The following is a 71,829-nucleotide window of genomic DNA, read 5'->3' on the forward strand; positions in this document are numbered from 1 at the left end:
AATTTGTGTCATAATTTATTTCAATTGCCGATAAAGTCCTTAAGCGAAAGATAAACCAAAGTTGATGTCGCAAGCCAGATTTGGAGGACGCAAATTAAATTTATTAATATTGCATATTGCACTCTAACATGCTTAAGTGTTCCTATTGGTGAGGAAAGGGCTGCTCTATTTTGGATTGATAGTTATCTGGTAGTTTGTTTACCAAAACTAGAATGTTTATCAAGAGATAAAGTTAATAATTATTAAGTAGCAATCATGGAGGAATTATGTTCGCAATTATTCAACGATTAATCACAAAGAACTGCTGATGGTTGAATTGGTTCATTTTGCTGTGGATAGTAAATAGCTTTATCGGGAGAGAAATTTCTGTTGATAAACAGGTGCGTTGCCAGTGACCCATCAAATGTTATGACATGAGCTGTACATATATTGCTTTCCTGTTAACGATTTTAATAAAGTGATTTTCCTTAATCACTTAAAATCGTAACAATTGTTTATTGTTTGCTCTTGGTAACTAGAAGCTCAGTCACTCGTAGAACATTAGTACATTTATTGAAATCTGTTTACAATTTCGGTATATTTACGTAATGATTACGTATGAATTACGTTAATTTTTTGTTATAATTTTTTATTTTGACATATTAAATTGATTTAGTAATTAAAAACATTAGTAATTTAAGGTAGTTAGTTTAGAAATGGCAAAGGATATATTTGAAAAGTAACAGGCTCTATTATCATTTCAATTTTTACCACATGTGTTCTTAACTTCAAGTATTAAATAATAATAATATCGTGAGTTTTCTTTTACTTATCCAATAACTATTAAGGCAGTTCGGAAGTTTTGCAATGACAAAAGATTTGTTCAATGACAAAAAACTAGGTAAGCGTAAAATTAAGCTTAGTATCAGAATCACACTCTACAAATCTCTTATCATGCCTGTCCTATTGTATGGTGCAGAAACTTGGACAATTATCAACAGTGATGAGAAGGCATTGGTAGCATTCGAGAGAAAAATTCTTCGGAAGATCTATGGTCCCCTACGCGTTGGCGACGATTATCGAATGAAATGGAATGGTGAGCTGTATGAGCTGTATCGCGACATTCATATAGTTAAGCGCAAAAAAATTCAGCGGCTTCGCTGGATTGGTCATGTCGTGCGAATGGAAGAAAGTGCTCCGGCTAGAAAGGTGTTTGATTCGATACCCGCAGGTGGAAAACGCGGTAGAGGACATCTGTATTTTCGGATTCTCGTTACTACCAACTGGTGAAAGCAAGCAACTAAACGGGCTGGCTGGCGGAGGCTACTTGACCAACTAAGTAAGTAAGTAAGGAAGTATCAGAATCCACTACTACTGTTTAATTCACACTTTTTGCATAAGCGTTGAAACGACATGAGCTACATGAATAATAATAGCAAATAGTTCTTTAATGTCCTGTATCAAATGTTAGCATTTAGCAATAGGTGATACAGAAAACTCTATAACACAGTGTTTATTACACATATTTCGGCAATATTTTTAATAATTAGCTTGACATTCGCATAGTCAAACAGAATCTAGAATCTTTGATCTAGAACACTTGACTAACCAACCAGAAGAGGGAGACAGTATGTACTTTCACTTTGCGTGCATACAATTTGTTGTTAGTAGATGTAAGTCTTTGAATTCCATATCATCAGAGAGGTGGTTACTTAACTACGAAAAAAAAAAAAAAAATAGTGCAATAGAAGAAAATTTCTGTTTGAGTGAACTTAAATATTCCTACCTTTTGATTCAGGGCCTATTTTATTAAAGTGTCTTTTATTGAAACACTGAAATTTTGAAAAATGAAATAATTATACTAAAGTGAATTGTATTAAATGTTTTTTTATTATTATTATGTATTAATTAATTAATTGATACATGTTAGTATATAACTATATATAACACAACTCTTGAAATAGAAGCGCTAAGAAGCATGGACGGATAGATTGCAAAATCCAAACTAAAACAAGCCGGATGATGAGCTTAATAAATGTTTATAAGCTGAGGTGAGATAATCAAATAATTGATCTAAAGAAATCTGCTTAAAAGCAAGAATAAGCCAATGCTTAAGATCGACATATAGGAAATGCTGTTGGCGGCATTAGGAGCAGCACAGATTTTTGGTTGTGGTTGAGGCACATATTTACAGCCAGTTTGGAGAAATGCGGACTGTGCACGTTCGCTTACTTTAGCATCATATTGCTACAATAGAAAAAATAAATAATATGTCATACAATGTGATCTTAAAATGCAATTACCTGTTTGAAGACAACGGTGGGAACGCTCACTAAAGGATTTTGGAAATTATTTGTAGCATCTCCTTGTTTCTTTAATAGCGCGCTACCATCGGTACTGTTGGCACATTGTTGTATATTTTCCCAAGTGCTTATATGATTTTCTCGTGCACAACGTGCGCCAGGATAAACATTATCAGGGAAATTTTTGCCTACCTTCATCATGCAATTTACGAAGTCCAAAGTCAGCGATTCACGTGTGAATTCAGTTTGATAAGAATTTGCCTGAATGAGTTCAATGGCGCAGGCATGCACCTTGTTGCCGTAACATTCGTTTGGACCATGATGGCATGTGAATAGTACATCAGGTCCCTGTGTGGAATACTGTAAAGAGAAATTCGGAAGAAAAAACAGAAATTCACAAATTTATGCAAAATAAACACACGAAAGCTACGTAAACTAAACTGAAATAGAGTTTAGCTAAATTGAGCGCGCACCTGTGATTTTCCGAAGGGCACCAATGTGATATCCAAGTGGTCTTTTAGTTCAGTTTTCATAGCTGGATAAACTTGCTCATTGATAAATTTAGCACTATCTGGACACAGAGATTCATAATAGATGGTAACTGGTACCTGTGGGAGTAAATACAGTTTTAATTTGCATGTGCTTATTTAAAATGAAATAAAAAAGTAAACATTCATTTCAAATGAAAATTTTTTCAATATTTTAACAAAATATTACTTATATTGGAAAAATTATTTTGTAATATTACGACTAAAATATTATTTTTTTAAATGTAAAATATTCAAAAAATATTTTTTTTAACAAAATATAAATAATATATTATTATGTTGAGGCTAGTTAAGTCAATGCACTTCAACACATTTACTCTCTACTAATTGTAAAGTTTTTTCATAACCCCTCTCTACGCCTTGACTGGACTATTGTTTATCACTTCATCAGACTAAGCAATAACTAACCTCAGATCTGCATACCTTCCCGAGGAGCTTGTAACAGACTCTATCCTTTATATATTTTTTGATCGGATTAATTTTGAGGTCCCTGAGTATGTCATTCGTCCTAATGTACCATGGCACCTTGAAAAGTCTTCTTAGTTCTGGCTTTCTGCTCTACCTTAGGGAGTGATCGAAGTAACATTTAATAATGAAAAGGGACCCAATAGGACAATAAAATCTAAATGAAACTCAAAATCATTTTAACAGACTCCCAAAATACAATCGCTTTCTGTCTTTGCCTAACTTTCCCTGAAAATTTTATAGTTCGCAAGTCCTATACCGATTTCAGTTTGCTTTGTCTTCAACTTTATATTGGCCAACAAAATCTTATGTTTTATATTTCTGTAATTTTAAGTAGAAATTCTAACCAATTAGCTGAAGTGAATGGAGAAATAAATCCTTCTCAAACCGTTTCTACCGTTTTGGTTCCGAAATTCCTCGTTATAGTGGGTAGAAGAATGGTCATGATAGAACCAGCCGGAAACAATGATAAATGTATGCCTGTCTAAAGTTAATATTGTAAATATCGCCGAGTATATTTTGGGGATCCCCAAAAGTTTAAGCGTGGTTCTAGAAAAGCTTAGACACAGACAGAACGAGTGTTCTGATGTGATTTCCTTGATCGCCATTAAACATGCACTACATGGAGATGGAGATACTAAAAAAAAACTAAAAGGCAAATATTAATCTGGATACTTCTGATTTGCTTTTGTGTGCCAAGTCAGCTTGACTACAGAGAAAGTTTGAGTCCACTTCCTCTTTGCCTGTTGACAAAAAATGGTACAAAGTGAGAGGTTTTAAATTTGGAGTATATTGGCCATAAACCGCTTGACCTGGCTTTAGAGACATTTTGAGCCCACTTCCTCTTTGCATGTCGCCAAAAATTTCCACAGAGAAAGCGCCCAGTGTATCTAGCTCACTTGCGCCCGGAAACCAAAACTAGAGTTACCTTGGACCTGCTGTTAAGTACGTCAATACATTGCCTGCATTGTCCACATCATTTTTTTGTTTTTGTAAATTAACCGCTATGCTTGCACACTTACAATTTTAGTGACATGTTTATTTTTCTTTAAACTCTAAGGGTGTTTAAGCTTTAGTCCCTGACTGTATATTGGGTGATACAAAAGTTATCGCGGGTTTTGTTACTATATGGTTTTGGTAAACCTACTATATTTGGTAACACTAATCCGATACATATATTTATTGTATATATATTCGTAAATGTATTATTAGATTGTAATGAGAGTTCCATATACTATTGGTATGAATCAAAAAATTAGATACAAGCAAAGGGCTGTAGAAGTATATTTGTTTCTGTGTAATTCCGCTTCTCCGCTTCTCCTCTTATTTAACAATAACCGCTATTAGTTAATAAATGTGTTGAAATATGTACCCAAGTATCAAAATATTTGCCATAACTTTTTTATTTTATTTCTATTATTTATACGAGTATAAATATTTTTTGTACACAACCATAAGAATAAATTTGTAAACAAACAGTATATCTATGTATGTATTGAAGTATATGTATATGCATTTGTGTGTACGTAGTATTTGTATTGAAAACTGGTTAATTCTTGCGTTGTAAGATGAGTGAAAATTATAAAATAAAAATGCAAGTTAAGCAATTTGAGATACATCAGTATCTCATATACACATCTGATTGCAGCAAACTGAGCTAGAAATTCAGTATTTATCATTTCACATATCATTAAAAACACACCAGCAAAATATTCAAAATTTGATATTTAATTAATTTGCTTTCAGGTTTTCCGTGAAACGCTTTAATCTTGTGTACGGAGGAACTAACTTAGGCACTACGTGAGACAACTTTTCGCTTCAGTGGCTAACGCCCAAATTTGTATTTCTCTGTGGTTTTTGTATTTTAAGATTCGAAATGCGTTGAAAACAATAAATACCGTTCCATAAAAGAGTTCATTGCACTCGAAATACATTGGCCAAGTGTTGAATGCGACTACGATTGTGGAGTAGTAGGTTGAAATGCATGCACGTTGAGGTCAAACGTAATTTAAATTTTTTACTTGACTTACATATTCTAGATTGATACCTTCGTAGCTAGTTTAAATCGATGCCACATACATGTATCTGGACCCCAAAGGGCACAAATGCATTTTGTTGCTTTCTCGAATAAATTTTTGTAGGAAATTTTTTGAATTTATGGAAAATCAATTTAAAATAGCTTGCGATCTAAAGCACACCATACATCGTACTTAATGTGGTTTTTAAACCAATTTTCTTTCGGATATTTATGGCAGTTTCAGCTTTAATTTTGTTCCATTTAAAAATACCCAATGAACCCAATGTGCCCGCATGAAATTACACGATTAAGTATTTACGTATCCGCTACTCTTACCTTGACAGCACTGGCTGCAGCTGCTATGCATACTAAGACCAAACAGAAATACTTATGACTCATGACGACTGTCGAATTTTTAATTAACTTTTTTCAAGAGAATTATGTGTTTGTGAACAGAATTGAATACTGAATTCAATAAAACAATAAAATTTTCTTATTTTATTTGATTTTACTTATTTTTTTAACTTAAGACCGATTTCAGCGCTTGACAATTGTGGAGATACCCGTACGTTCCTCGGTGACGATCGAATACAAACTGAAAGCGAAGCTACTCTCAGAAGTTTTTAAAGCTGCGCTTATTATTCCGAAAAAAGCTTCAAACCTGTGTTGCGCTACGCCGCATTAACAAGTATATTTAGTTGTCATAAGCATTGAGAAAAAATATTATTTGCTGAGTTGATATTAATATATTTAAAAAAATTGATTTTTACATCGAATTAGTAGGTATAACACCAATTGATTTTATAATATACGTAGATGTAGTCTGCTTGTAAAATTGAAACGGTTTATACAGAAAAACTTATATAATTTTTTCGCACAAAAATGTGTTGAATATGTAATAACAATACGGACTAATTGTACTAAAAACAAGGTGTATATATTAGAAAAAGTTTACATAAACCTTTATATAAACAATGTTAATAAGTTTAGAATACCGTTTATATCTGCACTTAATTTTTGTAATGAAGCACAAAATGCGACTTCATCACCTCCAACCGCTATTCAGAAAAGAAAACTTCAATGCTAAGAATAGGAAGCTTATATATAATCAAATAATTCGACCGTCACTTCTATATGGATGTAGAAATTGCACAAAGCCAGGCTCTGACAAGACTGTTCAAGGTACCATGGTACATTACGACGAATGACATCCTTAGGGACCTCAAGATTAATCCGATCAAAATACACATAAAGGATAGTGCCCTTAAATTATTTACGAAAACTGACAGGCTTACCAATACCGCGTTATCGAATCTCAGAATTAATATAGACTCCTCGGGGAGGTATGCAGATCTGAGGTCAGTTATTGCTTAGTCTGATGAAGTGATAAACAATAATCCAGTCAAGGCGTAAAGAGGAGTTATGAAGAAATTTCACAGTTAATAGAGAGTAAAAGTGCTCAAGTGCACTGAATCAACTAGTCTCAATATAATAATAGAAGGCGACTTATGCGAGTTTATTCGCACTTGGTTAAAAAGTATTTTTAATTGTACTTCTCGACTACGATATATGAAATAAACATCAGATAGTTCTTAGGATATACTATATGTCGCTACTTATAATGACATATTAATAATAATTACGAAATCAATACCTAAAGGTTCAAAGGTTAATATGTTGAAAATTTTATGTATATGGTGAAAAGATTTCAGTTTATGGGTTGAGAAAACTAATTTTCAATACTCATACCCGACGTATTTTTTGTTGGATAATATCTTAAATAGAGACAAAAAAAGTGTTTACGAAGCATATTCTCAATATCTCATATACAAAATACACCAAATCGCTACAAAATTATTGTACTTTCCATGCAATGTGAATGCAGTCCAGTATTTGTGCAGTTGTATTTCTGCATGAGAGTATTGGTGCAGTTTAATTAGAGTATCTATGTGAAAGATCTGAACTTGTGATCTTAAAAACGTAAAATGGATAGATTTGCCATGTAAGACGGATGCCTTATTAATCTTGTGTATTTTATTTGTTAAGTCAAAATAAAAATATACTCACAAATTTGATTAGGTATGTAAAAATGAAATCAAGTGCATATCACTGTCAATATTAAAGGCGTGTATTCATTGTTGAAACGGTGCTTAAATTTGTAGAGATATTAGTTTTATTATAATTGAAATTAATAAAAAAATGTTTTCACATAAAGGAACAAATACTGATTTTATTGGTTCATTGATTTGTATTTTTACCCTAATATCCGTAGTATTTTCAAATAGTAATTAAGCTTAAAGGTCATTTGCAGAATCTTTGTAATGTCTGGTTGATTATATAGATCTCCACGAAAAGTAAATTAAAATAAATAATTTTTCACTATAAAATTATTAGTTAAAAATTTATTAAAAATTATTATTAAATATTTTTAGTGTTTGAAGTACTGAACATGCCTTTATGAAGCTAACTTAACTCAAACTAGTTAATAGCGGTTGGAAGATATATACTGTACCTATTAATTATGCTTTTTGCAGTCATTCGAGTACAGTCAAATAAAAATTTTAAGTATCTCTGTATTTATGAACAGTTCTGGCCGAGAGTTCAAAAATAATAATATTCGTCATTTGTTTTTTGTTTTGTTTATGCCGTAAAGTTGTTTTAGTTTTTTTCTTCTGTTTACTTTTAAAAAAACACACATTTTTTATGTAATCTTTAAGTTTTAATTAAGAATACACAAAAGATAGAACCATATTAATTTAAAATGTACATACAGAGAAATACCGAATAAAATAACAAATATTCTCAACTCATCTATTCAAAAAAAATGTTATTCTATAAAATGAAATAAAAAACACATTACATATATATTTATGAATAATTACTATTATAAATAATTATTTGAAATACACGTGATGAATCCACAAGTATAACTTCCTATAACTAATAAAACGATATCGATGATGTAATCACACAGTTCCAATCCAATCGATGCTGTTCTAAGAGATAGGGATTATGTATTTAAATAAGTTTGCAATAATAATTTCAGCAATAAAAACATTATGTAAATTGTGTATTATATTTCATATCATTAAAAAGCTTTAATTGTATTAATTAATAATTTTTCATTGCTGACATTGTAAACAGAGCTCTGCTTACTCTTCACCCGGAACTGGATCCACGAGGATCTACAATAACAACATAGAAAAAACTGACAACCAAACTTACATTTGAACATTTTAAAATTAGGTGTGTTTGTACAATTTCAGTTACATATTTTTAGATTTTATTATTAGTTTTAATATTTTAAGATACTTTTAAGCTTTACTATTATAAATTTGTACTTTAATTTTATATATAAAATTTTGCTTAATTACATTTCTAGACTATATTTTTTTATTTGTATTGCGGATTGATTTTTCATAAACTTATAAATAGCCATATATATATATAAATATACATAGGCCTCTCTTCATTATACAAATACGCATGCAATGTCTCTTAAGGATTTCGCTTTAAGCTTTACAAATTCAAATGTAATTGCTAAAAATATCGTATGGTGTGCATCTTTACTCTTAACAAATCTTCAACTTACATCTTCGAGGAAGGAAGTGATTTTAACGTTAAGAATCATCTTGCCTCAGTCAATCATTTGAAACATTTAAAAGAAATTTTCATTTATTAAGCTCTGGGGACGACTTAACAATATGTAGGCATCTTTATGCCTGTTAGACCAGGTTTGTTAGGAAGAAATCTAGAAAACTCATTGAGATGCTTTCTAATGATATCTGTCTTGTGGTAGGTTTACTGACGGGTCACAGCCGTAGTCTGGTCTACCGGTTTCCTTTTGCAATTTATGAGAAGGTTTGAATAGTTTTAAATAATTATGAAATAAATTATTTTTATTAATAATAAAAATATATAATATATATTAAATACTTCAAAGTGTGCAGAGAGGTTTGCTCAGCAAGATGGGTCTGAATTGATGCAATTAGTATTTAAGTGAACTATATTGTCAATTATATACTTATATATAAAAATATATACATATATATAAATATACTTATAACTTGTATTCCTCTACATGACTTGTTATAGTTCCTGGAAACAACTCCTACTAAAGAATACATGCCGTTAAAAAGATGGTCACAAATGTAATGGGAAAAATATAAAATGTTTTTAATAATTGAAAATTTATTTGACATTGACCAAATTTTTTAACCTATAAGCAGTGATAGATGAAATTACCTATAAGCTCGTATTAAATTTTTTTAAAATAAGTTGAACTTCGCACATTATGAAATGGAAGTACTTAAATAAGGTATTTAACCATTAAATGATAGCTTTCAAATTCTAAATTAAATACATGCAATATTAGAATTTCATTTAGTTCAATGAATTTCAAAACAAAAAATATTGTTACTATAATTGGCATTTGAATATACAATAAATTACACTATATATTAAATCATTCGGAATATACGTGACTTTCCATTTAATAAAAAAAGCGTACTGAGTTTTTTAAACTATTTTGAAATAGTATTATACAAAACTGTCCAAGCAGAATTTTAAAAGTTGTTATATAATTCAGTAAATCTACTTCATATAAATAGTTGTTGTAAATCGTATTATATAAAATATCTAAAAAGTATACTAATTGATGAAGAATTCGTTGCAAGAAACTTTAATTAAGAGTGCTTTTATTCGGTATTTAAGTCAATCCGAATATAGAAACTTAAATAAGCAGAGTCCCATTGTGATACTCTTATGGGTTTTATCTGATCATCTCAACTAGCTTCAGTAAATCATTCGTTTTCAATGACAAATCCTAAATATTGTATTAAATCGACTGTACTAAATTCCTCAAAGTTGACATCTCCTGAAGGGTTAACTGTTTGTGTAAAGAGTGGTGGACAATGATGCAATAAAAAATTGAATGTCTCTTCCATGTTCTCATTCCGTCAGTTTCTACAGAGTTCTTATTCTGTTTTGGAAGTACATAATCTAGTCGCGTGCATACTACTCAAGCAGCACGCGTACGAATAATTGCTCAATGAATAGTTGTCAATATATATGATTCATAATTTGAGTTGTATGTGAGCAAAATAATCCAAATATAATATAAATAATTATAATAAAAAAATTTTTTTTGTATTGGTGCGTTTCATTAGTACCGGTAATTTGCACATCATCACTTTTAAATAAATTAATGTAGCTATCGTAATTAACTATTATTTGCTATCAGTTCCATCAATCCTATTAATTGCAAAAGTTTAGTTGAAGGGAGGAAATGCATTTGTTTGTTTAATAAACTAAGTTCAAGATAAACCCAATTTGTTCATAAAACCATAGCAAATTAGTGATCAATTTTTTTCCGTATGTCATTGAAGATGATAATTAATGTAATTTTAATATTTATCTATTCTTTTTCTAATTTTATCGAAGCAGAGGTGCTTGTACTTGTTGAATTTCTATGTCGAAATAATGTTCAGAGAATTATCCTTTAGTATAGGTAGACCACAAAAGAATCAGTTTCTTTATAATGTGGTGCTTGTGGAAATTGTCAAGAACGCAGTTTTATTTTTGTAAACAATATGTTAATGTCCTAGCTGATTGGTCCAACTTTTCAATTTAGTAAAACTACTAATTATTGTATTGTATGTGTAAAAAAATAGTCTTTTACACTTAGCTATTGTATTCATTCATGCTCTGTAATAACAAAGAGCTGAAAAAAACAGCTTCAGGCGACTTTTTATTTCTAAACATTTAAAAGAAAATATACAAAGCACAATGCGATTATAGTAATTTAATGTGTATTTTTTTCATTTTCATATGTGTAAATACGTCAATAACTAATTTCGGAATTTGAAACCTTTCTTTATTAAATCTTCTCGAGCTTCTTTTATGTGATTTTGAAGTTCCTTTGCAGCTTCTGGACAGTCGTTAAAAGTAAGCGTCCTGTAAAGCACAGTGCTAGCCGAATATAACTAAAGGTGCGAATTAAAAAATACGATTAAATTTGCATAAAATTAAATTTATGATAGACTTACTCCAAATAAAAATAATAAAACTAATGGAAGTATTTGAATATGAAACATAAAATTTTCAAACACTTGTGATTTAATGGTTCCAGTGAGAATTGCAACATAAGGAACTGCAAAAAATCCCAAGTACATCAACCAGCGCATTAAATTAGTCATATTTGTACTTAACAAATTAATTGATTATTAAATTACTTAAAAATTATTACAGAAATGCAGAATATAATTGCGGCGGAATGTTTCAATGTTTTTATTCTAACGTCAACACAATGATACGGTTTCCGTCAACAGCTGACTTTTATAGAACTGCCATACGCAAATATTTTGATTTAATATTAAATATGAGTTTTTTCATTTATTAGCATATACACAAACCATTTGCATGTGCAGGGTTTATTGTATTTTTAATTTTTACTTGATATCATAATTAAATTATTATAAAAAATTAAAAACTGTGACTAAATATTGTACTATTGTCCTAAATATTACATTAATAATATAAAATTTCAATACAAGTTATTTTAACATTTAACCATATTAAATGTTAAGAGCATTATTCCTTGCATTGCTTGTAGAGCAATAATTCATCAACCCCACATTTTTGAATGCGGTAATTGATGTCATTAAAGTCGATGCTGCCACTAAAAGCTTTTTGCAGTCTATTCGAGACCATCCATACATCTTCTTTGCCATTAGGGTTTTTTACTATTTTTAGGCCACTGACAAACTGCAACGTGGTGGGATTTTCCGCAAATAGTAAGCGGTTCTGTGTTATATACGGTGTGCGTATGTTCCATCCAATTATACCAATAGGATTCAATAGACCGCAAAGGAGATAGCCCTGATTTGTCATACCAGAAGCTGCACATTGAACTCCTCGTCTACCGAGTTTTATAAATTGATCCAATGCACTGCTAATGCCACTATTCCAATTTGTTTCATTATTTACAACATCCAACGGAATTGCAACTTGCAAATCATGTGATAATGAGTGAAAGTATAAGAAGCGGCGGAGACGCAAGCCACGCGGCGTAACTGCGAAACTGAAAGCACCATCCAATAATTCGAAACTTTCACCAGCAATTGTGTGTGTACCAAAATCTGGATCTGGATAAGTATATTTATTTTCAATGCGCCAAGAGCGACCAGTACGTACGTTGTAAACCACAATACCAGCACCTGTTGGATCTGCCATATAAACAAAGGCGTCCTTACAATAACCATGTGGTGGTGGATCATATATATCAACGTATGGAGTAACAAAACGACTAACTCTTGATTTATAAACTTTTTCTGGTAAGCGATAACGGTGAACAAGGCGATTTTTGGCTATATCATACACAACAATTTGTGGTGGACAGTGCTGTTGAAACTCAATCTCACCGCTGTCCAAGATCCACATTTGGCCACATTCGTCAATCTACAGTAAATGTGGTAGATATTTATATGTAATACTCGTACATAAGTTCTTAACTTACCTGCACTCGATACACCGAAGTCAGATCATTACAGTCCGCACCATGAGAGTCATGCCAGTCGTAACTAGGATAGGGTTGTATTTCAGTACCGTTTGGTTTTATTACGTCTGTGAGATATGCTAACGAATAGGGTACACCTTTTCCAAAGCGTGGTATTGTAACAAATACGTAAGGATTTCTGTTATTGCCTGTAGGTATAATTAAAAATTTTAGTACTCCTATAAGACGATAAATTTCTCAAATATACCTGGATAGAAGACATCAACATCGATTGGTATCGGACTGTCAGGATCGTAATTGCCATTATTCAGTGATTTAATTCTTTCGTTTAATGTGGGAAATCCAAATTCCAAATTTTTTGCTTCATAAATCTTTATTAGTTCTTTATATTTACTTACAGGCTTACTCGGAGGATAATATGAATATGACGGATTGTGCGCTGATACGTTATTAAAGAGTATCACCAGAATCAGCATAATTATAAACAATATATTGTAACTGAGGGGTTAATAACAAAAATAAGTTCAATATAGATATAGATATTTAGATATAGATATAAGATATATTGTAAGCTATGGCGTTGTACCTTATTCGTTAAGAATTTTCTTAAGAAATAAGAATATATAAAATCTCCAAAAAAAATATTTCTAGAAAAAGTTGAAACAGAGCGTATTACGTTTGTAAAGACTACTATAAAAAACTGTTAATGAATTCAAAAAAAGAAAAAAAATGAATCATCATTGGTCCTTAAAAAAATATTCAGACATTTTTCTGTTTGTAGAAAGTCAGATGTATAGATACTTTTCTATTGTTTTATTTTGTAAAGTATTTATGCTTGCAGAAGGGGATATCTGAGATATCCAATATTATATTCACTCTAGCAGTATTTAAATTCTGAGGACAACCTGTCATGTTACCTTACTTGTAGGAAAAAATGGGTTAAAGGAGGGAAGCCCCTTTCCGTGCTTCACTTTCTGTAATTATCTGGAGAAGTATTAATTGAAGTAGTCTTTCTGTGGAAATTCTATTACAAATTATCAACACATATAAAAATGGCATCCTAAGTCACTATCCACCACAGCTAAGTATTTCCGACACATTTTCGTGAGAAAGCTCAGATAGAATGAACACCACAAAAGATAACAAACAGTAGGGCATCAAAATGCACGAATAAACTAATCTATTAGTCATAGGCAACTTTATGTCTAATAATCATTGCTAATCATAATCATTAATAATCTTAATCAAATTATATTATGATTTTTAATTTAAAAAATACACAATATCTAGTACATGGGTCAACATTGTAATCCATAAATAAGATGATATGTAGTCGTAGTAAAAGGAGACAGTAGAATATTTTTGGAGTTATTGGGAAACTACAATAAAAACTTTACCAACGACTTTAGGACTTAGAAACTTAAAACGAACTTTATTCAGTATTTACTCTAACAATATCGAATCTCATTAGCATTTTTGTATTGATTTTGTATGGATAATGACAATTGTTGCTACACATTTGTGAAAATAATTACGATAGTGCAAAGATACTGCCAGTGTTCCAATTGCTTCCATTTCTAATCTTAAAAAAGGAATTTTATATGGATTACATGCCAAGAATTCATGGTTTTAACAAAGCTAATCATCAAGACAAAACGTAAAAGGAATAACGATCACCGTTTAAAGTTAAGTTCACAGAATATAAAAGCACTATGATATATCAGAAAACTGAGGTGCGGTTTGAGGTGCGGTACACATTGATGTATGACTTCGGAAAACATATTAATTATAGAATGATTGAAAAAAGTAAATATATTTTTTTTCTTTATTAGCATTTCTTTATTTATAATGAAATGTATTTTTAATGCATATTTATTCCATCACAACAATAGTGAACAGAATCACAAAACAATTAGTTTTTAATAATAATTAGATTTATTCATCAATAGCTGAACCAGCTTCCTATTTTTACATTAGGAAGTCGAAATTAGAATTTCAGACAAAGAGATCATTTTCTTTAATTTTGTGCACTGAGAAAAATCTTTATAAATCATTTTTAGATATTCACTCACATTTGTTTCCACATCTGTCGAGGGTTTAGTTGGGTTTATGTGGAACTTTTTCGAGTCAAGTTTGTATAATAAGGTTAGTTAACTTTTAATTAAAATAGTCGTAAATACCCAATACAAAAAATTTAAACGGTTTTTTTGTATCCACAATAGTTTCAAGTAAAATTCCTGAGGTATTGTGTGCCATAAATAGATGTGGGCAAGGTAGCCTGTCTTAAGGAAGAGGATTTTACTGATCCTAAGAGATGCGCTCGTTATGATATTGTATGCATTATAAATCTGAATATATTTATTTTTCATTTTATATTTAAACATTGAAAGTTGTTTTGTTTTACTTGATGATTTATTAGACTTAGTCGTAATTATTTTTTATATAAATTTTATTTGTTGCACTAATTTGAAGCAGTTTAGGTTTAATGACACCCGAAGAGTTCATCCTACTCTGTTAAACAAATTATTCATTTCAAGTCCCATATTTTTTGCGAAATTCGATGCGTTGTATTTTTAATTTAAACACGTAGGTAAACATATTTTTCTTTAAAAATTAATAATAAATTGCAATTAATTCATTATTCTATTATTATTATTATTTTCACTCACATTTTAAAAAGCATAGTGCGCACTTCCAATATTTGTGATAATTTAAAAGGTTTAATCAGTTAACTCAATTTGCTTGGGAATCAGCGGTGATAATGCTTAGCTATATTCGCGATATCAATTCAGAGCTCGAACTGAACGAAATATTTGAAAAGTTTTCATACTTATTCCAGCGAATATTTGGGTTTGCCTATATTTTTGGTATTTTTAAAAGTTTGTTGCTGTTCCTCTCAATTCAATTAGAAAAGTGAACTGGTTTCGGCAAATGTTGCTTTTATACTTGTACTAAAAATTCTTAAATGAGATATACGAATTTTAAACTCGTCTCCAGATTGGGTTATTTATTCAAACTTTCGAATGAATAAAAATGATAAAATAATATACATAATTAAAAGAACAAATATAGCAAATATAGCAAATATGTAAACAAACCCGAACCGGTGCAATAAGCGTACGCAGCACCCTATGCCGTAATTCATTATCGATCTACACTCTTCTCCTTTGGTTTTGGAATTGAAGATACTATATGCGGATAGTTGTGCAAAGAGCATAGATTGAACCAGTTAGTGTTCCGCTGACATTTAAAGTAGTTTACGAGTAACTATGCCAAATTTTGACATTTCGGATCAAGTGGGCGAGTTCTCTAAACTGCTAAGTCATTCATACTTTCTCTTTTTAATTTGGTTTGTTTTTCTCTAACATCGTGTTATTGCCTTTATTTGGGTGTAAAGTGATAATTCATTTTTCTGGTAGGTCATTAACCAAATTTTTACTGTAAACAAAGTCAACATTTAGTTGACAAAATTTTTTTGCTTTAGGTTAGTGCATAATTCCTATAACTCGTTGCGGTCATGAGTACCTACCTATAAGACTGAGTAACATTTGTATATATATATGCTTGTTATCCGGTATTCTCTCTTAATTTAATTATTTTTCTTAATAATTTTAATATTTTATTGTTAAAAAATATGTAAAGTATTATTTATTATAATTGGTATTAGCAACATTTGGAATTTCTGTGCTTAAATTATAGCTGACAATTAATGTATAAAACTTAGATTAGATAAAATAAAATATACACTTAAAATAAAAGAATATAAACAGACTTCTAATTAAAAACCAATTTGTTATGCAAGTCTCCGTTGGGTGCATTAAAACCGAAACCATTCTGTAGATTTCCAAGTGGGAGTTTCAATATGCGGAAGTTAATCTCATTTGGATTCTGGGTGCCAGTTGCAATTTTCTGAAATAAAAATCATATTAAATATATTTTTTAATAAAATTAAATACTTTTTACCTGAAATCTATTCGAAATCATCCACAGTTCCTCTCTGCCTTCATTATTTTTCACAACTTTCATTCCACTTACAAACTCAAGAAGTTCTGGTCTTACAGGAATTTCTCGGAAATATTTTGCTTGATAAGGTGTGTTAACATTCCAACTTAACAATTTGATTGGATTAAGTGTGACGCAGTAGATATTTCCTATACTATCAATTGCCTCTGCAGCACATTCGCTATTTCTTTTGCCCAATGATCTGAACTCATTTGGTGAAGATTCTAAATTATTTTCCCAATTAGCACGGTTATCTAATACACTTAACGGCACTGAATACTCCGATCTGCTTGCTAAAGGATGGAAATACAAATTTTTCTTATCGCTGGCCATACCAAATATGCCATCCATGAGATTGAAACTTTCGCCAGCAATGGTATGTGTGCCATAATCAGGGTCAGGGTACATAAATTTATTTTCTGCACGCCAAGCCATATTTTGTGCATAATTGTATATCACAAGTCCATGGTAGGAAACATCAGCCACATAAACCATGGAATTTTTACAAGTTCCACGTGGCGGTGGATCGCTTACAACCGAAACGGGCGTTATAAATAACGAAGCACTGGGTATGTAAGTATTATTAGCAAAACGAAATCGATGTAATAGTGTATCTGTGTTTAAGTCAAACAGCAGCAGCTGTGGTGGACACATTTGTTCACTGCCAATTATGCCCGAATCGATTACCCACATTTGATTGCATTCATTCAACTGCAAATAAAAAGGTGTAAGTGTTTAATCCTCTAATGTGTACTATTCTTTGATATTAATAAGGGTTAAACATTTACTAACCGCAACTCTGAAAGCCGATGTGATGCCATCACAATTTGTTCCATGACTATTGTGCAAATCATAGCTCGGGTAAGGTTGTAAAATCGGGCCTCCACGATTACGAGCAATTACCGTGGCTAGTGAATAGGGTATTCCACCTTGGAACCGTGGTATTGTAACAAATAGTCTGGAGTTCGATTTTGCTATAATGAAAATGAATACATTATAATTTTTTTACAATTTTTTTTCTCATATATTAACGTACAATATACAGGCATAACATCGATTGGCACTCCATTAATTGCTACTAAATTTCCATTTGCTATGGCAGTTTGACGATCAGTTTCGGTTGGAAACCCGTACTCAAGTACTTTCCATTGGTAAACAACTTCAATGTCGTTCCTTAATGGATTGGATGGATTTAGTCCATAGCAATTCGCTACTAACACCAAGCAGAACATATAAACCAACATTACTGCCACTCTGATATTAAACATACTGAAATGTTATTTCCTAAACAGCAAAGGAAAAGAATTTGTCAAAATATTAAGTAATTAAAAAATGAAAAAATTTTTTAAGATTCTAAAAATCTTATATATTAATCACATTAACTAAAAATGAGTGCTTCATTTCAATGTAATAAGCTTAGTACTCTACAACATACGTGGGGTGATTCTTTTTTCGATGTGGATTTGCGAAGAAAATGTACAAATAAGTTATATTTCTTTTTAGGGAAATATCCGACTAAATAATACTTAATCGCTTATATTACTTTGTACATAACGAAATTACTGACAATTATTTATTTGCTGGTTGACTCCGGTTACTAATACTGGGGTGTACTGGTACTAACATATGGTAAGCGTTTAAACCTTTTTGTTGCAAATGAGAGTTAGGGAATTTAAATTAATACGACCATATCATTCTGTTACAAAAATATTTACAATCTATTGATATTGTATTGCTCCTCAAAATATATGGAGATATCAGATAGAATATTTTATATAACGATGAAATAACACGTATGGTAATTATATTTCAGAATGTTTACAACTACTAGAAGTTCCTTAAAGATTTCAATGATTTATTCTATAGTATTTATATATTCTATAATCGTAACTCAATTCTAAGAACATTCCAAAAATTCACATAGAAAAATATTTAAGTAAAAAAACAAAAACGATTAATAACAAAAACATTTATAATATAAAAATAATATAAAAATTTTTTTAAGGGCTTTCCAAGTCGTTGATGAGTAAATATTATTAAAGTCTTGTATTTCTTTGAATTGAATTTGTGAATTTTATTATTTTTACTGTCTAAACAACAAATTTTAAAAAGGTCAAGCACAGAGTTTACTTAATAAGAAACGTCATATTCCGATAAGAATCGTGCAGGGTCGTAACAAACATAATTTATTGAGGGAAAAACACAACGAATAAATTTCATTTAAAATTACCTATTAACTCCATTTTCCTAAATTTGTTTATACTAGTGCTATATCTTCAAAACTGATAGTTGTGGACTCGTCACTTAATATAGTACTATTTATACTGTATAGATTACTATTATCATGTATTGGTTTAAGTTAATGTGTTTTTATGTAAAATATGCAATATGTTATAGTTTAAAAAATCATTATATCGACACTTTTTCGGTACGGTACTAACCCTTGATCAATTTTTTATATATTTTTGCGGGTGAACATATCCCAAAACTGCCAAATTATGGCTAGTGGTGACATATATCTCTCTAAGGGCCAGAACTCTGAAGCTATATGCGAAAACCGACGGCTGCCCTACTTAGCATTATTTAATCTCAGAGTAATCACTAACCGCACGGGGCGGTACGCAGATCTTAGATCAATCATTGAATAATAACGAAGATTATGAAGAATACTCAAATTAGTCAGTGAGATATGTGGGACTTTGTAGAAATCCCTCAGTCATCATATAGTAAAAGTGCACAGATGCACTAACTCGGAAAAGGCTCAACATAAGACTAACCCTTGGGACAATATAATAATAAGTGCTCAATCATTTCGATTAAATCAAGCGCTTTAAGCTGTTTAGCTTACCGAGGTGTTCAAATACTATTCATAAATTAATTTCTAATATTAATTTAATAAAATAAATTGATTAACTCTATTAAATAACTCCAGTGTAAACTCACCTATTAGATAATAGGTGCATAATTTTGGTTATTAACGGCTTCCCACAAAATGATAGAGGCTTTGCTATCAACATAGTGTCAACCTGCTAATCTCTGTTATCACAAGTAGAGACTTGATAATGAAAGCTAATGGCGAAATCGCAGAGGAAACTGTAGAGCATTTATTATACGAGTGTCTCAGGCTCTTTTTTAGATTGAGAGTTAGATACAACAACAAAATGTTGACGTTATATAATTTATAATGTAACGATTTGTAGAAATACTTAAAACAATAAGTCTTTAGTGCCACATCTCTTTACTGATGTTGGCAATCATTCTCATTACATGATAAGCCCAATGTATCAGAAAGTTTCTCGATCTTTATATATGAATGTATGAATGAGTGGAGATATAGAATAAATCCAATAGAAATGAACTTTAATATAGAATAGAATCAGCAAATACCGCTGAAATTTGAGCTAAAAATAGTCATTGATAGTTTATATATATATATAAATCGAAAGAATCTAGACTTTTGTGTAGAAAAAATAAAAAATTTTTAATATTTTAGTTTAAAAGTGAATCACATTAAATTTATAAATAACAGAAAGAAAAAATATTATAAAAATTTATGCTTAAAATTTTTTAATAATAATTCATTAATTCATAATAATTAATCATAAAAAACACACTCGGGTATTTTTGAAATGAAATACCGCAAAGCTTATCTACCATTCCTTGAGTTAAGTGTGGATTCTACGCGGTGTATGAGTTCTTGCGGATGAGGTGTGATAGAAAGCGAAGTGCTTTCCTAAGGTTCATTATGCAGCAGCGGACCTAAATGCCGTATCCGTATCTGACTTTTATTGTGGCATTGTGTTTATATGTCATTGTTTAATTAATTTCGGAATATTTAGTGACACTTTTACATATATATTTATGTCGAGGAAGCGCTGCTTATCAATTCAATTTGATTGAATTTAAATATGGTGCACTTCCGTTATACTTAGGAAAGCTGTTTATATGTAAAGGGGATTTGTGTCAAATTAATTTTTGCAAAACTAATGCACTTCTATACTAATGCACTTCTAAATGCAGATAACAACTGCGCACTCCTGCTCGGGAACAAGTTTTGATGATACGAGAAAATGTGATTAGAGAACTTGAAGTGGGGAGGGGCGTAGAGAGAAACAAGTTTATTATTAATTTACATAAATAAATTCAGTTTTTGAGATGTATTAAAATTTTAATTTATTAGCACGTGCTACAGTATAAATATCAGTAAAGCAGATACAATTAATTTATTCAAAGCAATTAGCAAGCAAGCCAATTGGCGAAAAATCATTTACGGAAAATTATAATAGAAAGGTGGCGGAAAGTATTTAAGGTGGTGTTTAAAAAAATATTAAAAATGTAATTAAACAAAAAATTATAATAAAAATGTGTTTAATCTGTTTAAAAATATCTGTTAAGATTCTGTAAACATTTTAAAGATAGATTAAGGATACATAATAAGTGATGAGAAATTTTTTTGGCAACAAAAATTTTATTACAAAAATGGAAAAACGCTGGCGATAGAATACTAGACACCTTGAAAATTCGTCTGAGTGAAGTAATGAAGACACAATCAGTTCTGGTAAGAGATATTCAAAAGAATTCTATGCTTTAAAACAAAGTTTAGAGTACGATTAAGAGATAAGAGTTTAAATAATTTTTCTCATGTTTATGCTTTTGTTAATGAAAAGCTGTTAATGCCAGTATATGACTTGAAGCCGGGTATAATTTGCTTTAGCCGAGAGTAATTAGTACTTGTAAATATTAAACGCTTTTGTTTTGAATACAATAAAAATAAATAAATTATAATATATACAATAAGTAGCAGAGACATCAGATAAGACAAATATAATTAAAAAATTACACTAGGTATAAAAGATGATGGACGGATTAATGTGTATCGACGAGATATGTGATGATGTGATATGCAAATAATATAATATAACTTTACAAAAAAAAAAAATGGAAATATAAATGAGAAAAAAGTTGAGTACATTGTTATTATTGAAGAGATATATAGTTAATTTTACAGTTTTCTAATTTAATCTATGCTCACTCCATAGAAGGAAGATTTGCAGTAAAAAATATTAAAACAAAAAAGTGTTTTTTATTATTTAGTTAATATTTTTTATAGAGCAGTTCCGAATATCTAATTTATTTCACTTTCGTAGATATTAATGTCCATTTGTGGTTTTTATTTAAACCAGAAATATACTAATTTACTGCTTAAAATTCACTCTTAATGTATGTTCAAACAAGAATTATTTTTAAGATATCTGGATATATACACACATCTGTATGTATACGAGTACATACTTAGATGAGCTTAAATATTTACTTAAGTTTTGTTTAAATAATCTGTGGATATGATTTTATCAATTCAAAAAACACTGTATGTTTGCAGTAGTTGTTTTTTTAGCACAAGGTTTTGACCGAAATTGTTCGCAAATAAACTGGACGCGTTTACACAGAAGGTTCCATACTTATTTAAGGCTTTTTGCTTTTATCTCACCTGAAGGTGACTTCATTTAATTTATTTAAATTGGGAAAATATTTGCGGATTTCAATTAAATCTTGTCACGTTTCGTTAAATACTTGCATGTAATTATGAACACTTGAATTTGAAAATGTGTCTCTAAACAAAGCACCTTTCGCGGAAATCCCGTAGTTGAGCTCGAAAGTACTTTTACTAAGAATTATCAAAATCCTTTTGTTTTGGTTTTTAAAAAGCTTGAAATATTTAAAGCAATTTTTTTCCGGATTTTTTGTTGCCACTGTACACTGTACACAGAGTAAAACGAATTAAAGTTTTATAAATTTATTATTATTCTGCTGCTATTATTATTAAAATAATCGAAGATGATGTCGCTCTTTCTTCATATTCTATTGGTGAACCTGTTATTTGTTCGGTAAAGCGGTGATTTTAGATATTAATTTTAATGCTAATTATTATTGTTAATACAAAGATTAAATCGGCTTACGTCTTACGGTTTAATACGTAATCAGCAATCAGCAATAGAGTATATAAATTCATATATGAAATGTATATAAGTGATTTCGACTAACGTAAGTCCAGCTCAGATATTTTCAAATTTGTGCGCTAATTTATATAAATTGAAATAAATTTTTTGTCACTCTCTATAATAACAATGTTGGTTGTTAGTTATTACATAAATATTTATTTTATTCTCATTAAGTTTTTTTTTCATTTTACCAACTATTTACCTACTATATAGATTTGAGATTCAAGATTTAAGTCACCACTGTAAGCGCCGCTTTAGTATGAAATTCGGTGTTGACGCGAGTACAAACTATGCCGGAATGATTTCGTAAAAAATCGCCGTGAAGAGGAATGAGTATGGGATTTCCACTATTGTATCTGATGCGAACAGATGCGAAGATGTTTGCTGCCTGACTGCCTGACTGCCTGCAAATATCGTTACTGTCGTTCTTAGTTCTGTTGCTATTTATTTAGTTTGTTGGCTTAAAGCCGCTGATAAATGAAATTAACTTACATATTCCACCGATTTGCATAAAGCTTAAACCCCAAACGATGATAAGTCATAAATTAAATAAAAATTGTTGTTTGTTTTGTTTATTCTATTGAGTTTGGCATATTAATGGATATTAAAATTCAGCAACAGATTAGTTCAGTCATTGATAAAAAGTCGAAAGTTGACTAAGTGTGGAAAGGCGTGAAAATATTTTAAAATTATATAAATATTCAGAAGCACAAATATTAATAGAAATCTTTTTTTATTGTTTCATTTTTAACACTTAAGCAATTACTATTCAGTGATAAAAAGACTATCATTTAGATTTACACAATTCTTTTAAATGCTAATAAATTTCGAAGTTATTGTTTGAAAATTCCTTATTTATACAACACTCATTATACCAAGCAGTGATAATTTTAATTGATTTTTAACAATCTTGAACTACTAATTACAAATTATACTACAACTAATGACTCACTTATTATTAGTGCAATAAATTATAATATTTCAAATGTCTTCTACATTCAAAGGATATCAATCAATTTGTCTCTGACAGGTTGGATACTGAATCTGTATTTACATAAAGTGGTAACGAAACAATTAATATTGATTAATTGTGATAAACGTAAATCTATTAAAAGTCAAGGGGTTGTATGTGCCATGCCACCCATCCGATCAATTGGGGTTCACGTTAGTTCTCTTAAATCACTAAACATAAATTTAAGATTTATTGTATATAAGTCTGTACCTAAAATATAATATTTACACAAACAATATTTTCATATCTTAAACATTTAAATTTTTCACTTGCAAGTTATATCCGGCAAGTAATGTAATTGTTTTTCTAATCCTTAAAATAAGTTTTAGTAAATTTTTTAATAAAGTTGATATTTATTAAAAAAAACTCAGTTTTACGTTCCTAGATCAGGTTCTATACATAAGAAAGAATATATGAAGAATCTATGGTCTATGATTTCGTTCTAATATAAACACAGCAAGTGAATTTGTTCTTTTATTCTTTCATAGCAAAATAACAAAACTCCGGAATAATGTGTGAACATAAAAGTCAAGTACGGCTTTGGGTCAATTGGTTAAGGAGCGCTGACTCTGAGCTTCAAATTTGGCAGGACACGAGTTCTATTCCTGGTATTTGCATTCTCAGAAAATTATTTACAAATAATTAAATACAAGAAATATTTCCAAGACCACTGATGGTGGGTATTTGGCAATATGCGAAACAGCTGTATGATCAACCAAAAATTCAATTAATTAAAATAATAAAAAATTAAATTTTTCTTCTTGTAATTCACTGCTGTTCTAAAAACTACTTTAAAAAATCAATTTTATCTACTTTTTACAATTTTATTTACTTAGTTCTCGATAGAGAAAGAGAGAATACTGCATAACTTCGATATGTACCTAGACTTATACTTCCTATGTAACTTCGTTTTATTAGAGTTTAATTAATATTATTTCTCAACGAGATTAGTGTAATGAATGGAGTTATTCAGTAATCAGTATAACTGATTTATCTAGAAAGACTTCAATAATTGTTTACATGATGCTGCGATTTTTAAGATGTTTCGGATATGTTTCTCATGTACACCGCCTTTTAACCTCATCTTCCTGCGACCATTAGCAGAGAAGCGCGAAATTTTTAACTGAGTTGACATTTAATTAAGACATTTAGAGTCAAAAGGCGTTTTAGATGTAGATTGAACTGAAAGCAAGAAGCTCAAAGCAGTTTTTGTGTTTGATAGTGTATATATTAGCCGAAGGATTAGCCGAAGTAGAGCACGAAACGACTCTGGTCCTTTTTCGTCCTTCGATTCTCGGATGTCGTTATTGAGTTAAGGCTAGAGCGTCTTCCGTTCGCATAACTACATCGCTTGTTAATGCAAGCAGCTAATTTAGCTGATACTGTGTTTAACATATATTCTCGTTTTAAACCAATAGCAATAAATTCAGCATAAATCACCAGTGGTGAATCAATAACCCTTTAATAATATATTTGTAATATAAGTTAATTATTAAATTTTATATTTAATATGAATTAGTTAATAATTTTAATTTTATTAAACCTTTAATAATGTAAACGTGGAGTATGTTCCCCGTGTTTTTATTAAATTTAGACAATAAATTTCGAACGTGTGGTTCGGTTAATAGCCCAAGTAGATGTAAACGAGCACAGTTTTGTGAAGTTGAGAGCTATCGAAGCCAAATGGGACTTTTCCAGACAAACAAGATGATGTCCCGTTCGGTAGCAATCATGCATTCGAATAATATCGCATGATTACTGCGGTAATGAAATTAAGCACAGGACCCGATTCGGAAGACGCAGGTGTTAACTTATACTCGTACATGTAGTTAAAAAATCTTTATTAAATAAAGAAATATTATTGCATTTGGAGCTATTTTAATAATATAGAATTCTTGATTTATTTTCATTTATTTTCACAAAGTTGTTCATCTCATGTTGAAGAATTTTTTCCTTTAGATAATTTTCCTCAGGGCCTGTTTTTGTATTTAAGGTTGAAATTGCACTCAAGTCTTGATATTAAAATGCAAAACAATTTAAAATTATGATTATTAAAATAAAAACAAAAACATATCTTTATTTTATTTGAAAACTATAACTTTTCATTTATGTTAGCTGAGTTGTAATAAGTACAACTAAATAACTTATTAGTGCTTGTTAGTGGGCACTAAAAATTCTCCTAACTAAGAGACTGAACTAAGAGCGCATGAAATACAAAAGTCACGCTAGTCTCGAACTAACATTGATATGTGATATTGATGTGATATTGCATTAAAAGACAGGCCCTAAGGTTCCCAAATCCTAAAATGTGTAATTAAGAATAATAGTGGTTTTGAGAAAAGTAAAGTGTTAACCTTAAGTTATTTAAAAATTTTTTTAAGGTGAGAAAACTTTGTTTGCATTGTTAGAATCGGATACGACTATATAAAACAACCTCCATTCATAATTTATTGCTCTTTTGCAATTCGTTATTGCAATTTATTGTTTAAATCTGAACTCATCGAAGCTGAAAAAACATCTAAAAAAATGATATGTTTAGGTTTAATTAATATATATTTAAATCAATATTTATACAATACGATATTATTTAACAATTTAGATTCTAAGTAGAAAAAATTTAATAAAAACTAAACGTTTCTAAATAATTTAAATTTGAAAAAATTCAATTCTGACGCAAACGATGCGAAACGCTGCAAAATTGTACAAAATTTCGAAGTGATTGGTTGAATAATTCATAGAATATTTGTATATTACGATTCATAGGTACGCAAACTATTTCGTAATAGGACCCACCAAAGCGATAGAAAATATGAAGTATATGAAGCCTGGTACAACGAATTTCTATTATTGATGGAAAAAATGTGTTTATCATGTAATCAATTTTTTGTTACCACGTCTCAACTGAATATACATGAACGCATAGAAAACGATTGAACTGCGTATAATTAATTTTTTTAATTCTAATTTAATTAAAATAAAATGGAATAATTAATTAATTACAATTATGAGTATTGGTTTATGCGTTGTATATATTTTATTTAGTGTTTTTCATTTCATTAATTTACGAGCGTACAGGTCTTTTACGTATCCGCTCTTCGCTCAGCGCATGCCCGGGATGATACGTTTGTGAAGTAATTGTAGTACCCACCATTGGCAAACTATTTAAATTATCCAAAAATGAGATTTCTGAATTGCTTCTAGCCGCTCTGGTGGGTGGGAACGCTTCACCTTGATTAAGAGCAGTAAAAGGATTTCTAGAGGAATATTGTAGTAAGCCCACTGGTTCGAAGTCAAATGGTGAACTCGATGCTACTTTGAAAGGACTATCTAAATAGTCTGATTTAAACTTATCAACAGAATTAATATGATAAAATCTACTTAGTGCAGAAACTGAAGACAGACGTGGTTTATATGCATAAGAGGTGCTATGCGTATTTGGAGTGAGGTCGATACGCAAAATTCTGCAATTCGCTTCGTTTGGGTTTATGTTCTTTAAGAAATAACGTTGGAACTTAGAAGATACAGCATATATAACATTTGATTCGGACGACGTTGTACTAATATCAGCAACAAACTGTAAACGATCCTGATCGAAAGCTAGTATTGAGTGTGTGTTAGTTGTGGGATTCCAGGTAGCAATAGCAGTTTCCGTTATTGGACTGAAAATGAGGCTGTCGTCTATTGGTGATATTGCCATACCAATGCCTTGTGAAGACTTCTTACCCACCAATTTGACTTGTAATACTTGGTTACGCGGTATAGGACCAGCGCGTAAGACCTCTTTGGATATGGAAAATACACTGAAATTTAGTTTTAGAAGAATTATAATTTCATTGCTATGTTTTAAATATATTGTATTTATGTTTTACCGATCTGTTGCCAATGGTTGGAAATAAACAAGGCCTGTTTTTTTGTCAAACGTTAAACCCACTACACCATCCATTAAAATAAAACGATCGTTTAAAATTTCAGATTGAGCAAAATCTGGATCAGGAAACATGGCTGGATGCGTAAGCCGCCAAGTCACATCTCTGTCGCTATCGTATACAATAAGCGCTACAAAAAGATAAATCAAGACATATAATTATATTGCTTACACAATTTTGTATATGGTATAATAATTTATTTTATTTTATTTCATTATATTTTAATTTTTTAAATTAAATTAATTTTTCCATAGTTGCGATTGGAAAAACTTAATGTTAACTTCCACTGCAAACAGAATAGTTTGAGCATTTTTGAGTATACATTTTTTATGCTATTTAAGGTTATACAATGAGTATAAACTAAATCAACTTAACAACACATTTTGACATAATTTATTCTACTCACCTGGCTCAACTGTATCTGAAATGTATACAAAAACATCATCACAATTGGCTCCTCTCGATGTAGTTTCATCAATCACCAGATTCGTAAACAATGATTCACCTCGCAATATTTCGTTGGGAAAGTCCACACGTCGTAGTACTTGATTAGTATTCAAATCAAAAATTAGAATTTTAGGCGGACACGTAACTTCAAAATCTTCCAAAGAACGTGAAACACCAGCGTCAAGTACCCATAAACGATTGCAAGAATCGATACGCATGCGATAAACGGAAATCAAAATTAAATCGCTGCAATTAAAGTCTGTGCGGCCAGAGATCGAATAAGACCAGTCCGGATATGGCTAAAAACAAAACAAAAAAATAAAATTAAAAGTAAAAAATTATAAAAACAATCTGCAATACAAACCTGCAGTAGTGGAGATTCCTCAAAGTCTGTCTTCATCATAAAACTAACAGTAGCCGGTACTCCGCTGAATAATTTTGGAGTTGCTAAAAATATGCGATCGTGCGAAATTGCAATGCCCGTAGCCACAACGTTGCTTGGGTTATAAAAATTTACATCGTTCACGGGGGCATGCGGTAGGAAGTTCCAGTTTATTAAATTCCATTGCTTAGCAGTCTGAAGGTCATGTTCAGGCACACCGTTACAGAAATTACAGAAACTTATAACGACCAAGAGCAACAGTGGAACGATCTGCGCCGACAACATCGTTGAAAGCCTCGTCAAATAATTATTTCTGAACTGAAATTGAATACGAATTGAAACTAGATTGAAGCTTTCATTGTATAATTTTATAGTTTAAAATTATGATTTATGAGTAATTGTGCAGTGAACAAAACAAAATATCTGAAAATTGTAAAAATAAATAATTTTCTGAACAAATTATGCAAAAACAAAAAAAAAATGGATTGTAGTCTTAATGAAAAGTAAAAGTCTTTAAAAATATATTGAATAGAATTTTGTGCTGTTTTTGCCAATAAAAAGAATGAGACTTAATTCTTATAGCTTGAGTCATTGATTTTTTAAATAAGAAATAAGATTTTACTTTGAGATTAACTCTGCTATTACATTTTATTGAAATTTCTGATTGCAACCTTATCTATATATTCATATATAAAAGTGGATTCTTCTATGTTTGTTTCTTCCATAGAGACTTTTTCCTGCATTTTATGTCCTCAAAAAATCATTACAATCATGGAAGTTGTAACTAATGTGGTCATTGCAGAAATTTATGTTCATCACATCTTCTTCTTCATTCCATTCCGTTCATAGGGAAACATTGGGCCATAACTAACCTTTTCCAACTGTCACGATTTCTTGCCAGGGTTTTAATTTCTCCAAAGGTCGTTTGCTTGGGTTTCTTTCTTTAGTGTGCGCTTTCATGTATGCTTGAGCCTACCAAGTCTTCTGCTTCTTTGAGGATTCCACATTAACGCTTCATTTGGTAACTTCTTCAATGTGTGCCCGATCCATTGTCATTTACGGTTTTTGATTTCATTCGCGATAGGAAGTTGGCGGCACATTGATCAGAGTTCGGAATTTTTAAAAGTACGGAACCACCAAATTTTTAAAATCCTCCTGAGGTATTTGCTTATTAAGGTTTTAAGTTTAAGTTTGGCAGTGAGCCAGGTAAACAAACATACAGGTTTTCTATTTCAAATAATTCAACTTCTTGCAGGTCTATACCCACAAAGACTTACGGTTAAATTGGTCTAAAAACAGCTCAAATCTTAACCCATCTGAATATGTATGACCAATAATAGGAAGAAAAAAAGACAGAGAAAAACAACTAAACAAAAAAATGTACTATTCCAAATCTGGGGTACCTGCAGTTTCTGCAGCACTCGCTGACAGGTAAATGATATCATTATGGCAATATCAGTTCACATTAATGAGTAATCGGTTGCTTATATGTCCATTTTTTGCATAATTCCCTAAAATTGGTGTGTATATGTATTGTAGTAGACTTGCTGTCCAACATTCATATTAGACAGATTTTGTCTTGTAAAATTCACAATGTGAAATAAGAAATTTACTGCTGTTTTCAAACCAACCATTGAGGAATTCATTATATACCCTAATTTAACATTTCGACTCTTTTAAGTAAAGTTAAATTGATCTACTTCATGAGCAGATCTAGACAAAAATTTCCAAAGAAAACTGCAATTGCTAATAGTATTGGTGCTAGTATTGTTACTAATATTGTTGCTAGTATCGTTACTAGTATCGTTACTAGTAGTGTACTAGTATCGTTACTAGTATTGTTACTAGTATTGTTACTAGTATTGTTACTAGTATTGTTACTATTATTGTTACTAGTATTGTTACTAGTATTGTTACTAGTATTTTTCACTAGTATCGTTACCAGTATTGTTATTAGTATTTTTACTAGTGTTGTTACTAGTATTTTTTACTAGTATTGTTATTAGTATATGTTACTAGTATTGTTACTAGTATTGTTACTTGTATTCTTACTAGTATTTTTTACTAGTATTGTTATTAGTATTGTATAATACTATATTGTTTCAGAATAATTGGTGAAATGACTAGCATTTCTATATTGGAAATCAAACGAAAAATTACTTAAATGAAAAATAGGAATATGTGATACCTTTTATGATATCGACTAATGATATAAATAAGACTAAAGAGACCAATATGGCATATAGTACTTTTGATATTTGGCGATTAATTAATTTTTATTTCAATTTGACGAGATGTGCTTAAATAAATTGAATTGATTTCGAGTTCAAATCCAAGTTTGTTAAGTTGTCTGTTTGTCAACGTTTTCATTGATAAACTTGATTGACAAAACTGCACAAATATGTATTGCGAGTAGAGCAACGAAATGACTTACTTATTATTAAGATTGATCGATTTAGTTAAGTTGCTTAACTTTGAAATGCATTTGTAAATATTTTTAGATGAGAAGTTATTAGTTATAAAAACTAATGACAATTCTTAATGAACTTTACTTATAACTAATTAAATCACATTTTAACGGTGTATTTTTACCAATTGATTTTTCTCACATTTTGATTATTAATGAAATTCACTATCTTTTCTTATACTAAAAAATGTCTATGTTTTTGACTAACACCTATTATGGACATCACATAATAGGCTGAACACTTCTTTATTTTATGTTTTTGATCTTTCTAGTTAGACAATCGTGCAATCGTCCAATCGTGCAATCTTCATCTTTACATATAAGAAACATTAAAATAATTCATTGACTTGGATAAATCAATCTTTTTTATTTGAATTATTCAAATCTCCTACGTATACTTTATAATTTGATGAAAATTTATGGTACATATTCGCATATCAAGGAAGTATTTTCTTTTTAAATATTACGACAAGCAAAGCATAAAATTGAAAGCGATTAAATTTATTTAAATTAAAATTTATATTATGTTTGTTATAAAATCAAATTTTTCTTCACTATTTCTTCACAGATCTTGTTTGGCTAGTAATGATTCATAATAATTGGTAGCAAACAGTCAAAAAAATAAATCTTAATTATTTCCATAAACATTTCGACGACTAAAATATGTTATAAAATTTTATTTAATTGACAAATACAAATCGACGACGGCATTAAGGAACCCATGACGTATACGTAACATTTTGAGCTGGTACAAGTTAAAGTTTAATTTGTAGTAGCATATTATTCAGACTTTATAAGTCTATTTTATTTGCAAAACTTATTTAAAAAATTGTTTTTATATCAATATAATAAAAATTATTTGTTAATAAAACTTTCACAGCAAAGTAACAAAACTCCAGAAAAATGTGTCAGTTGATTAAGGTGCGTTGACTCTGAGTTTCAAATTTGGCAGAACACGAGTTCGACTCCTGGTACTTGCAGTCTCAAAAAAATTTTTAATAATAATTAAATACAAGAATTATTTCCAAGATCAGCCAAAAATTCAATTAATTAAAATAATATAAAATGAAATTTGTGTTGTTGTAGTTTACTACTGTTCTAAAAACCTCTTTATTATATTAATATTGTAATTACATTAATGAATTTTTATATATGAAGTGACAAGTATATCGATCACATTTGTGTGCTCTGAATTACACAGTAAACGCTCGTTAATTCAAATCGTTTTCTAAATTACTTGTAATTACTTAATAAAAGTGTAATTGTTCTAATAATAGTTAATAAACGAAACGTTAATTTAATTTCAATTTAATCGATCATAAATTGATAAACTAGGCAAAGCAGCGAAACGGAATTATAATTCAACAAGACTACAACTACGCCCAATGTGATTTATTTATCAAAATGCTACATAACATATACTCGTATTAGTTATTTTAGTTTATAAAAGTAATTTATGTGCTTCAATTTAGTTTAAGATTAGCCATAAATTATTCTCATAAAATGTTAAAAATTTCAATGCAACAAAGTTTGTTTAATCGAAACGTTTGCAGAAGTGACTGAGAAATGAGTGACTACTACTTGCTAAATTACTTTGTATTATATTATATTATATTATCTGCATACTGTTAAAAGTAGAATATTTAAAAACACCCATGGAAATAACTACTTTTTATTTATTTGTAATTTGCATTAACTTCTATTTGAAACAGGCAATATGATTTATGCCCTCTTCAAACACATTTTTATGCATACGCGCTGACAGTGCAGTTTCTTAGTATCTAAATATTATGAATATTATGAATATTATGTGTATATGAAATATGTGAAAACATAAAACTTATTTACATATATGAATTATATATTATCACACACACGCATAGATACATATAATTAGTCTTAATGTGCTTTTCATTTCTTCCAGTTATCACAATTCACTTGGACTGCTTTGATTCGACTGTGGACGGCCGTGGTAATTGTTATTTTTAAATTTATTGCCAACAACATTGCCTTTAGCATTTTGTTGTTGTTGTTGATGTTGTTGTTGTTGGTTTCGTATCTTATTTGCGTTAGTTAGATACATTTTGATATTGAAAACAAATGAGAAAAAAATTAATTGTATCGGTCGCATAAGGTGTACACTGTACACACGGTGTTGCATGTCATTAATTGTGGCTAATGGAAATGGTATTTTGCAAAATGCAAGCAATTTTTTTTCTATCTTTTTTTTTGTTTTTTGCTGTACGTCACATTGTTGCATAATTTAGTCAATGGTAACAACAACATACGTAGCAAAAAAAAAATATAATATATGGCATAAATGTAATGACTACACAATTGGAGGTTGCTCGAATGTGAAATTGTTAAGTTGTTAATAAAAGCGCCATCAGATGAATTTATTTTGATTTTTAAAATTTTGCTTTAATAACCATTTAAATTCAGTAGGTCAATGCTGGTCCTAAGAAAACAAATTCAGTTTTTCCGTAAACCAAAATTGATGGCTTTTGATTGCGCTTTAATTGTTGTAACAAAAAAAATGATTTGAAATAGTTTTTAAAAGTGTGTATACTATGTATCATTATACATAAATGCTTGCAAAATGTATTTATTTCATAAATATTTTATAGATCTATTATTGTATCAAAGAAGATTTATTATATCTTGTAGCTTGAAATATCTACAATAAATGTTCATGAATTGCTATTATGTTGAAGCTAGTTGACTTAGTGCACTTCTACTCTCTATTAACTGCGAGGTTCTTCCAACCCCTCTCTATACCTCGACTGGATTATTGATTATCACTTCATCAGACTAAGCAATAACTGACCTCAGACCTACATACCTTCCCGAGAAACCTGTAACCATTCTGAGATTCGATTCGAAAACGGACAAGTAAGCCTGTCAATTTTCGTAAATAGTTTCCGGGCTTTATCCTTTATGTATTTTCTGATTGGATCAATCTTGACGTCCCTAAGGATGTCATTCGTCCTAATAATATGAATTGTGAGACTTTCGTTTATTTTTATAATAAATTCTAAATAAGTACAGTCAAACCTCTCTATAGCGAATTCCTCTCTATAACGAAGTTTTGTTGAAGACGCAGCGATTTTTATATATTTGAACTTCACTATAACGAAGTTCTTTGTAGGCACCAACGACTTCGTTATAGAGAGGTTTGACCGTATTTTTAAAAAAAATCGTAAACGTTTGGTAGTTTTTTTCATCTTTTAGAATTATAATTTGGTTGATACATCTTTTATAATGTACTGTCGGACGAGTCTGTGATTCGTAGTTACTATTCAATAACTGATAATATCAGATGTTATCGTATTAGTGTTGAATTTCAGATCATTGGTGCTTTGGTGCTGTGATCTTCATGATAGTCACATTTCTTTTTAATGGAACATGAGTGTAAAGTTTGATTTTCTGTGGCTTTCTTGTTGAGTTCGACCTAGGTTTATATTCAAATACATACCCACTATTTGTTACATATTCGGCTTCTCATATTCGTCATATAGAACCAATCATTCTGTATATATAAAAATTATATTCTTTTATTCAACAAATTTAGTTTTAATAGTAACGAATTTTACTACTTCCACATAAGATTTTAATTCACTTTTATACTCCTGAATCCTAACATACCACAATTACACAGATATGTTTCCTCTAAATAAATTTATATATTTTTGTTTTCTAGGTTTGAAATCTATTATCTACTATTTGTTTCACTAGGGGAAAACCATGTAAATCGGCGGGTCGATTGAACCGTAATTATAGTTTGATATTTTTATTGTCATTGTATATGCTGGTAACTGGGTATACAGTTAGTAAATTCTAAAATACTATAATAACGTATTATAGTTTGTTGTTTTCATTGTAATTGCATATAGTATACTAGTAAATGAGTTTACATAAGAGTAAGTAAATTTCGAAATGCTAACATAACGTAGAGTTTGGCTTATTCTTCTACTAGAGATAACTGATTATATTGTTTTATTTTAGTGCATAATTTCTTGACAAACTCATTGTAATGCTGGATTCAGAGAATAAGAATTCAGGCAAAAAAAAAACGAATTAAAAAAGTACACATAATGGAAACATTCCCATAAGTGAATAATTTAGATTAGCCCAGTGTTTCTCAACCATTTTTTGGTACGCCTTTAGTAGGATTCACACTTTACTAACTGGTAATGTTTGATCTTAAAACAATTTACACCCTTAGTCTTAATGTCATGAAGCCATTCTGAAATAAACAAGCGCAAGTGATTTTATATATCTCCAAGTTTCATTTACAACACTACAATTAATTCTAGTACTGTTTTGAATAATTTCTATCATTAGCCATAAAGAGGTAATTAAGTAATAGAAATACTTTTTGAGTAATAGTTATTATTTTCAGCTTTCTCTTTCAATTACTTAAAAATTGCATAAAATATATATAATTCTTTCTCCCTTACTTTCTTATTGCTTGCTATGCTATTGACTTTAAGAACCTTCATTTTTCTATTCAGCAAAACGCTATGACTGTTACTGATATATGGATGCACGTTATCGGTAATGTTTTGGTTTTGGTAGCGGCAATGTGAAATCCGTTAGCATAAAAGATCTATTACTGATCGCAGTGATTTTCTCTACTGGCAACATATATATTCATTAACAAGTAATAACCAAAAAAATACTGGGAATATACATTCATATAATTAAGGCTACTTCTTTAAGCTACATTTTTGGGTATAAAGAGCTCTGATAAAACCTAAGTAAAATGAGAAAACTAATTACCCTACTTGAAGAGAATATTATCTTGGAGAATGATATACTAAATTTTATTGAATGTTTGAATGCAAAACAAGACGAACATTTAAGCATCAAGAGCATCAAAGAGGACCAAACGGATTATGTGGCTCGGGAAAATATGACTTTAAACTATACACCATATCTACTTTATCAACCATGCAGGTTTACTGTAAATATTTTATCTCAAGTGTTATCTCCGGATGGTAACTAAAATACACTTTTGTGTGGTTTGGGAGGAGGCGTGACAGCTACTCAAACGTGGATGTCCATAATTAAATACTCAATCTTTCAATATATCCAGAATGTTAGAATTAAGAGAAAATAATATATTAAATATGTATTAAATGGATTATTTTTATATTCACTGTTTCGTTTCTTTCACTCCTTGCTAATTGTGCTATATATTAAAGTGACAATTTCCAAAAAGTTGTTTTAATAAAATTATTTGTACTCTCCTAAGTTGAACTTGTACTAGTTCTAAACTCGGTAAGACATGTCAGCATAAGGCAGGTGGACAGTTGTTGAAACTTAAAACCAGATTTCAGCATTTCTAATTGAATTCGCCAGCCTAGCCCATAAATGACAAGACAAAATAACAGATTTATTTTATTGTAACTGCCTTCATTGTAACACGCAGATCAAGTAGAACGAAGCCGAAGCGGGCTTTGGCAATGAAAGTTAGGCTTTCACTATCGGCCGTAAAATTTATTAGCATTGCCACACATTTATGACCACAGATTAGAAGAAAAAATGTAAACATTTGCTAATTTTTGTCTTAGAAGATATTTATGTAAATGAAATAGTTTTAATTTGAAGTGTAGATAAGCCTCTTGCCGCTAAATACTGAAATACTGAAATACTGAAGGCAGTGCCAAGTAACTTGTTTTGTGCGACTGAGCGGAATAAACATAATAGCTTAAGAGATTTCAATTTTAAATGAATTCATTTAAAGAACTTGTAGTTTACTTAATCATAATACCTGCAGTAATTAAAGTAATTCGCTCAACATAAGGAAGCAATATGGTTGCATGCTTAGGCTCGACCACTTCAGCTCGCGGTCAATTTCAAATAATTCGCTGCCAAGGTTAGTACGCATATAGTAATTACTGGCGATGACAGCATCGGAGCTGCTGTGGCCATTAAGTATGCATGTGCGTTTGTGTAAGACACGATTTTTTATTTTTGAAATATTTTTCATAAATTTTTCATAAACAAAAACATTTCGAAACTGAAATGCATTATACGCAATATTTGAAAAATAATAATAAATAATAAAAATTAGATGAAGCAAGGCAGCGCAACAAAACAATACAAAGTGTAACAATTTTTTCTTTATTCCATTGTTGTCAAAAGTTCCAGCCACACGGCGACTTGAAAAGACGCTCATCGTCAACAGGTTAATGTGTCGTTTGGCGGTGGTAGATTAGCCATCGCTGAGAAGATTTGCTCTGATAGTTGAACTGAGTGCTAGAGCTGTGCTCGTGCTGTTCATAAGTATTTTAAAATGCTTCACAGCACTTTAGAGCATGTCTGTCCTTCAGTCTATCCGTGTTTCTGCGTTTCTGCGTTTCGGCGTTTCTGTCTCGTTGACTTTCCACTTAAAGTATTTAATGAGCATGCATCGCACTTATTAATTTCGCAGAGGTGTGAACACTTTTTGCCAATTTTTTTTAAATAAAGAAAATTTAATTTTTATTATGCAATTTAAACAATTTCTTCAAGGAACACCTTAAGCCTCGTCGTAAACATGTAAATCCTGTTTCGCAATTTTTTCAATATTTTTACCAATTGCTTCATATCTGGGTTAGTTAGCTGTTGGCCATTAACATTGTTTACTTTATTTGAATTTGGTATATATCGTTTGATATCTCGCCTTTTGCGATTATACAACCGACAATTTGAATGGAGTAGAGTAGAGTGGAGTGGAGTGGAGCGAAGGGAAGTGGAGTGGAGTGGACTGGAGTTTGAGTAGAGGAAAAACTTAAAGTTTTATGCTATTAAACTGATGGTGAAGGGTATGCAACTATTGTGTTATTGGTTGCAGTAACCTTGCAACGCCAATGCAGTGTAGTGGGTGTGGTACTTACATATACAATTAAATAACAATCGTTGGAGCTCGAATACAAAAAACTCCTCCAGTTTTGATCGAATTTTTATTGTTGCAAAAGTTGCACAAGAATTTTCACACCAAACAAACAATTGAACAATTTTAATTTTTATATATTTTTTCAGAATATAAATGCCAAACTAGATCTCATACTGTGCTGCATTCCTAATTGATTTAACAATTATTATTATTTTTTTTTTTTTTTTTGTTTTGTTTTGAAACTGTTAGTTTAATTATTGACTTCTTTGAATTAAAATCTTTTAGCTTCAGTTCTGCGATTTAATTCATTTGATTTTATATTTCCTTCGACTTAGTTTTGTTACTTCAAAAGCCACAGTGATTTTAGTGACGCGAGCTGAACTGTTTCAACCGTAAAACCGACCGGCATGCGCAATTACCATAGAGCCACTGTCGCTCATACGAGGCTTGAAGCCAACTTTAAAAGACAGACAGACTTGCACTGAAGCCGAAGTAATGCATGCTTTGTCATGAAATGGTTTTGAGCTCAAACTTTGCTGCTGAAAGTGAAAAGTTCGCAGCACAAAATCATAACAATGCTGGCGAGAGAGAATTGCAAGCTCATACAATTCGCTTCACATATGAACAAGTATGCATATGAATATAAAGTCTGTCTGCGCAAGGTATTGTATTAAGTTTTAGTACAAATAATTAACATATCTTAAATGTGATATTAAATATGCGATATTAAAGCTATGTAACTTTTTTTGTACTAAGTATATTTAGATATCATTACCAGCCTCAACCTTCTTCCCTAAGGTCTGATTTCAGTGGGTGTTAGATCTTATGCAGAGACTTTAGAAGCAGTTCACTCAATACATAAAACAACACAACGTCACCATTTGATATATGTAAAATACTTTTATATAGCTAATTACAGTAGCATAATTAGATATTTTAGATATCATCGGGTTTTAATAAAACAAAAAGAGATTTTCAAAAATAACTGAAAGTACAGTAAAAACTAGTAAAGCAATGAAAGATAAAATTTGGCAATATAGTCTTCACTTACTTTCTTGTTGTTTTACTTTTTAAAGAAATCCAATTAAAAAATAATTTTAGATTAAACGGATTCGAATAGCAAAGAAAAGATAACGACAAAAATTTATTGAATTTATTTGAATTAAATAATTTTTATTGAAATTAAATAATTGTCTTTTCTTCGCTATTCGAATCCGTTTAACTTTTAAATAGTTTCTTTTCGTCATAAGGACGCGCTTCTATCGGCAAGACAAAAGTAACATTATAATTATAGGTTATTGATGTGATATTGGTGTGATATATATAATAGTTTCACCTTAAACTTGAAACAATGAAAATAGTCAGGTCCCAATAAACATACATAACAAAAATAACAACATATCATATTTGCGTAAAGGCAATAGGTCGTTAATGCTCTAAACTATTCCGTTATAAATAAAACGAAAATAACATGGAATATAGACCTAATCAACTAATCAGTAAAAGGAGCAGAACATGGGCTTTGAAACTAATCCAATAACTTTTGGTACTCCCAAAAAATCTTTTTATATATTTAAAAATCTCCAACTAACAAAGAAATAAAATCCATACTGTATATAACAGTTCCATGCTGTTTCGACATGGAATAAAGAAGAAAATAACAATAAATGATTAATCAATTGGAATAAAGCTTTAACTTAGTATATATTAGTATAAACGACGAATCTGTAAATCTATAAATATGTTAATATAAAATAAGATGCTTCTTTACAGTCTTCAAGGTTGCGTCAACGAAGAAAGCTTGAATTAGCCTTTTAAAAAATACATTCAGTACGTCAGTAACTCTATTTTCATTGCGATCTGCAGATAATTTCAGTTACTAAGAAAATAAGTAACTAGTAAAGGTCCACTAGTGTAGGGCGATAAAATTGAAAGAGCGCTAAAATAAAAGTTTTCCTTTCAGTCTGTTAACCCCAATCACAGTAAAACTATGAAGCTTATTCATCCTTTTGTTTACTATATATAAACAGTAAGATGTTTAATTTTATAGAGTCTTTGAACTGAAATTAAAAATTATAAATAATTAAAACAAAAGTTTTCCTCTGGACTTTAAACTGAAATTAACAGTTATAAGGAGCTAGAACCGAAGTTTGGTAGTCTGGGTTTGTCATCCGCTCCTTATCCGTTAAATTGAAACTAATAATTATGAGGAGTATTCTTTACTTCTTAAACTGAAATTATTAATTATGAAAATTTAGAACCAAATTTTATTAGTTTGTACTTCACACTTTTCGTAACACTATGTATATGTAATACTTACAATATTTTTTAGTTAGCTATTAAATAAGTTTTCTTTTTATGTCTGGACTGTTTTAAGAAAGTAAAAGTACAAATTCTTACCACAGAAATCGAAGTATAAACTATATTCTTAAAATTTGTAATGTAATATTCCACAAACATATGCCAGCAGCTTCAAATTTTATACAAAAATGTGTGAAATTGCACCACAATGCTTCACTCGAACCTAATAGAGTTTAACTCAAGTTGTAAAATTTCTTTCCAACAATTTGAAGAGAAGAAGAGGTCTGAAAAGAGATGTTAACAATTTTGTTAGCGAATCTGTAATAAAAAAGCGTAAAATATATCACTTATGCCAATTAAATTTAACCAATTTGGAAAAAAATATGAGAAAACATATTTTGGTTAGCATTGCCTGGAGGATTCATATATGGCACCCACTGTGCTGTTACCAGAGTTACTGCCCAAATCATATATTTTCAAATGCACATTTCAGTTACTGTGTTTTACAATCAAAGAAAATGTTTTAATGCACATTGCCACTTTAATTAAATAATTAAATTAATGTTTTAATTATAAAGTACAATTCAAATTACTCCGCAATTGTTTTCAATATTCGAATTGAAAAATAAACCTTTTTTTATTGCATATTTTTATTACTTTTACATTCTGAAATGAAATAATAGTTGGTTTCCAAAGCGTACTGGCATAAAAATAAAATAAATAATAATTAAGTTCGAATACGTAAACTTTGTCGAAATTGTAGATAATAAGGAATTTACAATTATGTAAAATTATCGGATAATTGTACTTGATTTTAAACCCTGAGTTTCCCCTATATACTGTAACACAATAGACCAATGGGCCTAAGTGGATTTTAGGAATTGCCGGTATAACCTAACCTAACCTAACCCATGCTTAAAAGAAACATTATAAATAATTGAATTTAGCTTCAATTACAATTATGGTATATATAAATTAATAATAAAAATTTACATTCCATGCAGATTTATGTATTCCCGGTAGTAAAAATGACTAAGTACGAACACTTATAATTTGAAGACATTGAGATTTTGTTTCGTTTATCGGAAAATTGCTCAAGATACTTAATATTGAGAATATCCACAATTTACTCTAATATTATTTAACTAAAACACTATGCATGTTTAAAATAAATATATACTCAATATGTATTCATTATCTACACATATCTATCTACTTATCTATCTATTTTACTTATACTGTCAAGAAATAAACAACAACTCCAAAACCCCTAGACTACGTAAAATCCTATCTAAGAATCCATCCGTCCCTGAGTTATTAAAAAAACCTGATGGGACATAGTCTAACAACAGTAGCGAATCATTGGAACTACTACTAGATACTCACTTTCCGGGATCCTCTGCTTCAACAATTGCATCCACGGAGTGCCTAAGTTTCTCACCGATTAACTCTATTAAAGTGAACCTTACTTATAGATAATTAAATGAGCCATTTTTAGTTTCAAACCCTATAAATCACCAGGACCGGATGATATGAGTTCCTCAATTCCTGAGAGCTACTATACCACAAGCTTGTGGTCATCTTTAGATATTTTGTCATTTTTAACTATGTTCCAACCAAATGGAGGGAGGTTAGAGTAGTTTTTATCCAATGAACTCCGCCCAAAAAGCCTTTCGTTTTTCATATTGAAGGCTCTTAAAAGAATTATAGATTTAGAACTAAGGTGTGTTGTAAATCCCAACCAGTGGTCTCCCTCAAAGCACGCCTACATCAATCAGTTGCTAAGTGGCAGACTTATTGAAGCGAAGAGTGAACAGAGGTACCCCCAAGGGGAAGTACTCTCCCCTCTCCTCTAGAACATAGTCGTGAATGAACTGCTCATAAAACTGAGGACAGAGATATGGGAAACTATTGCTTATGAGGATAATTTTACGATAGCAGTCACCGACAAATATACTTCTACTCTTAGGGATATACTGCAAAACGGTCATAATATCCTTAACAAATGGACACAAAAATGTGGCCTTGGGGTTAATCCCAACAAAATCGAAATCGTAGTTTTCACCAAAAAGAATACGATCCCTGATCTTCCTCCACCCTCTCTGCGAGGTTCTGTATTACATTACAAGGAGGAAGGCAAATGTCTAGATTATGTTTTCGACAGTAAACTAACATGGAAGCAAAACACCAAAAGCCTATTCGTAAGAAATGGGGACTACAACCACGCATCACTCAATGGTTCTATATAGTTGTCATTAGGCTCAAACTCTTGTATGGTATTATAAATTAACTCATTGTTAATTGGATACGGAAGCAACACTTTTTGCTCGCACATCACAAAGGAGCTGGAAAACGTAGGACACGTTTTGTTTTACTGCAATCGATTTGAAGTGGACCGTACAGAGATAACTTTTATTTTCAGGACATCACGTAAAACAGAATGAAATTCAATATTCACGACGGTTCCTCATAAAATACTTAACATATCGTGCATACTAGGAGGATACAACTGTTCGGACGGAGGAGATGTTAGCTGGTTAAAGTTTCGCCATACCCTAGACTTTATATAAAGCCTACTCTTATTAGTATTTTTAGAATATTCAAGTAGCTATGTTGATCTAATTACCACGTAAAGCAATGATATAATAGATGATCCACAAATTTTGGAGCATGAATCAGTTCACATCACTGACAAGTTATTTGCATCTCCTCCATTAATGGGTTTGCCTTCAGTTGTTTAATTAGACGCAATCTATGTAATATTTATTGATTTGGTAAGCGTTCAATTAACGATTGTCCATTTGAGTTATTTATGAGGCGTTAGTGAAGTAGTTTTGGAACGAACTCGTACTACAAGGCCTGCAGTAAAAAAATTAAAACTGTTGTCAATAAATTTTTCTCTTTAAATTCATTTAATGTCTTCAGTTTAGAAATTAGAATGAAATGAACTTGTGAAGAATATGGACTAAGGGGGCTTAGATAAGTAAATAAACTTTTATTATTTTTGTGGTTTGATTTCAATATTAATAAATATTAATCAAACGAAAACAATATCACTTTTACTTTTTAATTTTACGTTTGTCACTTTATTTACATTTCAGGCTTTTCAGCGGGTCATTGAAATTGAAATATGATTTTCCTCGCAGAAACCGCAAATCGGTGACGCCATGGCGAGAGAAAACAACTCCTGTGTCGCATGTTCGTACTTCGTGAACTTACATCTTTCTGCTTAGTCAATGGGTTTCGGTTCCTGTATACATTTTTTTAAATATGGTTATTAATTGAATGTCTTTAATTTTTATTTAAAGAAATTCAATCAATTTAACAACCTTGCTATAGCAATCGAACTCAACTCACTGTTACAGATTTTCGGGTTTATAAACGAATATTTGTTTTTTGTGTGTGGTTTGATAAATGCCAAAATCTTGAATAATTTTTCATAATGTATTTATTTCTCAATTTAGGAAAAACTAGTAAAATTGCATCTACAAGTTGTATGTGCAATGATATAAAGTAAGTGTCCTTTTACTTCCGTAATTAAAAAGAAATAAATGCGTTTTACCATTAACATGTAATAAAAATATTTTGTTTAATATAGTAATAGAAGTAGTGGTATTAATGAACCTGATTATTTGTTTAGTTGATTATTTGATAAAAAAAAACTTCAAAATAAAAAGGAATTCTTAAACTTCGTTCAAGGTAAAAAATTTAATCAACTCATGTGTTGAAAATAATATCATTCCAAACGGTGCTATTCCACACTTGAGTTAGTGCTATTGCGCACTTTTACTCTTTTGTGGCTGGGGGCTTATACCTGCCCCACACTAAGCTTTAACTATACTGGAATTCATATCGTTTATTTATCGTTTAACTGATGACGGACTGTAGGTCAGCATATCTTCCTGTGGGTCCTGAGGTGGACTTGAGGTTTGTTAGAGCGGGGTTGGGTAGCGTTTTAACTTCGATCTCTGTCTGTTGTTCTAATACATATACCATGGAATCTTAAATAGGCTTCTTATAACCAGGTTTTGTGCTATCTGTAATTGCTTTATGGCACTATTTGAGGCTTTGCTGTATGTAACACACCCGTACAGTGTCACAATTATCTGCTGTGTCTGATACCTATATGAGATTGATATTGATAAGCCCGGTACTCTCGAATTACGAGACAAGCAGCGATACAGTACGATATATGTTAACAAAGTGGATGACACACTTGGCTTGTTAATCAAATTTATTAAATATTAAATATAATAAATAATATATTTTATAAAATAAAATCTTCAAGGTTATTTATTAGAGAAATTAAATTACACTACATTTAAATTGCTCTATTAATTTAACAGTTTATAAACTTTCATAGCAATATAGTTATTATTTTTAAACAGTTTCTCAATCATTAAAGCAAAAAATAATCAATTTCGTATATTTTAAATATTTTTATATATGGAAGTGTATGAATAAATTTAATTTTTAAGTTTAAATTTAATTTAAGTAAAGATTACAAATATCTATTACTCTCCTTTATATAAAACGGTAGGCGATCGGATTCTTTCAATCGCGTTCGCTTTCATGTCTTTGTCTGTTTATAGTTTTACATTTAAGTATTACTTAATTGCACAAGAATGATTTCATAGTAATGGATACTTGCCGAAAACATTTTTTCGCTCATGTCATAGAGTTGAAATTCGTTCAGATAGCGAGTACGGGTAGTGAATATGAACTTGCAAATTAATTTACGGCACGATATTTCCATTATAGATACATTGAATTGAAAGGTTTAACACTTTTAATGCAGAGGTTGTTGGCTTACCAGTAAATAAATACGTATGTCTCTAAGCAGAGCACTGACAGATTAACTGCCGTCGTAAGATACTCCGAAGTTTTTTAAAGCCGCGACAATTGGATGTGTCAAATTCACTTTGCAAAGGGAAAGTAGTTCAGTTTTTGTTATTTAAGACTACGCTTCCAAAGAAGTTGAGGTGTGGTCGATGCATGCTTTGGGCTATGCTAAATCTCATTACTTTATTGAAGCACAATACAATCAATTGAAATCCATACAAATTCAAAAACACAAACTTTAAAAAAAAAATAAATTTTATATTTGAAGATTTTATAATTTAAATGTTGCTAAATATTTAGTTCATACGTGCTTTTTTTGCTGCACATTTCAGTATATATATATAACATATATAAAATATATATAATCAACTCCGACAACTTTAATTGTCGATGTCGTTCTATTTTGCGAGTTGTTTCTTGGCGCTGCTCAGCATGCATGACCAGTAGTTTTGTTGGAAAAATTTTTTTTAACCGGTACAAACCTTAAATTCTAAATACCAATTAAAGACCAGATGTCAAACAGAAACTTGCTCTTTTACCCATGATTTTTTATTCCATTTAATGACACAAAAACATATGAACAATAAATTACATAGATTTCTTTGTTATTATGCATTTAGTCAGATCTTAGTTAATCTCTACGACTGGCATGATAGTATAAAAAAATTATATATTTTTAAGAGTCTATTGATTAAATAATAAAAGCTTCAAGTTTCAAGCAATTTAAACCATATATCAGATATTTTTGTTACAACGTTGTCAATGTGTTGCAAAAACACATGTGGCATTAAGGCGTTTATCATGGACATAACTTCAAATTAATATTCGCTTTATGTTTGATCACGTAAACTCCATCACAATCTGGGAAAGCACAAAGTTGGCGACAACTATTGTACATTGAATGGAGAAGCTCTGCTAAATACCTAGGTTTTACACTAGAAGCCGGTTTTATAGATCGCACACATAAATTATTAGTACACTGTGTCTGCTATTACACTATAGGCAACAAAATTCGAATAAAACTGTTACACAGTCAACACAAAGCTTCAAACCTATCAATTTATAACATTGAGAAGAGCGGTGAAAACTCCATGGTACATAAGAAATACAGATATTCACAGAGCTTGAGTATTCCAACTGTTAAAAATTTTATGAGAGACAAAGCATTGAAAATCTTCAGAAAAGTATATAGCAATTGTAATGCAACAGTGAACAAAATTAAAGTGCAAAAAACCAATCAACTCCGAAAAGAGATGCAGCATTCTGTATTATAATAAATCTATCAATTTCTTAACTGGCGCCAAAGTTATTTAACACTCCAATTAGACGCTAGAGAATTCACAAATTGAAAAGATTAGATGCGATGGTTTTTGTACTAGTATAACGCAGTAATCAATCGCCGTCTTAGAGATCTCAGAATCTTGACCACCGATGAAAATGGCTAACAAGATTTTGATATGGCAACACTAACAATATCAGACGATGAATCAGATGAAGAAATTTCATTTCTATCACCATTGTAGAGCTTTCTTTCGACAAACGAAACTAATGCTTATTGTGTCTCTTGAGTATTATTACGGAAAGTGTTGCACCACAAGAAACGTTTGTGAGAAAAGTTCTTATTACCAGTTCACGACGACTATCGCTTTGGAATGAACCATGAGCCGAACGAACTCGATATTATTCAGTGAATTATTATCCAGCCGTTTCGTTACTTTTGTCTTGTCAAGAAGACGATAGACGATGATGCTCTAATTAAAAAAGTATTTGAAGCAACACTTGGAGAAAGATACGTAGGATCCGTCTCTATGGTGCTATGTAGTTGATGTATGAGAGTGAAATCACGAAGCAAAAGTATCTGGATGAAACTGTAACGTTAGAACAACTAAGTAGTTGAGTGTGTTTTAAAGTACTCACATAGTATTAATTGTTATTAATACTATTATTATATTAAAATAGTAAATAACATATCGTGGTCTGTGAGATCTATTGCTATGTATGCGGAAAATCTTATAAGTATATATAGACTTTGGCTATAGACTTCTAGCTACATAATGTGCAATGAAAACTAATGAAATAACTAATGAAATTAACTTAATAATAATTAAATTAGTTCAGCATTTTTTGTTAATCCAAATTAGGTTTAACATGATATAATATTTTTTACTCTAAAAATGGAGTTCACTTCAAATTCGGAGCAATGTTTCAAAATGTATTAGACATAAAATTTTATATCAACATGAGGTATGAGGAAAGAGTAATAAGTATTAAACTATTAAAATTACTACTAAATGCTGCTAGGCTGAAAAGCCTCAGAAGTGAAATTTCCAGAACTTTTCTGTTAAGACCAAACCGTGTAGATGAAAGGCCATGTCATAGCAATTGTAAAGTGAAACAATTTGATATTAAAAAAAAATCGTGTAGGTATAAAAAAGGTGTAGGAGTTGAAAACCAATATTGGATAAAAATAACTATTCATTTAGAAGAATTCCTTACGACCATAGAAACACATTTTATATATTTTATGGTAAATAAATATTAAATGATTTTGCGCATTATTAATGTTTCATTTTATTTAGTTTAGAGATTATAAAAGGAGTGGTTAATGGCTAATACAATGGTCTCTGCGGTTTCACTACATTGTGCCTTTAACATTTTCAAATAAACTTAAGTTACTTAAACTACATACAAGCAATTACGTTAAACACTGAATTTAAAAAAAATTAAAAAATAACGAAATAGTAAACTATTCTGAAACTACAAATAATTCAGAATATATGTGAAGGTGATTATAGATAGAAAATTGTACATTTGAGGTTCAAGTGGTTCGCTGCTCAATCACCTCAAAACAATGTAGATCGCAAGATTTTGCTTTTAAGCAGCACTTAAAACATAAAATATGTTTTATAAACACTCAAATATATATATATATATATATGTCAATAGTATTGGTTTGTTCAACAATGGCCATACTGTTCACTTATTATCCAAAGAGAGTTAAAGACTAAAACATGTCAAAATAGGTTTTAATTGAATTTAACATTTTCAGCCATTGATATATGATATATCACAGCATAGTACCACAGCAGTTCGGATATGGACATGTACATATAGTGCAAATATGTATGCTTTACATATGTATGGATATCATACAGACCCAAAGGCTTGACGCTCATCTAAAATTAATTTAATATGCATGAATTTTACAAAATTTAGAGCTCATGTCGTAGTACTAAGATTACCTTTGGTGTAAATGCAAGATAAAAACTTAGCTAATAGACTTGTTTTAGTCTGTGATGTATTAAGAAAGAATTGATTGAATTTACGGTTGGTAAGTAATGCCTTTGGTCTCACAATTTTATTTGTGATTTGAATATGATCATAGGTATGTATTTTTTTCACGATAATTACAGCACAACAAATGACGACAATTCGGCTAAGGTGCACCTATCCAATTTTAGTTTACAAACTCATTAAGGGGGGAATGGGGAAATTAGATATGAAAATACCGAAAAAATTTCAAAGTCAGTGACTAAATTTAATGGCCAATGAAGAAGTAGATATTTTGTGCATGAATAATGCACTTGAGTATCGAAAAAAAATTGTTATTTTAGGAAACTTGTTAAAAAAATACTTCAGAAAAGGTTTTTAAAATAAGCTTTGCAACAGCCAAAGACTGATGTATTGGGAGGTATTTATTTAGAAGATATCGCTTCGGCGTATATTTTTGAGTTTTTGAACTAGAATAATAATTAAATTGATTTTATAATTAATAATAATAATATAAATTTCTCATACAAGATTTGTAGAGATCTGTAAGTCGTTGGTACGTTCGTAGAAATATCTTGGTAGTTATGGTATCATTGCTGATGGTTTACTACTCCCGATTGAGGGCATTGAATATAACTATTGTGGGTTGTGGTAACTATTGTGGTATTGTGTGTTGTTCAGTGAATGTGCCACGTCAATTAAACATCTCAAAGATTTACTTTCTGAATGGTTGAAGTCAATTTTCAAGCAAAACTTTCTATTTTAGCTACGAGTATATTGTAAACGGAATAGTTAAGTTATGTTTTGCTGTTACAAAAATGGAATATCTTATTAAATGACGAAAATAATTTCAAAAACCCGTTTAGGTGCTTTAAGGTAAATAGGTACTTTTTCAATTCCAAATAATAAATTTGAGGAATTACAATTAGAAGAGTGCTTACGAACGTGAAAAAAATTATTACCACATCTTCCAAGAGTAGATGCAAATGTGATTTGCGGTAATAAAGCTTAATATTAATATTTATTAGCAATAAAATTGCATATTAATTTCATATATTGGTTTTAAAATAATTATTATTTAAGTATGCAAATTAAAATAAATGTTTAATGTTCAAAATAAATGCATTTCTGTACTCATTCAGAGCTAAATTTGATGTCAACAATATTTTAAATTTCATCTCTTCATTCTTATTAATAAATATAATAAATAAATAAATATTGATGAGTTTTTTGTGACTTATTTTTGCATTTCTGTTCAAAAATAAAATTATTTTTAAAAACATTATTTTATTTTTAATATTTAACAAATATGGTAACAAGAGAGAATTTTTTTTGTTATTGTTTTCTTATACAAAATTTTTGTGTATTTTTTTATGCATAAATTTATTAAAAATTCCTTGCTAATAAAAACGTTCCGAGTAAAAATACTACAGGTGTATATAAGTTTAGATAAATATGTATGTTGAGATATATTCACAGAGATACCTTTCCGCTATTTGCTTTTCGCAACCGAAATAAGGAAAATCTGATTTTGTAGAATGAAAAATTTTCGCGAACGTAGTCGTACTCACATGCATACGACATCGTGTGCTTGTAAGTTGATTTCGATGCGTAGGTGACTGAAGCTGAAGATAGAAATTCTGTAGTACTACAAATAGATCAGTCACGCTCAACACAGCACTGTGAGGTACATAGATTGTATAGAAGAATTTCAGCGGATACTGAAGTGCTCTTGTACAATCTTGTACAATTCCGTACGAATCCGTACGATTCTGTAAATGAGTAGAGATGAGCATAGATGTACTGTGCATTGGAGGATTCCAAAAATAACTAATAATTTTGGTATATTTACATAGACGTTGTTAGTATATCTGTGACCAAGTATGTATCGGTGTGTATGTTAGATAGAAATTACTTTAAGTAGTCGTACTGTAGGTATACATACATATATTTAAATTATTTCTAGTGTTTGTTGATTTTATACAAATGTACACATGTGCTCAATAAAAATGAAAACTTTAAAAAATTTTGCAGTCAACGGATAGATACAGATACAGATACCGGAACAGTTTTATTTACAAAACAGTTTTTAAACTTAAAATATCTATCTGTCTATGTACACTTATAGTTCTACGAACTAAAACATTGTATTCAATAGTATTATTAGTGGAGATAACATATGAGAAAAAAAATTTGTTTTTTGTTATTTAGACTTCAAATACTATATGAAATCTAAGAGAGATGCCGAGAAGTTAATGAAATCATAAATTTCCAAAAATTTTTTTTGTTTTTTATTAAGAGTTCTTGTATTAATTTATTGTTTATTAATTTATATATATATATTATTTCAGTAAATACTATAATCTATTGAAATTATTTATGAAAAATTATTTTTATGTACATAACTTAAAGGCCTTATTAAACCAGCGAAGTAATTACACTCAAACTTCTATAACTCGAAATTCTAAACGCAAGGGGAAAGTAATGAGAAGGGTTTGGTAGATGAAGTTATTCGTCAGCCTTTCAAGAATGAAGTAAAAGACTCATTCAAAATTCTGAATTTTTATTTACAAACGAATGATACTCCGTCTCCAGAAGTCGAACCTTTTCTTTGCAAAATGGTACTTCGAGTTATGGAAGTTTGACTGTATACATATAATTAATATAGATATCAGCATCTTTAAGGAATATATTATAACTTCAATGAAGTTATTACAGATCAATTTTAGAAATCATAATATCAAAGGATATATATGCGCAAACATGTTAACTGTGATGGTCATGAATAAAATTTACTTAAGATCACTAACTAAATACAACTTGATTTTCTATTATAAAGCTCACATGTTCTTTTAATACAAAATATATATCATAAAGACCTTAAATTTTATTTAAAAACATGTAGGCTGAAATTTTAACTGAAATATTAATCAAAATATGCAAATGCGAGATAATGCAAGTATTAGCAGAGGGTCCCGAAATTTAAATTCCAAAGATTAATGCCTTTTATATCAAGATTATGTGATATAGATGCGAAAAAAGGAATCCATACCTGTGTGTTCGTAATGAGGACTTTGAAAAACTGAATACTATGCATCTAATAATTGTTACTAATACTTAATCAATTTTAAAATTAAAAATTACAAGTACCAGCTTATTTTTTTTCCTTATAAATGCCTTCTGTTACACACACAAATTTAACTATTTTCACTACAGCTCTCAAAATTATCATAAGACGGACGTTACAGTAAAAAAATCTTATAAAATAGCTTATCAAGAAGTACAACATAGGAAAAAATAGTTTGTAAAGATATCAAATCTAAAGTTCAAATTTATTTGTTAATATTCTTTGAATGAATGAAAGAAAACTTTTCTGGTAACAGTACATTTACATTTAGTAATAATAGTGAGTGATTATTCACTGCCCTCTGTAGTATAAAAAATTACTATAAAAACCACCTGATTTTTTAAATGAGTAGCTATTCTGTTACTATTGAAATATAGTTCTTTCTCAATACTATATATATTACTGTTTGAAATATTTTGAATTTACCAAGACACAACTATAACAATATTGTTAAAAACTCGACGTCCTATATAATGTTTTTAATGAATATTATAGTAAAGAACGCCAATTGCTAGGTCCACATTTTTGTTTCATCATTATTTTAATGGCACGGTTATCTAGCCTGCTGAAAAGCTCATATAACTTTCACATAACTGAGTATAAATATATCACAACAATATGACATTTATAATAGCACACTCGCTTAAAGTACTTATCTTTAATAGAAGTAACCAATCCGCTCCTCTTGTCTTATGGTCATCAAATAGATTTGAAGCAAAACTGTCAAAGAGACTTTTTTGTGTTTATAGTAATTACAATCGCAGATCCAATAGCAAATACTATACGTATTATCACTTTTTGTCTATTAGAGACTATGGCTTATTTTCTTCAAATCTTCACAAACAAACCTCCACAATTTCTTGCTATCTATTTTAATGCGGACTAGATTATTTAAATTCACTTCACAACTAAAAACGTAGAATTTATAATTAATACTATTTTTGTACTCACCTTCACTAACCACAATCTTTCCCGTTATCCATACTCTGTAGCTGACACAGCTCCTCAGGTTGCTAGCTCCTCAAGTGAAGCCTATTAACCTCTTCGTTCTGAACTTGATTACTGGAATTGCATTTTAGTTATTAGCTAGTGAAAGTTGAGGGCTCACATGGAAATATATTTGAATATTATTTGAAGAAACTGAACTAAACGAAAAAAGCAGCTATAAAAATTTTTGTGAAAATGATTAAAAAGGTCAAGGCTGACAAACAAACATTGAAGCACTAAATGAACATTTGAGCAAAGTCACGGTTCCATTTGAATTCTTCATTTCTCTTTGAGGATTATTAAGTGACTTCAATCCTTAAAGTAATTAAAATAGTAAAAAATGTATATTAAAATTTTCTCTGTTAAAACCCTTCTTAGTTGGCAAATTTGTTACTATTTCACCTCGATTATTGCTTGTATTTTTCACCTCGATTATTGACATTTATTACATTTTTGTATCTCAACATTAATGGGAAACTTCTTCTGGCGAATGAATGACGCCTACGCAATCGAAGCAATTGAACGAATGTTAGCAGAGCTAATAACGATTAAATTTTACTTGTTTTTGGCATAATTTTAATTATGTCAGTTGTCATTAATTAGCAGCTCGCACAAAAAAATTTATTTATAAAATTATTATTTTCATACGAGTATGAAAAACATACAATATTTCACGTTACTCGTATCTCAGCCCAGCTCATCGCTCAAAATTGTTTGTATATTTTTAATATTTTTGGCACATTAAATAAATTAAAAATAATTACAGCAAATCTAAAGGCAACGTACAGCAACAATATTTCTCCCAAATACAATATCAACAGCAACAGCAACAGCAACATCAACACATCATAATTTTGTTTTCATTTTTTGAGCACTCATTAATATTCGCTCGTACGGATCGTACAGATTATACAGATTGTTCAGATTGTACAGATTGTACAGATTATACAGATTCATTGTACGAGTATCCGTATTTGATGTGCTAATATTTGCAGTACAAGATTTATAAAAAGTTACATGACGAAAGGTGAATGCATCCTTAAAAGGTGCGTTGTTTGCTGCTCGTACCACTAAAAAATTTGCATTGTGCTTTTTCTAAACACCGAGCATTTTTGCGCTGCTCGCTGTGAGGTATAGGAGCAGGCACTGCACTTTTTAGCATCATTAAAAATATAATGAAATGATAAAAATTTTTGACATCTTTTTGTTTAAAAATAAAAATATTTTTAAATCAAATTTATAAAACATTTTCAATGCTTTGAAAATGTTTGTCCCATAGTTTCTTTGAATCACTAATTTTTTTTTTGATTTTATGAGTCATTTTAAATATTTTTCTTCTTTCGAGAAAAAGGAAAAGTTTGGTTGATGCTTTTTCTTTGCATGATTTGTTGTGGCACCTTTTTGAAATGAATTTTCACCATATATGTACCCTAACAGAAGCGATTTACCACAACCAGAATGTAGATACTCAGACACAATTTTTCACTGCCTTCTCAGTGTCCATCATCGCGAGATCCATGGAGATGCGTTTCTAAAACGAACACTATCACTTGTGTTACATTCATATAAAATAGACTCGTCGTAGCGCTGTTATGTCAGATTTTTTAGTAAAAGAAATTTAGCTTGAACAAAGGTTGTAGTTCATGGATTATGGTAGAAGATTTAAATGAGTCGTATTATGTATATTCAAAATCTCTTTTTCGTTTTGGTTTATATAAATGTTTAAAGGAAATTGAAATATATGATAGAATAAGGAATGGAAAAATGAATTGAACCTGGGTGTAGTACGTATGTAGTTAATATTGCAACACATGAAGTTAAGTTATAATGTATAATTGAGTCGCAGGGTATAACAGGATATAAGACGCGATCCTCTAACAACCGCTGCCAGTTTATTCATAGAGTACTTAAATTTCGTAAAGCGTAGAATAATTCTGTTAATTACATCTATGAACATTTTCATAGTAACTATAAGTAAAACTGTCAATACCTTCTGGTTACATCAGAAACACTGTTGAGCTAACATCACAAGCATGTCCTGAAAAAGATGGCAGGTTTTTTATGCAAAGTCAAAATCAAGAGGTTAAAAGTCAATCTTCGTATAACTATTTTTCTTGTATTAAATATTCATAGGTTATCTATAAAACAAATTTTGAGAAATTATGAGCCTTCATTGAGATGAAAATTCGTTTAAATTCCAGTAATCCAGAGACAGAGAGGATCTGTCTCTTGCTTTATCTCTGGCTACGCTGCTGATGTCTTGCGATATAAAGGTTTGAAGTATTGGTTGGGATAGTATTCTGTTTTCTAACTAAAATATTAATTAAAATATGTAAAATTGATTACTTAAGTATTAGCAGTGGATTTCGAATTTGAATTACAATGACGAATGTCTTTCATCTATATTATGATTGCATGATATGTAAATGGATGGTTGCGTTAAATTTGTGTTATTACTTGATATATAAAGTTTAAATTGTTTACGCCCCACTAGATTTATATGGCAACACAATGGGCTAAGAAACCTTAGTGGATTTTAATAATACCTGTAACAACCATAAACTAATCGTAATAGAATTAGTAAATTATACTGCAACAGCATCCTTCTGCGTGACATATAGTTCAAGACAACTCAATAGTGCAATAGTTTAAGTTTAGTGTTTTAGGATATATAACACTATTAGAATTTTACGACACACTTCAATTAATACAACATATTACTTGAACTTTAAATCTCTTATACAACAGAGCTGGCTATATACATTTTTAACGAAAGTCAAGGCATTTGATATTCTGATATTCTGATATTCATCAACCGATTCAAGTTCTGATCGTATAACTGTTAGATTATATATTTTTCTTTAAAAATATATTTGTAAAAAAAACAACATTTGAACAATACCAATTCAGGTGCGGCAGCAGAAACTAAATCTGTTGGTAATTATGACATGCAATATAAAATTGCAACTGACTAAATAATGTATGTATTTCAATATATGAATATGTGTGTAACAATATATGTTTTTTTTACAATATAGAATTAGAAATGTTCAAATTGACGCAACAAGTTTGCAAATAAAAGAAAAAATACTAATTGAATATTTTTATTTTAATTTTCTTTTAACTGATAAATAAGAACAAAATTCTATTAAATGAAATAATTTGTTTATTCTAATTTTTATTTTATATATATATATTTTCAAACTTTTTTCATACATGATGTGAAATTTTTCATCCATCCATGTATGGGATGGTATGGTCTTTTGGATGATAAATACAAAAAAAAACAAAAACAAGTAGAAAAAACAATTATAAAATCATTTCTCTCAAAGCAATACCAACACAAAATTGAAGAGCACAATTTTCTTTTTTCTTCTTTTTATTTGGAAAATGGATAAATAAATATTCTCCTTTCAAATCATATTTTTGTGGTGTGCCTATTTTTCATCTCGAGTGCAAGAGAAGTTTGTATACACATGAATGATATTCTTCAGATATGAAGCGCTACACAGTGCAGGACGTCTATTAAACAGGCGATTAAAATTGTGTTATTTTATATTATTTTTACAGAAATTATATTTATTTATTATTATTATATGTAATTATGGCAGGCCCGAATATAAAATGTATTTCAACTTGTATAAGTATGGGGTTCTAGCTCACCTCTTCAACCAGCACTTTCCTAATATTGTCAGTCTTCTTATTCGGTCCACTGTACCTAATACTACCAATTCCTTTACACAAAAATCTTTTGAGTAGTTAACAGTTTGTCCGGATAGAGGCGAAAAGTGAGATAATAAGTGTTCAATATTTCAAAAGTCTCTAACGGGAGCACTCAATTTAATTGTTTCTATACTTATCAAACAATATTATCTAACATAATGATAAAATTATTGTTAAACAAAATAGAGTGTTAACTCTTTTCTGACATATTTTTTATATTTTAGATTTGCCTCGGTATTTGAATGGTTTTTTCCATTTGTTATGTTATTTCTATTTGTCCATTATTTCTATTTGGCGTTAGAAATAATGGACTTAACAAAACTTATAGGTTTTATTTTTAAGATCAGATAGTTAACTAGTGGTGATTGAGAAGTCACATTTTGTATGTGAATCCGTCATTTTCTTATGTATTACCCAACGAAACTCTGCTTATCATAAATGGGTTCACATGTAGGTTTGGTTGCAAAATTTTTCAACAGCTTTTTGCTTGCAATAAAAGCTGGTTTATAATTGAATTGAAATTAATTCATTAAACCTGAATTTGGTTGCCGTATAACTGTTGTACTTTGAAAGCATTTAACTACTCTCAGTATTAATTCAATTAAAGGTTCTTATGCTAATATTGGTTTTATTATATAACTATTGTAACTTTGTTTTCGAAATGGTAGAAGTAACATTCTCTCTTCATTTTTTGTAAATATCATACTGCTGTGTAGCATATATAATGGATCACTAGTGCATCTTAAGAAATTGACTGTATTATAATTTCGACTAATTTCATAGAGTGAAGAGATGAGAATTCGGCCCCCTCATAAGATGCACAACTTATGCTTACATTACATACCATCACTAGACTAATATATGAATATTTTTCATATATGTGTTGGTAATTTTTAAAGTTTCGGAGGTGTTCAAGAACTAAATTCCTACCGCAGGTATAAATATTAGAACACGGACATCCAGCTAGCACTCGCAGTTCTATAGCGAAAGTGGAAAGTGTTGATTAATATTGTGATATTTTGTTTTGAACGATAAACGGTTAGTAAACTCTCAACAAATCTGTGTTAAAATTATATCCTTAATAAATACAATTGGATGTGAAACACAAAACTTTATTTTATTTAAAAGAACAGAATTACAATTTTGAGATCTTGAACTTTTTGTGGATTAAAAGCAATAAATTTTATTAAAGAAGTGTATTTTTGTTCTGATAAAAAATGATTAACTAATTTAATATGGAGTCTTAATATAAAAACTCTAAGAATATTTGAGTTCCAAACCTTTCAATTTTAAAATTTAAATAATTTTTTTTGTTGATTTTTCAAATGCTTTCTTGGTCTTCTGTGTCTTATAATACATACATAAACTGTATATGGAAACAATTATTTTTAGAAATGCTAAATGGAATATACTGTTCAGCAGAATTACAAATATAGACATTCACCCATTTAGCTCTGCTTTTTAAACAGAGCAAATGAAATTCTGAATATGAGAGATGAAAAACAGATCCAAATGCATGGATATAAAATTATACAATATACGTGTGAACACAATATGGTATATATATTTTTAGTATCTATAATACAATCCAGTAAAATTTCGAAGAATGTGCTTCAGCTTTTCAACAAGTATTTTCAATTTTGTATCCAAAAAAATTGTTCAGTTAAAATAGCTTTACATATATGATAACTGACTGATATTATATCATTAATGACTATAATAGACATATTCAGTTTCATACATTATATTCATATATTAAAATAAGCTTAGTCTAAATCCATAAGCACGAATTAGTTTTCATATAGAAAATAATTAACAATGAAGATCCTATGGCCGAGATAGTCTCCGACATGTTTGCTCTATGAAAAGTTAAATTAAAACACTATAGTCTATTAAATGGGGTTTGATGCTGTTATGTAAATAATTCGCCAAAAAGCATAGAATTGCACATAAAATCATCATCTTCAAAGATCTTCATAATAATGTTTTGTTTACGATTCAAACATCTGCATAATATTTTCTGTTAATATTGCTAATGTTATGTCATGCACACCCACATAGTATGAAATGGCGCCAAAACCACTATTTGGATAGTTTCCAGGTGCACAGAGCGTTTACACCAGCCCACTCAATAATTTCTCACGGTGGCTATATTTTCAATTCTACTTCTCCTACCTTTTTTAAATTTTTTCTCTCTCCTAATTAATAAAATGTATTAATTAAATTTTCATTCTCTTTTGTTGCAGTAAAAACACAAAAAAACCAAAATGTGTGATGATGAGGTTGCTGCTTTAGTCGTTGACAATGGTTCCGGCATGTGCAAGGCTGGTTTCGCTGGTGATGATGCACCACGTGCTGTCTTCCCCTCAATTGTTGGTCGTCCCCGCCATCAAGGTGTCATGGTTGGTATGGGTCAAAAGGATTCCTATGTCGGTGATGAAGCCCAAAGCAAACGTGGTATTCTCACTTTGAAATATCCAATTGAACATGGTATTATCACCAACTGGGATGATATGGAGAAAATCTGGCATCACACTTTCTACAACGAATTGCGTGTCGCCCCAGAAGAGCATCCAGTGCTTTTAACTGAGGCCCCATTGAATCCAAAGGCTAATCGTGAAAAGATGACACAAATTATGTTTGAAACTTTCAACACACCAGCCATGTATGTAGCTATTCAGGCTGTGCTCTCATTGTACGCCTCTGGTCGTACCACTGGTATTGTATTGGATTCAGGTGATGGTGTTTCCCACACAGTGCCCATTTATGAAGGTTATGCTTTACCTCACGCTATTCTCCGTTTGGATTTGGCTGGTCGTGATTTAACTGACTACCTCATGAAGATCTTGACTGAACGTGGTTATTCCTTCACAACCACAGCTGAACGTGAAATTGTTCGTGATATTAAGGAAAAATTGTGCTATGTTGCTTTGGACTTTGAACAGGAAATGGCAACTGCTGCTGCATCAACCTCTTTGGAAAAATCATATGAACTTCCTGATGGTCAAGTTATCACCATCGGTAACGAACGTTTCCGCTGCCCTGAATCACTCTTCCAACCATCCTTCTTGGGTATGGAATCTTGTGGTATTCACGAAACAGTATACAACTCAATTATGAAGTGCGATGTCGATATCCGTAAGGATTTGTATGCCAACATTGTTATGTCTGGTGGCACCACCATGTACCCAGGTATTGCTGATCGTATGCAAAAGGAAATCACTGCCTTGGCTCCATCAACCATTAAAATTAAGATCATTGCTCCACCAGAACGTAAATACTCAGTATGGATCGGCGGCTCTATCTTGGCTTCCCTCTCTACCTTCCAGCAAATGTGGATTTCAAAACAAGAATACGACGAATCCGGTCCAGGCATTGTCCACCGCAAGTGCTTCTAAGCATGAAATGCATTCAGTGCATCATCAGCCTGCCAAATATTCAAGTGCTATGTTGTACCACTACTATTTTACTATTATAACTTTAATTATTATTTATACACTTTTTTTTAATAAGAAATTATATTTAAAATTTATTTAATAACAAAACCATAAAGAACTCAAACTTAATTAAAATTATTTTATTATTTTTTAAAATTAATATTTTTATTAATTTTATCCTAGAATTATAATGCCAAAGAAAAGATATCCTAAAATATGAAGAATAAGAAACTTTTTCAAAATATATACAATAAATGTCCTTTTAAAGTACTTTACAGTGTTTTATTCACTATTATGAACGTCATAAATTAAGATGCGATAAAAAATTTTTGCAAATATGAATACATCTCCGAAATCCAGTGAGTACATGTAAGGCTGTTAGAGATTATACGACAACAAAGTGAACTCCATATGTGTTACCGTAACACTGAAACAGAGCTCACACACCAACATAAAAACAGAATATTTGAACACTGCCGACACCCCATATTTGTTTACAGTAGGGACGAAATAGTTCTAGCTTAGACATATAACCAAATGTAGTCTATATATAGGTATTGTACAATATCGTCTTAGTCTTATAATTAACTTTCTCCTTTCTTTCTTCACTTAAGGTCACACATTAACACTTGTGATCAGAATGGTGACAACAGGAATATTGCTTTTTACGGATTTTATAGGACCTATATAATACATATTACTTAAAAGCAAGGATTTACTTAGTGAAATCTTACGGCATAGATTTTTATAGTAATCTTCCAATGCTTCTTTTATTTTTTCGCGTGAATCTGAAATACAGGAGTAAACCCGTTATTATAATCTAAGTATCGAAGCGGCTGCTAATGTTGCCTCATATGTTCAAACTGCCTACTTTTAATGTGCTTGCCTACTCACATTGATAATCATATAAATATTTGTACAGAAGTCAATAACCTTTTATTTTAAAGTCATACGTGTACCATAATCTAAATAAAACTTAAGTTCTCTGCATAATGAGTAATCATTATATTGCTCCCATAATTACAGGATTTCATTATTCTTAAGCAACAAACTATAGACCCAGCTTTCAGATTAACATTTTAATGTGTCGTACGTAAAACTGGATCCTATCAGATATCTATTGATATTAGTATTCATTTACATATCAACGGGAATAAATGAATAAATAATAAATTATTATAGAAGCAAGTTCCTCATTATCCACTTAAATCAAGAAAATTGTGTAGTTTAAAGAAACTCCTTACTTTTTTACTTATACAAACCACCCTAAAATAGCAAGACTCCCCCTTCTATTATTAAAATTCAGTATTTACAATTTTAAAAATTTATTTGCTGTATATATTATATATAATATATGTCATTCAAAAAACAGATAAAATATCTTAGGATATATGATAAAAAATAATACTTAGAAGGGAATATTACATGTGGTCCCATTATTACAAATTTCCAGTTACTTTTTTGTATTCTCGTCGTTAATATAGTTGTAGGTACATTAAAATAATAGATGTTTTATTTATTAACTAAAGCACTTATATATAAAAAATTTCAATTTCAATTTAAAACTATTTTATTGAGCACAAGTAAGTCATAGAAGGGTTTTAATTTTTACTACTTTTTTCTAAAATCATGGAACATTGAAAATATACATTATTCTCATTTTTAAGTTCTTTAAGTACACCTTAAACTAAAGAATGTTTACTATATTATAATATATGGAATTGCTTTAAGAAGCTCGAAGATCAATTTTAATGGATATAAAAAGATTAATTTTTATTTAAAATTATAAACTGTTTGATGGCTTAATACTTAACATTTTCAACATTGAAGATGTTTGTACAGAACTTTTCTATACAAATTTACAAGACACTCGGCACTATTATTTGATATTTTCTTTTAATTTTTTTTTGCTTTCTTCGACTTTATCTTTATTCATTTTCAATATTTAATGGATACCAATGAATTGAGCTAATGGCCACATGAGTAGCACAAGAAAGCAGTGAGCAACATTGCGAATATACAAATTATGTTTAAAGTAAAAAACAACAAATTGGCAATAACAACGATGTTGTTTTCTGTATTACAAGAGTTAGCTAGTCAGTTAATCGGATAAGGTGAAGATGCAAACTATCTATTGCAAATAAAATAATTTAAATTAAAATTTTATAAGTTGTAATTTAACATCATTTTTAAGATGAAAGTGACTATTATATTTAATAGAAACTATTTTTATTAAAATTTTATTATATGATTATTATTATAGTATATATAAGAATAATGTTAGACGATTGGGTAATAAGAACATTTTAGATATTTGATTGAGGATTGTTGTTTTTTGGTGATATATACATTTGCCGCTAATGGTTCAGGTCTCTATCTTTTTGGATTTTAGCTTAGTTAAGAGAAGTTCAGATGTCGCATTACTTTCTAATTTAAAAATTTGAATAATGTCATTCATAATAATTTATTTTAAGAAATAAAGTATTATGCATAATCATGTTCGTAATATGACAGAATTTATATAAGAGTCACACAAAATAAACACTTGAGTGCGTTGAAATCAATTTCTATTCGATATATTCTATTAACCGTAAATATAGTAACTTTCTTCTTCTATATTTTTCTTATATATTTTGTTTAAGCCACCAAACAGTTTACAATTTTTTTTCTATTTCTAAAGGCAGTTTTGTCCGTAGGAATATTTAAAGTATTATGCAAAAAATAAATTTTTTTTAAAATTACCAACTATATGTAAAGTAAAATGTTTATAATTGTATCATCTGATTATTTGTAAATATATATTTTTATATATATATAAACATTTTCATACAAAATGCAGTGTATGAACTGCTTTTATTAGTCTTTAATAAAATTTTAGAGCTACGAAAAAGTAGCTGTTATATTTATGTTTATTATTTTGATTTAGCTGCTTCATAATCTGGAAGACCCAGAAATTCTATAAGGCTATATAAGTTTACATTTTAATTATATCATTTACTATTTATTAGACATTATAAATCAATGTAAATGAGTTCATAAGGCACAAGTTACAATCTATCATCATTTCAAATGCTATGTAAATGTTATACTTTTTGTTTTTGAATATAAAAGTTGTTAACATATAAATTTTAAATATATAAATAATAATCATCATAATCATTCGTACTATAATGTATATTGTATAAAATTGCTTATGTCTATTAAACTACGCGTATATAATTAAAATCTTCAAATCATGGAATAATTACAACTGTGTTGTAATTACCGATTTTCGTATTATTGTCGGTTCCTTGCCTTTCGGCGCAGTAACGACTTCGGAGGAAACTAACCAAGGTGAAACCATGTCATTGTTGGCCGGAATGTGAGTCTTGTGATTAGATAACTGTGAAAAGAAATAAAATCAATTATAAGATAATGAAAACATGGAGAACACATCTCTGCTTTTCATGCATCTTCATATTTTTGAAGTCAACAATCGATATAAAATTGAAAAACAATCTGTGAGTTATTCTAAATATATATTATGTACAATAAAAGATATTTCCCTAGCTTAAAAACGATTATATTAGTATAAAGAATATTTTTCACATCTGAAATAACTTTAAAATTTAAATATCATATCATATATATATACCACATCAGGTTCTATTTGTAGCACTCGACCTACATGGATTCTTGTTTTTAGGATTGTTAGTATTCTGTGCGGAATACTACTCAGCTTAATTTTGATTTTTTATTTCTTGATAGAATTCCATCCAGACCATATATATATAGGCTACAGGCAGGTAGCCAGATGGTTTCAGTCCCTCAAGTACTCCATTGCGATATGAATCAAAAGACTATATATATATACATATGTACATTAATTATTGTTTTAACAGGACTGTTATAAAAGATTATATTTTTTCAACTACTAGAATTATCTGAAAATCCCCAAGACTAAATTTCTGGCTATGAACTTGCTCATATTCAAAGTGTTAGATATCTCTTTTATTATTAAGTTTATATTTTTAAAATAAACTTAGCATAATTAATTGAACAATTACGTATGAAAAATAAATTTTTAAACAATTTATTACAATACAAAGTATCTCCAGCAGACGCTGGCTTGGTTCAGCTATTGGCGAGAATGATCCGTATATACATGTGAATATCAGATTTATGTACAAGTTTTTATTATTTATACGTAAAACCACAAAAAGAGGGATAAACAAAATATAAATTAATACTAATTAAATTATAATACCAAATCGGAAGACATAAAATCGAATAAACAAAGAACGAAACAATTATGAAGCAACAAAAAATGGAAACATAAAAACAAACCTTTTTTTCGCGATTTTTATCGTTCGTTTCATTAAGGATAATTTTTTGTTCCTTTTGCTGATCCAATTGCTTTTGTTGGCGTTCCTGTTCGTTCAAGGTGGAGAACAGAATTGTGCCGGCTGACGGTGTTGAGCGTATAGAATCGGCTTCTTCAGAGCGTTTCTCTTCGTTTTGCCTTTGTGAATTATTGTTATTGATGATATTGTTGATGAAAATCTCATTGATCAACATTTCAGCTGGCGAAGTCGTTGAGGTCACTGAACTGGGTGTACTGCTGCTGGTATATGAGGGTGAAGTGGATGATGTACTATTTGCAGAATGCATTGTGACCGAGTTATCATTTGCAGGAATGTTTAATTTTGCAGTGGATAAGTTGGGAGCGTTAACGGTTAATGTTGGATTCGAAATTTCGACAGGTAGGCTTGTATGTATGGATGTGTTGTTAAAACGTGATATTGGTGCAAGGTTGTTAGTATGTGCATTGAAGTCAGATATGAATGTGGCATTTGCAAATGGCGATGTGGGCGAAGAGGCCGTACTGCTGTTGTTTTTAGCGCCACTAAATAAACTGTTGCTAACAGTTGTTGTAGGCTTTTGTTCGATTATGCTAAGTGTAAGTTTGTCACCACCCTTTAACCATATGTGCATATATGTGTATACGATTTATGTCATTATTAATACATTAACAAAACAAAAACAAGTAATAAGTGGGACATGTAAAAACAAGCGATAAATACAGAAACAATAAAAACAAATCAATGTAAGTAATCAGATAGTTTTACACATGATATACATCAATCACTTACCACAGATATGTAAGTTGCATTTAGTGAATCTGGTCCATCGTTATGATGTACATTGGATATGCTATTGTTATTATTAACCGAAGTGGCAGCAGGCACAAACATTTGATTGGTGAGCTTAGCATTCGAGTTGGCACCAAGTTCCTCTTCAACGCGTGCTAAAAGATATAATAAGTTACGGTTATATATAGTTTTAGCGGATATTTACCTTTTAATAAATATTTACCTTTTAATATGTTGCACTTTATATGCCCAGGAGGCAAAATTCCACCGCCAACATTAGCCAATTTAACTTGGTTATTAGGTTTTTCAGCATTTGATAGTCGCTTTAAGGTTTCCGTGTTATGCTCCATATCAAAGGTTTTGTTTATAGTTAATCTATTGTTAGAAATATTCAATTCGTTAAATATTGTATTTTACATTGAATAAACATAAGAAACAAATCAACAAGGAATTTTAGATAACGTAGGATTCTTTTGTACTCTACCTGATACTGTTAGCGTCATTAATAGCTTCAGTCGCTAATATTGATGGGGATGGATCTTTAACAATGGATTTAAGTAATGAATCTAGCTCTTTATCTTTATCCGATAAGCCACTCTTAATGCTATACAGTGAAATATTTAAAAATTAGTACTGACAATTACTAAATAAAAATTATTAACAACAAATAAACAATACATACTAAAAACATTTAATGAACTACACTTGATATTTACAAATACAAAATCAGCAGTTATGAAGCCATTACTTATATTTACTAATACACTTCTTTAGGTGTTATTTTTGTCATATTGACGGTTAGCTCGACTTTTAAGTGTTATAATAATTGCTTGGCAATAAAAACAGAATTCATTCTTAAAGCAATGCACAGAATTTTGTTAATTAATGTAGATTTCCTGATAATAAATAATACATTTCTATTACAAACATTTTTACCTTAGTCCTGAGCTAATGGACGATTTTCCAAATGAACCATGATGGGTTGCATTGTTTTTAAATGGATTTGTTTCCTCAAAAGTTTTTATTATGTTAGGTGAACATTGATTTGTTGCATTGCTAGCGCCCAAACATTCGGGTTCCAATCTTAAAAAATAAAAAAGTAAGCTTGGCAACATGATATTTAATATTTTCTTAACTTACTTTACAGTCAGTCCTGCTTTACCGAATGACCCGATTTTGCTGTAACCAGGTTCTTCAGCACTTGAATATGATTTAATTGAATTACGTCCCAAAGAAGCGCACGTATTTGTTTGTGAACCGGAATTAATTGAATCGGCACATAAAGTATCCTCCGTGGATACTACCTGTGGAGTATTATTTTGCGCAACTGGAGTAGCTGCAACAACATTTATCACCGGCGTTGGAGCAGCTGTAACGAAATTTAATTCAAATTACTATAACACTATACACTTAAATTTCAATCTCACCTCTAACAGGTGTTGCTGCTGCTGGTGGTAATGGTGTAGGCTCTTGTGTGGCTCGTTGTCTTTCTCGAAGCAAATGTGATTGTCGACTGGCAAAACGTTGCGAAGGTCTTCGTTCAAATTGCACAGTACGACGTGCTCTACTCTGCTGTGTTGTTTGAAATTCAGTACGACCCGAATAACGAAATCGTGAACCCATTCTAAAGAAGTTTTGACGCGCTGAGGGACCCTTAACAGGTGCACGTAAACGGAAGAAAGTGTGATGCTCAACAGCACATTTCCATAAATGTTTGCAAGCCTTCTCATTATACAAACGAAACACAAAAGTGTGCTCTTGTTCTCGGCCTTCATCGTCGTCCTCAATAACAATAAGTGTTAGCTTTTTCTTTTTAAAATCTAATTTACTAATTTTAGGCCAAAAGAAAAGTCCAATTTTTTGATCACGTTCAAATACTAAAATTCCAGTTGGTGTTAGCCCCAAATGGTATTCACAGCCATCCTTACCCTAAAAATGTTTATATTAAAATATTTTTAAGCAGCAAATATGAAAAATATTACCAAAACAGTATGCATATCCACCCCGTACATGTCCAACCACTTAGCCTTATTTAGATATGCAGTTTCAGCTTGAGCTGGAGTTAAACCCCGGCAGGTTTTGTATTCTTCCAAAATTGCTATTTCCAACTCTTCCGTTTGATCCGGAACGAAACGAAATTCTGACACTGTAGCAGCACTATGAGTATGTTCGTCATAGTCACCAAGTTCAGCTATAAAAAATAAAAATTCGTCAATGTCACCCACATACATACATTCACATACAATCTGAAAACTACACTTACATTGCAAAGCTAGTGCGCACAATTCAGAGGATTTATCATCTGGACAATCCAGTCGGCCTTCCAATAAATCTTGCTTTAATTGCAGAAAAAATAAGTAACGTGTCAATTCTTCTCGCAATGTATTCGGTTCCGATGAATAGAACTTTACTTTTAAACGAAATGTGTAGGGCGGACCAACTAATGTAATTATTTAATATTAGTACTGTTTTTTTTTTAATAATGCAATTAACATACTTTTAACTTGCTTCTTAATGGGCTTTGTTGGATCAAGCCAATGTTTCACGTGATTTGCATCTGTGAATTGTAAGCCAAAGTAATCTTTTTCTATAATGTCCAAGGCGTAAAACACTTGTTCGTACAAAAAACTGCCCATTGCTTTTTTCTGTAAATTGAGTATTTTATAAATTTTAAAGTTTCTTATAAAAAATATGTGTTGATTTTATGTTTTGTACCGATAGTTCAATAGACAGATCTGTAGAATCTAGTAAAATTACGCGACAATCTATTTTGTTCTTGTTTGCCAAATACTGAGCGCCACCAGCTCCAGTTCCACCTCTCACATTTTCTTTGCGACGACTTAAAAAACGCAGCATTTTAACAAAATCTCATTAAAAAACCTTTGAACAAGTATAGCAATTATATTCGTTGTATATTTTTTATTTAAATTATTATAATTAAGATGTAAAAAGCCATGAAAATGTATAAGCCAACTACCAACAACGCACAGCAGGAAAGCAACTTTGAAGTGAAACTCAACTTCTCTACACCACTTCTACACACACACATTTACAATAGGTACCACGTTATTCGAGAGTGGTAGAAAAATACGGTAGAAAAATATTGTTTGGGAAATGAATAATACAATAGTTTTTGTATTTATTTTAAAGTTAAATTTATACGTTATTTAAAAAATTAAAATTTTGAATTCAATGCAAATTAAGAAAATATAACTTAAAAAATCACTAAGAAGATGTGAGTTTAAGACTCAAACACGCGTGCTGTTCATTCGGGACTTGAAATGCAAGAGAGATCAATTGAGAAGCCAGTTCAGTAAGTAAGCAAAAACTAGAAAGTAACGTTATTTTTTATACTTTAAGTCTCGTATGTAATATGCAAGGTTGACGAAAGTTAATGAAATAATAATTTAATAATATAAAAAAAAATGGATCAATATATCTCCCTATATCGTTTATTATACAATTAAATACTATTGTACAATTCGTACTTATCTAAATAGCTAACTTTTGTGATTAACTTAATTAAATATTATTCATTGTTACATATGTGACACATCCTTGTTGGCTTACAGTCCTAGATTCTATTTTGGCAACCCATATCAATTTTGCAAAATTTGTACTACTAAATACATCCCTGCATCTTATGCATCTAGCAAAAACAAATGAACTAACATTTTACCTGAATGAGGAAAACAAGAGATTAATTTTTATACTAAAGGAAAATAATTTTCTTGGAATTACATGCATTAATTTTAGTGCACTAAATCGTTGCTGTCCATTTAATTTTGTAAAACCAGGCATTTTGTTTGTTCTCGGCAGTGAAGTGAGAAAGAAGTCGAATTTGCGTTTCTCCAAAAACAAAACAAATATGAATTTAGTGGAAAAAAATGCATACGGCAATGGATTGCTGTATGCTGGATTTAATCAAGATCAAGGTATGTACATGTGTGCATTTTGCAAATGTGCTGAAATATATATTTAAATATACGCACATATGAAGATGATATATATTATTAAATTTGATTCTACATCTCATTTTATATTTATAATTAATCACTAGGCTGTTTTGCTTGTGGTACTTCTACTGGATTTCGTGTTTATAATTGCGACCCTTTAAAGGAAAAAGAACGACAATATTTTCCTGAAGGCGGTCTTAGCCATGTCGAGATGTTGTTTAGGTGTAATTATTTGGCATTGGTTGGTGGTGGCATACGTCCCTTGTATCCACCTAATAAGGTTATTGTATGGGACGATTTGAAGAAGGCACCAGCTATAAGTTTAGATTTTAATCAGCCCGTAAAATCTGTACGATTAAGGCGAGATCGTATAGTTGTTATATTGGAGGGTGTAATTAAAGTGTTTACATTTACACAATCACCGCAACAATTACATGTTTTTGAAACAAGTGCTAATCCAAATGGTCTTTGTGTTTTGAGTCCACACAGCAATAAAAGTTTGCTTGCATTCCCCGGCAGACGTACCGGTCACGTTCAGGTATTATATTTGCTTTTCAAATTATTTGTATGATATTATTTATTTTGGACTTCAGATTGTTGATTTGGGAAATACAGAACGAGCACCTCTGGAACTTATAGCCCATGAAGCTGCAATTAGTCAATTAACTTTCAATTTGCAAGGAACGCGCTTAGCAACGGCCAGTGAAAAAGGGACTTTAATACGAATTTTTGACACAGAGAATGGAAAAAAAGTATGTGAATTAAGAAGAGGCAGCAATCAGGTATAAAACGAAATATATTGATTTTTATATCAGACAAGTTACTTATTTTGCACTTAGGCAAATATTTACTGTATTAATTTTAACCATCCATCGACTATGTTGGTTGTATCTTCTGACCATGGAACTATTCATGTTTTTAATTTGGAGGATAATAAGCCAAAGGAATCATCCTTAATACCCAAGTACTTTTCGAGTCAATGGAGTTTTGTCAAGTTTTCTATACCACAGGGGCCTCCTTGCATTTGTGCTTTCGGTACTGACTCTAATTCTGTCATAGGTAAATTTAGACGATTTTTTATAAGCAATATATGTTCGGATGCTGATCTATTTATTTTCTTTGGATTTTAAAGCAATATGTGCAGATGGTCATTATTTTAAATTTATATTCAACCATAAAGGCGAATGCAGTCGAGATGTCTGCACACAATTTTTAGAACTTTCTGATGATCAAATGGATTGAGATTAACTATATATAAACTATGGATATTCATTATTGAACTAGCAATTAAGTAAGAAAGGTTTTCCATTGTGATGCGAGTTATGTTGCAAAGAACTTTGCGGCTTGGTTTTTTTAAAATAAAATTTATTTGAGCGTTTAGATTTATATATAATTATACAATATATGTATAGAAAATAATATATATTAAATTTGTCCTAAATAAAGATTAAATTTAAAGGAATAAAATTATATAAAACAGTTATGATTATAAAGGTCTTCAATGTTAATTAATAGTAATCGGTAGTTTTTCTATAGTCACTCATTTATTTGTAAAGGTAGAAATTACTAAGTTCGCTCTTGCTTGATGATTTATTTTTACTATTTAAATTCGGAATGTGTGGATTTCACTTTTTCTTTTTCTTGACTTCTTCACCATCGTTGACTTGTACACTGGGTTCCGGACGAGGTTTTTGCCAATTTAATGGACGCCTTCTATACATTGGCCATGGTGGTATAGTTACCTAAAATAAATACAGTTATGATTTTGATATTTATTATTCTATATCTGTTATTAACAGCCTTAATTACCAATGAAGCAAGTAAGAAGCCGGCTCCAAGTATATAAACGGTTTGTGAAAATTGTTGAATTATACCACCCCAAATCAGACCAACAATGCCAAAAAGTGCTATAATGAATCGTGATAGTTTTTCCGCCTTGTGCTGACCTTCATAATCCTTGAATATTTAAAAATAATACATTTTTTTTAAATCTATAGGTAAGTGCTACACATCGCAGTCATTTAAGTCTTGTTTGAAAAAATTTTAAAATGATCACTTCTGAAAATTTCTATATTGTTGAAGTTGCATTTTATATTATCTTACCATATGAGTTTGAATATTAAACATCTTATAAATGATTTAATTTAACTTCTCAAAACAAAACTCGCCACACGTCACCGATTTCTATATTCACGGTGTAATGTCTTAAAAAAGCGTAGTGTTTCGCCACTATTGTTTATATGTATAGAGATCTATCTCTTTCAAACACCTTCAATTGGGTATGAGAATTAGTTGCATACCCAAAGCTAGCTTTTATATTTTGTATTTGAAGTGTTGGAAAGTGTAAATTTAGTTAAGTACAAAATGTAAGGGATTCTTTTCAATTTTGATATAGCTATGAGAAATTTATTTTAAATCATGTTCTGACAGCCAAATTTCCTTAATTTCGTTATGACCTTAAAACTGAATTTTGTAAAGAAAATAAAAATTTCATTTTGCTGAAATAAAGATGAAATTAGGATTTTTGCGAAATTAAGGTGTGTTTGAACATAGAATGAGATGTGTCTGAACAAAGTATTAATCACGCATGTAATAATGAAAAAGTTTATCAAGAATTATTGATTAATAATTATCACATGTTCAAGAAAGTATTGTTATACTCTGACTATTATTAAAAAAAATTAAAATTAAAATTAATTAAAAATTATTATTTATGAATATCACTTTTAAAAATATTGCTTACGTTACCAAAAATATATTTTGTAAATAGTTTTTGAAGTTTCTGAATAATGTTTAATTTACTTACTTAAAATTTTGAGTTTTCACATTACTCAATAAATTGTTTATATATTGATATATTGATATATCAAACTAATTAATATTACAGCAAAAAAAAAATACAAATTAAATATAAAAAAATAATAACTATTAACGATATGATACAAGTATACCTAATTTATATATATTTAAAAAATATGAAATAATAATTATTTCATTTCTCTTATTTATACAGTTGATTTGTATTCAAATATTGTTATTAAATTAACAATTTACAGTTCAAACAATAAATGATAACAAAAAGTTTTTTATTTAAATTTTATATTTTTT

General features: G+C 30.2%; 8 protein-coding genes across 12 annotated transcripts; 2 read left to right on the forward strand and 6 right to left on the reverse strand.

Moving 5' to 3' along the window:
• Positions 1-1,850: 1,850 nt before the first annotated feature.
• On the reverse strand, positions 1,851-5,927 carry LOC119678162 (GILT-like protein 1). Its single transcript, XM_038089854.1, has 4 exons — positions 5,649-5,927; positions 2,756-2,890; positions 2,283-2,642; positions 1,851-2,226 (listed from the first exon to the last, which is right to left on the reverse strand). Exons 1-4 carry the CDS (start codon positions 5,709-5,711, stop codon positions 2,053-2,055), a joined length of 732 nt encoding a protein of 243 aa, XP_037945782.1. The 5' UTR covers positions 5,712-5,927; the 3' UTR covers positions 1,851-2,052.
• A 5,022-nt stretch (positions 5,928-10,949) lies between these two features.
• LOC119678165 (dolichol-phosphate mannosyltransferase subunit 3) lies at positions 10,950-11,595 on the reverse strand. Its single transcript, XM_038089858.1, has 2 exons — positions 11,360-11,595; positions 10,950-11,296 (listed from the first exon to the last, which is right to left on the reverse strand). Exons 1-2 carry the CDS (start codon positions 11,507-11,509, stop codon positions 11,162-11,164), a joined length of 285 nt encoding a protein of 94 aa, XP_037945786.1. The 5' UTR covers positions 11,510-11,595; the 3' UTR covers positions 10,950-11,161.
• A 218-nt stretch (positions 11,596-11,813) lies between these two features.
• Positions 11,814-53,073, reverse strand: LOC119676896. Its single transcript, XM_038088164.1, has 16 exons — positions 52,876-53,073; positions 52,438-52,788; positions 40,347-40,531; positions 28,579-28,914; positions 28,174-28,513; positions 27,711-27,897; positions 26,907-27,641; positions 25,188-25,300; positions 17,867-18,043; positions 17,623-17,804; positions 16,792-17,541; positions 16,615-16,737; positions 14,901-14,914; positions 13,076-13,326; positions 12,829-13,016; positions 11,814-12,770 (listed from the first exon to the last, which is right to left on the reverse strand). The coding sequence occupies exons 3-16, from the start codon at positions 40,404-40,406 to the stop codon at positions 11,904-11,906; spliced, it is 4,323 nt and encodes a 1,440-aa protein (XP_037944092.1). The 5' UTR covers positions 40,407-40,531; positions 52,438-52,788; positions 52,876-53,073; the 3' UTR covers positions 11,814-11,903.
• On the reverse strand, positions 16,481-23,294 carry LOC119678163 (major royal jelly protein 3-like). Of its 3 annotated transcripts, none has more exons than XM_038089856.1 (5): positions 23,036-23,294; positions 17,867-18,114; positions 17,623-17,804; positions 16,792-17,541; positions 16,481-16,737 (listed from the first exon to the last, which is right to left on the reverse strand). In XM_038089856.1, the coding sequence occupies exons 2-5, from the start codon at positions 18,096-18,098 to the stop codon at positions 16,603-16,605; spliced, it is 1,299 nt and encodes a 432-aa protein (XP_037945784.1). In that variant the 5' UTR covers positions 18,099-18,114; positions 23,036-23,294; the 3' UTR covers positions 16,481-16,602. The 3 variants fall into 3 exon arrangements, with proteins under 3 accessions (XP_037945784.1, XP_037945783.1, XP_037945785.1); XM_038089855.1 differs by having other exon boundaries at positions 23,032-23,294; XM_038089857.1 differs by lacking the exon at positions 23,036-23,294 and adding an exon at positions 22,319-22,522.
• Positions 53,074-57,138: 4,065 nt separating the features above from the next.
• LOC119678167 (actin-87E) lies at positions 57,139-59,703 on the forward strand. Its single transcript, XM_038089863.1, has 2 exons — positions 57,139-57,234; positions 58,443-59,703. The coding sequence occupies exon 2, from the start codon at positions 58,464-58,466 to the stop codon at positions 59,592-59,594; it is 1,131 nt and encodes a 376-aa protein (XP_037945791.1). The 5' UTR covers positions 57,139-57,234; positions 58,443-58,463; the 3' UTR covers positions 59,595-59,703.
• Positions 59,704-62,765: 3,062 nt separating this feature from the next.
• LOC119678166 (band 4.1-like protein 5) lies at positions 62,766-67,838 on the reverse strand. 3 transcript variants are annotated; one of them, XM_038089859.1, is made up of 12 exons: positions 67,481-67,837; positions 67,263-67,410; positions 67,029-67,205; positions 66,748-66,956; positions 66,193-66,694; positions 65,906-66,134; positions 65,702-65,848; positions 65,250-65,369; positions 64,989-65,140; positions 64,766-64,920; positions 63,960-64,589; positions 62,767-63,015 (listed from the first exon to the last, which is right to left on the reverse strand). In XM_038089859.1, exons 1-12 carry the CDS (start codon positions 67,619-67,621, stop codon positions 62,878-62,880), a joined length of 2,748 nt encoding a protein of 915 aa, XP_037945787.1. In that variant the 5' UTR covers positions 67,622-67,837; the 3' UTR covers positions 62,767-62,877. The 3 variants fall into 3 exon arrangements, with proteins under 3 accessions (XP_037945789.1, XP_037945787.1, XP_037945790.1); XM_038089861.1 differs by lacking the exon at positions 65,250-65,369 and having other exon boundaries at positions 62,766-63,015; positions 67,481-67,838; XM_038089862.1 differs by lacking the exon at positions 63,960-64,589 and having other exon boundaries at positions 62,768-63,015; positions 67,481-67,832.
• A 581-nt stretch (positions 67,839-68,419) lies between these two features.
• Positions 68,420-69,982, forward strand: LOC119678168 (WD repeat domain phosphoinositide-interacting protein 3). The gene is made up of 5 exons (XM_038089864.1): positions 68,420-68,700; positions 68,826-69,259; positions 69,315-69,503; positions 69,561-69,780; positions 69,854-69,982. The coding sequence occupies exons 1-5, from the start codon at positions 68,634-68,636 to the stop codon at positions 69,961-69,963; spliced, it is 1,020 nt and encodes a 339-aa protein (XP_037945792.1). The 5' UTR covers positions 68,420-68,633; the 3' UTR covers positions 69,964-69,982.
• An 89-nt stretch (positions 69,983-70,071) lies between these two features.
• LOC119678169 (signal peptidase complex subunit 1) lies at positions 70,072-70,953 on the reverse strand. Its single transcript, XM_038089865.1, has 3 exons — positions 70,825-70,953; positions 70,531-70,677; positions 70,072-70,463 (listed from the first exon to the last, which is right to left on the reverse strand). Exons 1-3 carry the CDS (start codon positions 70,846-70,848, stop codon positions 70,347-70,349), a joined length of 288 nt encoding a protein of 95 aa, XP_037945793.1. The 5' UTR covers positions 70,849-70,953; the 3' UTR covers positions 70,072-70,346.
• Positions 70,954-71,829: the final 876 nt, after the last annotated feature.

This window comes from Teleopsis dalmanni, chromosome 2, assembly GCF_002237135.1.
Source record: "Teleopsis dalmanni isolate 2A chromosome 2, ASM223713v2, whole genome shotgun sequence".
In the NCBI taxonomy this organism is placed as follows: domain Eukaryota; kingdom Metazoa; phylum Arthropoda; class Insecta; order Diptera; family Diopsidae; genus Teleopsis; species Teleopsis dalmanni.

Coding starts and splice junctions, on each gene's coding strand:
- LOC119678162 (XM_038089854.1), bottom strand. CDS start 5,711: ATGAGTCATAAGTATTTCTGTTTGGTCTTAGTATGCATAGCAGCTGCA. Junction 2,643..2,755: donor TGCCCTTCGGAAAATCACAG/GTGCGCGCTCAA, acceptor TTCTCTTTACAG/TATTCCACACAGGGACCTGA. Junction 2,227..2,282: donor CCACCGTTGTCTTCAAACAG/GTAATTGCATTT, acceptor TTTCTATTGTAG/CAATATGATGCTAAAGTAAG.
- LOC119678165 (XM_038089858.1), bottom strand. CDS start 11,509: ATGACTAATTTAATGCGCTGGTTGATGTACTTGGGATTTTTTGCAGTT. Junction 11,297..11,359: donor TTTTATTATTTTTATTTGGA/GTAAGTCTATCA, acceptor TCGCACCTTTAG/TTATATTCGGCTAGCACTGT.
- LOC119678163 (XM_038089856.1), bottom strand. CDS start 18,098: ATGTTTAATATCAGAGTGGCAGTAATGTTGGTTTATATGTTCTGCTTG. Junction 17,805..17,866: donor CGATGTTATGCCTGTATATT/GTACGTTAATAT, acceptor TTTTCATTATAG/CAAAATCGAACTCCAGACTA. Junction 16,738..16,791: donor TGATTTCGAATAGATTTCAG/GTAAAAAGTATT, acceptor TTTTTATTTCAG/AAAATTGCAACTGGCACCCA.
- LOC119676896 (XM_038088164.1), bottom strand. CDS start 40,406: ATGTTTGTGGAATATTACATTACAAATTTTAAGAATATAGTTTATACT. Junction 17,542..17,622: donor CATCGGCTTTCAGAGTTGCG/GTTAGTAAATGT, acceptor TTTTATTTGCAG/TTGAATGAATGCAATCAAAT. Junction 12,771..12,828: donor CTTCGGTGTATCGAGTGCAG/GTAAGTTAAGAA, acceptor CATTTACTGTAG/ATTGACGAATGTGGCCAAAT.
- LOC119678167 (XM_038089863.1), top strand. CDS start 58,464: ATGTGTGATGATGAGGTTGCTGCTTTAGTCGTTGACAATGGTTCCGGC.
- LOC119678166 (XM_038089859.1), bottom strand. CDS start 67,621: ATGCTGCGTTTTTTAAGTCGTCGCAAAGAAAATGTGAGAGGTGGAACT. Junction 66,695..66,747: donor TGGATATGCATACTGTTTTG/GTAATATTTTTC, acceptor AAACATTTTTAG/GGTAAGGATGGCTGTGAATA. Junction 64,590..64,765: donor ATGCAACTTACATATCTGTG/GTAAGTGATTGA, acceptor ATATGGTTAAAG/GGTGGTGACAAACTTACACT.
- LOC119678168 (XM_038089864.1), top strand. CDS start 68,634: ATGAATTTAGTGGAAAAAAATGCATACGGCAATGGATTGCTGTATGCT. Junction 69,260..69,314: donor GACGTACCGGTCACGTTCAG/GTATTATATTTG, acceptor TTTGGACTTCAG/ATTGTTGATTTGGGAAATAC. Junction 69,781..69,853: donor TGACTCTAATTCTGTCATAG/GTAAATTTAGAC, acceptor TGGATTTTAAAG/CAATATGTGCAGATGGTCAT.
- LOC119678169 (XM_038089865.1), bottom strand. CDS start 70,848: ATGTTTAATATTCAAACTCATATG. Junction 70,678..70,824: donor TTAATATTCAAACTCATATG/GTAAGATAATAT, acceptor TAAATATTCAAG/GATTATGAAGGTCAGCACAA. Junction 70,464..70,530: donor GCTTCTTACTTGCTTCATTG/GTAATTAAGGCT, acceptor TATTTATTTTAG/GTAACTATACCACCATGGCC.